General features: G+C 42.0%; 2 protein-coding genes across 2 annotated transcripts; both read right to left on the bottom strand.

Annotated features, from left to right (window-relative positions):
* Positions 1-2,280: 2,280 nt before the first annotated feature.
* On the bottom strand, positions 2,281-31,904 carry PATL1 (PAT1 homolog 1, processing body mRNA decay factor). Its single transcript, XM_055301183.1, has 19 exons — positions 31,646-31,904; positions 29,596-29,707; positions 23,476-23,693; positions 23,094-23,174; positions 22,283-22,477; positions 21,259-21,360; positions 20,712-20,801; positions 20,297-20,517; positions 18,968-19,057; positions 15,959-16,139; positions 15,354-15,477; positions 14,814-14,911; positions 13,990-14,049; positions 12,856-13,004; positions 11,220-11,379; positions 6,662-6,817; positions 4,715-4,806; positions 4,471-4,620; positions 2,281-4,046 (listed from the first exon to the last, which is right to left on the bottom strand). Exons 1-19 carry the CDS (start codon positions 31,658-31,660, stop codon positions 4,025-4,027), a joined length of 2,316 nt encoding a protein of 771 aa, XP_055157158.1. The 5' UTR covers positions 31,661-31,904; the 3' UTR covers positions 2,281-4,024.
* Positions 31,905-41,128: 9,224 nt separating this feature from the next.
* On the bottom strand, positions 41,129-42,067 carry LOC129494171 (olfactory receptor 10V1-like). Its single transcript, XM_055300927.1, has one exon. It carries the CDS (start codon positions 42,065-42,067, stop codon positions 41,129-41,131), a length of 939 nt encoding a protein of 312 aa, XP_055156902.1.
* Positions 42,068-60,948: the final 18,881 nt, after the last annotated feature.

Here is a 60,948-nt window from a genome sequence, read left to right as displayed (position 1 = left end):
TCACGTCTTCCTCGTGACAGACGGGCAACTTCAGGGCAAGCCAGCTGGCTGACACTTCATCTTTCTGGAGATGGAGCCGGGATCCTTCCTGATTCAAGCTAGTTTGGAAACCAGTGCAACTTAACCAGGAAGCTTCTGGAAGATCCAGCTTGGACACGTGGACGCTCTGGCATGGTACACCTTCTTAGAGGGAGATGACGGCGTTTCTCAGGGTGACCGCCTGGCTCTCACACGACGGTTTCAGACCCGGGCCACATTGATCCGCTGCTGCAACGTCAAACGCTTAGGCTCTGAAGTCCAGCACGACCGCATCAGACGCCCTGCTGTAACTTATTTTCTCACTAGGAATAGAAGACTACTAGTATTTTTAGTTCTTAGAGAGGAATCGAAGCACCCTTTTGGCTAGAATAGCAATACATGGTCACTGAAGACAATTTGGAAAATATGGAAAAAGGAATAATCACCCCTGCACACGATCCTCTGCAAACATCTCCTTAAAGGCCACCACTGCTACGTTGTCACCTTCGATGGCATTTTTCCCCATTTTCCCCCCTTCATACATATTAAATCACACACATACACATACAGAACCTATTTTACACTTAACACTGTATTCTTAGTATTTTCCTGTGGCAAAGTTACTCTTCAAAGGTGATTTTTTCTTAAAAATATTTCTCCCGAAAAAAAAAATGTATTTCTCCCGGGGCGCCTGGGTGGCTCAGTGGGTTACATGTCTGCTTTCGGGTCAAGTCATGATCTCAGGGTTCTGGGATGGAGCCCCGCATTGGGCTCCCTGCTCAGCAAGGAGTCTGCTTCTTTTCCCTCTGCCCCTCCTTTCTCCTCCCCCTGCTCTCTCAAATAAAAAAATCTTAAAAAAAAAAAATTCTCCCAAGGATATAAGCAAAGCGTTTTCTCTACAGAAAATGATGAAAAGCAAAACTTGTTTCCTGTGTTCCCACAGCTGGAAACAGACATCAGTAACCATTCAGAACATACCCTCCCCTCCTGAGGTATTTTTTTCCATTGTAGATGCATTTTCTTTAAAAAATAATTGGGTTCAGGCACCTGGGTGGCTCAGTGGTTGAGCATCTAGCTTTGGCTCAGGGTGTGACCCCGGGTCCTGGGATCGAGTCCCGCATCGGGCTCCCTCCTGGGAGCCTGCTTCTCCCTCTGTCTCATGAATGAATAAAATCTTCTAAAAAAAGATTGGATTAAAAGCATATATACTTTACGCTTTTCCCCCATCCGGTATCTTTTCATGATTAAATATTCTGCTTTCTTGTGACACATGGCTGATCATCTACATAACCATTATTGCAAGACTGGGTATTTAGGTTCCTTGTAATTTTTCTATTAAAATAACGTGGCAGTTATCATTCCTTTAGACTTTCCTTAGATTTCTAAAGCCCAATTAGAGGCTGTGAATACTTCCAAAGGACTTCCAGAAATGTAGTTTCTCCTACCAGTTCGAGTGGCAGCCTCTTCTCACTTGCGTTATTTTTAAAGATTTTGTTAATTTCATAGGTACTAAAGTATCTTGTTACTTCTCTATTGTGGGTGAGGGTGAACTTAGTTTTATTCATTTGCATTTCCCTTTTTAAAAATTATTATTCACAAGTCTGTTACTACTTAATATCCTTTCTTAGAGGATTATATTCACTGATTCTTTAAGATTTATTTGGGAGAGAGTAGGGGAGGAGCAGTTGGAGACGGAGAGATCTCTCGGAAAGTTTTTTAGTACTACTTTCCATTCCAACCCACTGAGGAATGGGATGATTCTGTTATTTTTTGGCCAGAAATTGCTTGATCCTGCAAGTCTCAGGAGATGTGGCAAGGAAGAGTCAGGTGCACACACCACGAGGGCAGAGTGAGGGCAGAGGGCCGCATCTCTGACCTGGAGTGCGTCTGAGTGAAGATAACACCCCATCTCCAACGACACAGATTTACTGCAAAGAATGATCCACTCTGGCCTGTGTCCTGGGAGATGAGCAAGCCAGGCCGGCAGCAGTAGGCCAAGATGGGCTGCAGGACAGCTTGTAAAGGCACCCGAGCCTAGAGGTGGATGGGATGCCAAGGGGACTGCATGGTGCATCCACCACAACCTGCCATCCGTTTCTGCAGCAGAAGGTCTTTAACCTGCATCCCTCACAGCAGCACAGAGGTTAAGGTCCTTACTGACCACCCACACTGAGAGCTTCGCCAGTCCACGGAACAGGCTAGAACACGTCTGCCATCATGTTTGGACAAGAAGAAACAAGAAGTAGAAATGCAGGCACATGATTCTTCAAGTATACAATTTGTTTTTATTTACAATACCCTATAAAAATGTAAATTTAGAAACTTTAATTTTTATTAATTAGAACCAAACAAAAAAGATAAAGCACAGAAAGGAAGAAATAAGTCAAGTATTCACTTGATCCGTTGTGAGGGGAAGGGAGGGAAGGCGCGTGGTGGAAACAGTCAGTAGGTGAGGGCTGCGGGGGGAGCTAGGTCGAGTGGTCGGGAGCAGCTGCTGGGGGCTGGGGCCTAGGGTGGGGGTGGGGGCAGAGATGGGAGCAAGGACAGCGGAGTAACAGGACAGTACTGCAGGACAACACACGCATGTGCAAACGGTTGATTCTCTCTGAGCATCATCATGTGTCCCCTCACTAACATTTGAGAAGGTGAGAGTAGCATACAGTATATGAGGACAGCCATGTAAAATGGATGCTGATTTAATGTTCTGGAGGGCTGTAATGACTGGAGAGCAAAGGCCTCTTCCTGCTTGGCTGCTGCACGGGTGGGGAGGATGGAGGTATGGGGGGGGGGGGGGGCAGGAGAAGGAGGGGGATGGGGTCCGGAGTGGCCGGCTGCTCGGCCAGAACAGACTGGGACTAGAGCCAGGCCCCTGATGCCCAGGAGGGGACCTGCAGACGAAGGGGAAGGACAGCAGTTCTGCTGTGCTGTAGAGGGGCCGGCAGAGCATACCAGCCCAACTACCTTCTGTGGTCACCTGTGCAGGCTACTACCCACGACATCAAATAATAAAGGGGAAGAGGGAAGTAAAAGCATGGCTTTATTGAAGTTGTGTCAGGAAGACAGAGCAAGTGCGCCAATGCTACGCTGTGGAAGCAGGCTGTACGTCCGGTTCATCTGGGGCAACCCTGCACTCCTGAAGGGACATGCTCCAGCACACAGTGGTGGTTGCAGAAGAAGGGCCTAACCCAGTGCCATTTCATTGGTGGGGGTGGAGGGGGGGCACAACGATGACAGGGGACACATAGATACAAAGGGAATAGGGCAGGGAGGAGACACAGTACTTCTCAGCCTAGAGCTGGGTGCCAGCCAAGTAAGAGTTCGGATTTTATTCACGTGCTGCATACCCTGTATTTAGATTAAAACAAGCAAAACCACCAAATTAATTACGAGATGGACTAGAAACAGATTAAAAATACATTGGCTGATCTGTTTTTAGAGAAGGGACCTGTCAACTACGTATTCCTCAATCTAAAACTCGTTCTTTAAGGGTCCTCTGGACACCACGTGAACGTATGTGGAGAGAGTGCATATATATATATATATATATATATATATATATATATATTGGTTTCTACTTAATTGGTTCTCCTATAGTTGTATTGATATGGGGCAATGAAAGAAGACTTGAATAGGACGAGGGCAGGAACCCTGTGGCAGGCTACGGTCTACTCTGAACTGGCATCGTGGGGTGGGGTAAGGGGAGAGATTACATTTGTGTCTCTAGGGCAAAGAAAATGCAAAGTTGAGAAGAATTGAGAGGAAAAGCAGGACATGCAGAATTGTAACACAGAAGGTAGGAAGGAACCAGCAGGAGAATCGCCCAGCCAAGTGTCACAGAGCAGTGGGGAAACACCTGGCAGGGGAAGACCACCCCTGTGACCGGAATCCGTCCACGAGACGCTTTGGGGAATAAGCTACCTTCCCTCCCTCATTAAAAACACTCCATCATGACGGCGGCAGTGCAGGTGGCAGCCAGAAGGAGGTCCAGGCTGCAGGTGGAGACCTTTTATCGGATCCCCTGAACGAGCCTACGGGTGAAAAGAGACAGAAAGGACACTTGCATAGATGAGTCAAAACAGAAGGTGATTGTTTGCATTAGTCACACCCTTGTTAGAATTCTCATAACAGAATACTGACACACTCCCTCCCTTGCTCAGTGAACTGTGAGGATGCTTCTGTACCCCACACAGCGTCCTGTCGCTGGGAGATGCTCACATATGCATATGGGTCCTTAACCACTTCCACCAAATTCAGTTTTGTGCCCCCCACCTCCTCCTCCCCAACACCTGCAGTGCCCTGGTGCCCCCAACCTCCTCCCCCTGACTCCTGCACTGCCCTGGTGCCCCTGACCTCCTCCCCAACTCCTGCAGTGTCCTCCCGCCCCCCACCTTCTCCCCCTAACTCCTACAGTGCCCACGTTAGTGAGATGTAGATTTGCGCTGTCTCACTTACTGCAGCTTTGTCTCCAGCAAGTTCAGTTTCTGTCGGTCCACATAGCGAGAAAACAGGGACACCAGGTTTGTGGGCATAGAGATGGGCTTGGCCAGGGCTGCTTGGGGAATCCGCAGAAGTTCCCGGGTTGCCATGAACATCACCTCTGTCCTGAAAGGAAAACCATTAAGAGCAGATGAGAACATGAGAAGAACAAAGGGAGCACCTTAAAGAATGTGAAGGAAGAAATGCAGCCTGGACTGACCACTGGTTGTTCTGTGTTGATTCCGTGGCAGGGTCTGAACTCTGCAGGTCTTCCCCACGGCTCAGGACGACGAGGAGCAGTGACAGGCCAAACTACAGGAGACAGAGGGAATCCCACTCAGCACCGCACCCAATCCTCCAGCACCGCGGACAGGGTCCCAGCATCAGACCCGGAGCAGCACTACATCAAGGTGGCCCTACCACTGTGCTGTGGGATTGGCAGACTGGGGCAGCCGTGAGCTGGGACGCTGTGTCTTCCTCCTGCCTCCACTTCAGCAGAGCAGTGACGGCATCATCAACGAAAGGGCAGGGCCCAGTGCCAAGCGTCCTCCCTGCTTCCCCACCCCAAAGTCAGATGAAAAGGTAATTTTTCTCTGCCACAGATAACGTGGGACTTAGTGTTTCTTTTACTAAAACAAATGGATTTAAAAAGAAAGTCAAAGAACTCTGATACAGAAAACTAAAAGTTCACAGAAAAAGAAAAAAAACATTTAATAGATGAAGATATTTTGAATAAAGACAAAAGATGTGAAGACCAGTGGGAAAACGTACACAGAGAGGTCACTGAAATGATGAGGGTATGAAAAGCTTTCCTCGAGTCTCCTGAGAAAGTTTCCTGAACAAAGGACACAACTGCTGGGCCAATAGAGGCAGAGAAGGACTCAGATACATCACATGTCTGGGACGGTTAAGATTTAACAACCTGCTGCAGAGACTGAAGATGTGCCCGATTCAGTAGGCAGTACCGGTGGGACACGTATGGTCGAGGGGCACAGAGTGGAATACGAACAGGAACAAGGGGCAGGAAATAACATATATGGAACCACAGAGACGGGTCTGAAGGGAACCCCGGTTCCCGAGATCGCCTCCCAGAGAACCCTCAGGTCACCATCAGAGAACAACACTGGGATACATGAACCATCTCCTGTCTGACCACATGGTTTTCTGCTGCCCTTATCGATACTAAATCTCAGAGACCACGCACCATGGGAGGCCCACAGCCTGTTACCTCCCAGCCCCTGCTGTACCTGCCACCCTGGAGTCCTGCCCTGACAGGGTTTCAGATGCCAGGGGGGAAAGGGGCCTTGACACTCCCCATTCCACTGTGCTTGCACACGTGCCCACTGGGACAAAGGCAGCACACTGAACCATCACAGTTCTGAGCTCATCGGAGCAACAGAGCAACAGGAGTGCTCTGAATCGTCACCTCCCTGTACAGCTGTGAAGTGAAACTGTGCTCAGCGTCACAAACCTAGCGTGGGTAGGAAACAGAAAGCTGTCCAGAAAGTTCATGTCTCCTCTTCTGTTACACTCCCCCTAGGAACCTGATGTGTTTTCTTCCTCGTGTTCGAATTAGGATTTTATCTGAGACCACAACAGTGTGAACTAAGAGGTTTCCCAGCCTTCTCTGCAGTTCCATGTTGCAAGTGAGGAAACCCTGGCCACTGAGATTAAGTAGAAGTCGCTGGTCAGAACTCCTGGAAAAAGGTGCCAACAAGGCAGCCAGCTCTCTGCACGCACCTTCCTGACACAGTGGAGCTGGAGTGGTCCTGAGCGTGGGAGCCACTGCTAAGGCTGCAGAGCAAGAAACCTGGGGGGCCTGCACCCCTGATGCCAGGTGGACACTGTGCCCAAGCTACTCTATGTGAGATACAGAAAATCCTATTTTGTTGACACTAGGAGCTTAACATAACTCCTGACTGAAAGAAGCTTCTAAGATTGATTTATTTTAGAGATAGAGAAAGAGCGAGAGATTGTGCGTGGGGCAGAGGACGGGGACTGCAGCAGACCATGTGAGCGCAGAACCTGACACGGGGCTCGAACTCACAACCCTGAGATCACGACCTGAGCTGAAACCCAGAGCTGGCTGCATAACCTATGGAGCCATTCAGGCACCCCTGAAAGCAGCACCAACATGTGTAACTGAAATCTAGAAGGGCAGGAGCACCTTGTTCTGGAGCACAGCAGCGAGGTGAGGGTTGGAGGGTGCTGGTGCAGCTGCGCTCTGAGGTAGGTTCATGAGCTGTTGCAGAAGGCTGGTGACAGTCACTGACGGAAGGTGATAGAGGAGCAAAGAGAAGGGATTCAGTAAGCATGGCAGCACCTACAAAAAATAAGAAAAGTGTTACATCCTGGCAGCTATGGCTTCATGAGCCTGTGTCAGCAGGCGCGGACGGGAGGGTGCTCAGCAGCACTTGGACAGCCTCAGGCAAGATTTACCACAAAAGGGCTGACATGTCTAACAGGTACCACCAGAGTCTCAACAGTGGGTTCTGAGGTGTCTATGGACAACTTTGAAAGCTCAATTTGCACAGGAAACAGGATTCGTATCCACCAAGAGTGTAAAATCACTTCTCAAACAGCATGACTCATGGTAACACATTGGTACTTTAACCCATTCCACAAACGCTTCCATGCCTGCCATGTGCCAGGCACCGGGGCCCCCTGTGAAATGGTAAACAGGACAGACCTGCAGGCATCTAAGGTTGCGTGGGGAGTCACGAGTAAACCGGCAAATTCAATATACCATGAGGAGGACTCTAAGACACATAAGTTCTGAGTGCCGTGGAACTATCCAGAAGTGTTTTCAAATTTAATTGGATCTTGTCTGATCTTTATAAAGCTCAATAAGAAGATAGAGAAATGATAATCTAATTTTTCAGATTAGACAAGCCAGGCCAAGTGAGCAGAAGCTCAATGCTGAGAGTTCCATAACTAGAAGAGACCCAGAATCCAAGGCTGTTGAATTCTGGCCTGCGAGTCATTCAGTTCTTTTAGCCACAAGGCCCAGGTGGCAGGATCAATAGAACCAGGTTCTAACACAGGAGAGGAACCAGGGTGCTTCTAGCACTCACTGCCCATGTATAAAAAGTGACGGCATTCAAGATGGAGAGTGGACTTTCTGTTACCTACCACTCTGAGTACACAATGCTTTAACAACAAAAGCAGTTTTAATCATACATAAAAGTGTAAAGAGTTCGATGAAATCTGTGTGCCCATCACTCAGCTTCAACAATAATTAAACCATCAACATTCATATATGTACTATGGAATATTACTCAGCCATTAGAAATAAATACCCACCATTTGCTTCAACGTACATGGATGGAACTGAAGGATTATTATGCTGAGTGAAGTAAGTCAATCGGAGAAGGACAAACATCATATGGTTTCACTCATATGGGGAATATAAGAAATAGTGAAAGGGGGGACGCCTGGGTGGCTTTGCGGTTGAGCATCTGCGTTTGGCCCAGGGCATGATCCTGGGGTCCCGGGATTGAGTCCCACATCGGGCTCCTTGCATGGAGTCTGCTTCTCCCTCTGCCTACGTCTCTGTCCCTCTTTCTGTGTCTCTCATGAATAAATAAAATCTTTTAAGAAAAAAAAAAAGAAATAGTGAAAGGGAATATAGGGGAAAGGAGGGGAGCCGAGTGGGAAAAATTAGTGAGGGTGACCGAACATGAGAGACTCCTAAGTCTGGGAAAAGAACAAGGGGTAGTGGAAGGCGGGGGGGTAGGTGGGGGGTTGGGATGACTGGGTGACAGGCACTGAGGGGGGCACTGGATGGGATGAGCACTGGGTGTTATATGTTGGCAAATTGAACTTCAATGAAAAAATATACAAAAAAAAAAAAAAAAAAAGAAAAGAAAAAATCAACATTCTACCATTCTTAGGAAATCAATGTCCCTCCCATATAACCTAGCCTTTCACCCATAAATACTTCAGCCAGTATCTCTAATAAAACCTCTCAGTATTATTGCAGCTAACAAAATTAACAGCCGTTCCTTAGTATCACCTAATATCTCCTCCAAATTCAGATTTCTCCAGTTGTCTCAAAAACATTTTTTTAACAGTTGATTGATTCTAATCATGATTCCAACAGGACCCACACATCGCATCTGGCTAGTAAGGCTTCTAAAATCTGCAAACAGGTCCTTTGCCCATGCACTGTCTCCTTTTCTCATGCTGTTGAGTTACTGACGCCGTCCTGCTGTCTGGATTTGGCTAATTGCACATCTGTGGCGTCACTTAACAGGTTCTACCATCCTGGTAGGTGGTACCTGTCTTTCCAACAAAAACTGATGATTACAATTTGATATTTGATAAGATTTAAGTTCATCAGGGGAAGGCAAAAACTTCCCTGATGGAGAGCGGAGGTTTCTCCTGCATCGTGTCACAAAGCACAGTGACTCTCACATAGCCATCAGTTGTTTGGTGCTCCAACTACTGTCCATTCCCCATCCACCTGTAACCTAACCTTTTGGCACCAGTAAGGAATTGCTGTCCAGGCTGACCGATTGCCTTTCCATTATCGATTGTGAACTGGAAATTTTCTAATTTTATCATTTCTTTTGCATTTATTAGCTGAAATGCTTCTAGGAAGGATTTTCTATGATCAACTTTGTGGTCACCATGATGTCTCGTTGTAATGAAAAGACAAGATAGATGTTTGAGTCTTTTCCTTTATCCATTTTCAGGATAATGAACTGATGGCCTAGCAATCTTTGAAGGTGAATATATATTTTTTGGTATCATTATGAACCATTAAATTAAAAATATTTTATGTATGTCAAGCCGCTGCTGTAATTTTTCTTTCTGATGCAAATTACCCCATTTTCAGGCAGTAGGAGCCCCTTGAACTCTGTCTGTACATCTTTCACATAGGACCCTAGGAGTCAGTCACCTTCCTTACTTTCTGGCACATTATTCCAGAATTACCTTGTATAGTTTATGCATTAGACTTGCAACTACTTACTACTTCCAGCAACGGTATTCAGAGATCTGGCCTATTACTCTTGAGCATGCACAGATAAAAACTCTGGCCTCTCTAATTAACCAAGTTTTCATCACTCACAGGTACCTCCACGGAGGCAAGCATCTTCGAATTCCTAGCTCCCAGCACTAGGCGCTATATTTCTAGGACCTAAAATAGTATCTGGTCTATACACATGTTCAATAAGTATCGACAGAATGAATAAAGCTCTCCCAAACTTGTTTCCATAGAGGAGTTCCTCTAGGACTGGGAGTGCGCACCCCATGGCCTACAACCATCTATGGTGATAAGGGACCTGTTGCTTTCAGTTTGGCTTCTATTTTCTAGGATAGACCTCAAATCCTTAAACTTTCCTCCAACCCATTTTCCCTTCTTAAATCTTTCCAATTGTATTTGTCTCATCCCACTTTACCTTTCCTGACAATGAGGCCTCAACTTTGCATTAGTTTCTTCTGCTGGTGCTATAATCTCTAGGACTTTTTCAACTCGTTATGATTTTAGAAGGAATAATTTTCAACTTTTTCATACCATCCCACTTACAAGGTATTTTGACACCATGTTTTCTGTGGATCGTCACCAGATGGTTATTAATCAAGCACAGTCTAGGGACGCCTGGATGGCTCAGCAGTTGAGCATCTGCCTTCCACCCAGGGCATGATCCTGGAGACCTCGGATGGAATCCCACATCAGGTTCCCTATACGGAGCCTGCTTTTACTCTGTCCATGTCTCTGCCTCTCATGAATAAATAAAATCTTAAAAAAAAAAAAAAATCAAGCATAGTCTATTGTAATAAGGCTCGCTCTAAGTTCTAACATTCTGAACCTTACAGTACTAATTGCCCGTGTGCTACCCTTATCAATTTCTTGCTCTGAACTCCTAAGGTTATTCTAAATAGCACTTATCTTTCAAGTGTTATGACAAAGATAAGTAGAGCACGGTTCTTACCAAGAGTTAACTTACAATCTTGAAAATCATGTTTCAAAGTCCAACTTAGTTTAGATCATGATAAATGTCATTTACAAGCACTGGCTTGACTCCTGTGGGACACCATTCAACTAAGTCTACAGCTGAATGTTAAGCTCTTGACAACAGCCCAACGAGGGATACTTTATATCCAGCAAACTAACCAAGATCATAAATTTGTAAATTTTCATATCAGATTCAGCTAGGGATTCTGTTATAGATACAGAAGCCCTGATCTTTCCTCTATAAATTCTGATTCAGCATGTTGGGAGTAGGGCTGAATTATCTGCTTCTCCCAAAATTCTGATATACAACATAACCTCACAACTATGTCAAATTAAGATGGGATTACTGCTTTCCTTGGTTTAGGAACTTGGTCTACTGGAGCAAAAGTGGGATTAAAAATATAGTGCTGGAGTTTTCCTTTAAATAATCAAATCCTGGGATCCCTGGGTGGTGCAGCGGTTTGGCGCCTGCCTTTGGCCCGGGGCGTGATCCTGGAGACCCGGGATTCGAGTCCCGCGTCGGGCTCCCGGTGCATGGAGCCTGCTTCTCCCTCTGCCTGTGTCTCTGCCTCTTTCTCTCTCTGTGACTATCATAAATAAATAAAAATTAAAAAAAAATTAAAAAAAAATAAATAATCAAATCCTACTGCTGAAGGTTAGATAAGACAGCAGAAATGAGGAGGGGGAGAAAATGAAATTTGGATTCTAGAAACCTTATAAACTATGAAGACCCAAAGGAAAGAAGTCCCACATGGGGGATCACCTCATCTTGTGCGTCCTTCTTGATAAGGAAAGGGAGATTCCTGGCTGTTGTCATGAGAATGTCAGCTGCTTGCTCTGTGGAGAGGAAAGGAAGAATACGGGCAACCATTCTCTTCCCTTTTCGGATACACATGATCTGTACAAAGTGGTCATCACTTGGCCTGCGGGGGAAGGAAATGCTCACTTAGGTCAGCAAGAACAATTGAATACATCCTTTTTCTCCTCTTCCATGTTACTGAACGAATATGCTGTGCTCGTTTTCACCCTAAGATGACCTGTGCTGCAAAATAGTGAGAATTACTTCTCCAATTCTCAACCATACATTAACAAGTCGTTTTTCAAGTTTCGCAAATGTAGAAAATTGTCCTTTCACAGATGTATGTTAAAAAGACTTGTTCAAACTACATGCATTCATTTCCTTTACGTGTTATATAACTAAACAAAAAACATGGTTGATACGGCAAAATCTGAAAACATACATAAGCAAAAAGGATATAAAAACAATCATTTCAGAATTAACTTTATATTATTATCATATTTAAGAACCTTTGTGCTGTATATTTTTTCACTAAAAAAGAATAAAATGGGGCTCCTGGGTGGCTTAGTGGTTGAGCATCTGCTTTTGGCTCAGGGCGTGATCCCGGAGTCCTGGGATCAAGTCCCACATCAGGGTCCCTGTATGGAGCCTGCTTCTCCCTCTGCCTGTGTCTCTGCCTCTCTCTTTGTGTCTCTCAAGAATAACTAAAATCTTAAAAAAAAATAAAAATCCAGAGAATTTGTTTTGTTTGTTTCTTGACTTGCTTCACTCGACTTCTTGTGACAATATTCTATCTCCATAAACATACTTCAACTACGTTGATCTGATGGCTGCATAACATCTCCAACTATGGACAAAGCTACATTTATTCAACCAGTTGTATGTCAACCTGACTCCAGAAAAGGTGTGCTGAAAAGAGGGTGCTTATTTTTATGTTCTGGTCTGTGCGTGCCCTGGCTTAGAAGAATCACCAATTCTCTTGAAGGGGCAAAGGAAAGGAAATTATCAGGACAGAGTCCTCTTGCATTCATCAAATAAAACACTTCGGGTTTATAGAACATTTACTGTTAGCAAGATCCTGCATGGGAGAGATGACAGATACAGATAAACAGCTATATTAAGGAGCATGGTCCCCACCGGAAGACTGACTGGCTTCCATAGCATATGAGCATTCTATGGAAATCCCAAGAGAATATAAATGTCTAAACTTTTCATCTCAGTAGAAAAAGACAATGCAAAAATTACAAGGTTGAACCTGCTACAGTAAAGCATAAAGCAAGCACAATCTGTAGGCTCTAACACGGAAACCAAATCTTGTTCTCCACCATATCTCTGCAGTGCCCAGCATAGGCCTTAGCAGGTAGGGAATATACTGGTGATGAATAAATGAATCTGGAAAAAAGATTTTTTTTTTTCCTGGCTGGGAAGGATTATGAAGTGCTTTGTATGACATGGCACTTGAGTTAGGCCAGAAGGATAGACTCTGAGCTTCCCAGGATGGTAAGGAAGGTATCTGAGAGAGAGACATGTAGAAAGCTCAGGTCAGCCGAGTGAGGAGTCTGGCTGGTCTCACATGTCACTCCAAGTGTACAATTCTTACCTGTCTTGTCCAGGCAATTTCCCCCTTAAGTTGTCATACATGCTACAAATTTTGTGCTTTCTTTCATCCGCCAGGGCAGGTCGCTCTTCTTCTAGACTTAGGAGATACCGCCTTTCATAATCCTCCACATCCAGGAGTAAACTATAGGTCTAAGTGAGACACAAAGCAGGCGACAGCATGCTGGGTCAGGATCGGAGTATTTGATAAACAATTTGAGAGTTTAAGACCACCAGGTACAAAGAGTGGAAACAAACTGTAGTAAGACTGAGAGGAAAAAGGTGCTGTTGAATCCAGAAAAACAGAGTGAAAGGACTTAAGGAATTCCTGTTTGTTGTCCCTCCTGACTTCTAACCAGGATGGAACGGACAGTACTTTGAAAACTTTCCAGCAGCAAGAATAGCACTGTAACATAAATGACTTGTATCACTGCTTCAGGTGTGCCTTATATCTATAAACACAGCAATAATTTCAGTCCTGGGTGCACATACTCGTTTCACCTGATGCTCTCCACAACCCGGTCTGAAAAAAGACTATTACTGTCTCCACTGTTGCAGATAAAGAAAATGAGGACAGCACAGAAAGATTAAGTAGCTTGCCTCGAGTCACAGACTCAGAAATGAAGATGATGTGATTTGCAGTGTGGTTGCACATTCTGCGCCCTTCCTCACTGTGCCTATGGCCTTGCAACACTATTATTTATACTTTACAAACTAAGTGCCAAATGAGGACCACATTTTTCTTGGCATCCAGCACAGTGCCCAGCATCCAGGGGATATCCAGTAATACCTGTGAACTGATTTAATTAACTCAATTAATTCACAGGTGGAATGGTATAATTTTTTTCACTTTCTTAGAAAGGTGACCTGACCGCAAACACTTAGCAGTTAACTGAACAAGCTTGGACAAAGACCCAGGACGTGTCACTGTAACTGCAGTGTTCTTTCCACAAGGCCATAGGTGAGGCACAGCACGTCCTTTCTAGTGTGTTCTGGTATACAACAGGCATGTAAGAAGGATATGCTCATTAATTAAAATCACAGCACACCGACTGCTTACTTTTCCACTTCTTGTGTACACATATATTTGACAGTTCCTTATTTGGAACTAACGACAGCAACAAATTCTAAAACTTACTTTCTCAATTATGACAAGGGTTTTTCGTCTCTTGTCCCGAACCTGTTTTTCTTTTGTCTCCTAAAAAAAGACAAGACTATTCAGTGTGAATTCTTTATCTCTGTTAAAAAGACTTTTCTTTTTTTTTAAAGATTTATTTATTCATGATAAGACATAGAGAGAGAGAGAGGGGGGGGGGCAGAGACACAGGAGGAGGGAGAAGCAGGCTCCATGCCGGGAGCCCAACACAGGACTCGATCCTGGGACTCCAGGATCGCGCCCTGGGCCAAAGGCAGGTGCTAAACTGCCAAGCCACCCCGGGATCCCCTAAAAACAATTTTCTAAGTGTGCATAGTTTCATTTGTGACCAGACTGTAAGAGAAACTTACACATTAATAAACAATCTAAACAACCATAATTGGACAAAGGTCATAGAACTGACTGAATTCACCCACAAAGACTACCAAAATGAGTTTACAGATGGATAAAAAGGTAATCGTAGAATGCAGTGAAGATGAAGATAATCACAAGAAAATCTTAAAACACATAGAAAATGGTAATTTTAAAAACTGGAATAAACAGCCAATGCTATTTGTAGCCAGTGACCCAGTGTAAAGACTCCTGCCACCCTGAGTCTGGCCTAGCTGCCTTAAAAAGAAAGGTGTTAGCACTTCAGCCCACCCGCAGGAAACCAGAATGCCAGGATGTGCTGGGGTGCGGTGGAGGAAAGCTCCCAGTTAGACAACAAACAACTCTGTTGTGCCTGATTCCCTCCCACAATGACCCCCAGGGAGTAGGGATGACCTGACCCAGCATTTCTTGAACACAGTTCTGCTGACACTTACATCATCCTCACTCCGCGATGTTACAACGGCATCAATCATTTTTCGGGGGTTATTCACACTGGAGACAGTAAGCTTTCCCAAAGAACCCTCGAACTGCACTGCAAGGACAGAACATTTCCAACAAATAACTTAGCAATGTAGGCAGCTTTCAAAGACCTTTATTCTCTATTCTTTACTCAGAGCCTAACAATTCAGTACAAAAATCTATGTATCTAATGTGATGTTTTACCTAAATCTTTTCCCATTTTTTGGTTGCAAGGATAATTAATAAAAATCTGAAGTATTTCCCATTTATTATAGGGATACTAGAAATTGTAACATGTTTTAAAAAGTTAGGAACCTCAAGCAGTAAAGGATCTACAAGTCTATCTGCTAAACCAAATCATTCTGTACTGCAGTGAAGGCTGACCTCTGCATTTAAGGACAATAAATGAGCTTTGAACATCTCTACAGCCAGTCATCTATACAGTTATTTCTACCTTGCCGTATTTACAGCATGTTGATTTTCTTTTATTATGGGCCAAGGCAAAAGGACCTTACCTGGCTTATAGGCGTGCTCCAGTTTGGCCACCTGAGGAGTAATGAGCTTGGTGCGCTCCTTTTTGGGACCTTCGCCTTGTACTTCTTCAGCAGCTGACAGTTTCTCCAGTTTTTCAAAGTAATTCTACCACAGGAAGAGGAATTCAGTTGCAACACAAGCCCAGAGTACGGCTGCTCTTTATCACTATGTGATTATACTGGTGGCAGCAACAACCTGGACTCTAATTAATATATCGATCCTTAATTTTTGCTAGACAGCTAGAGACATTTACTTCTCAAAAAATCCCAGCCTTCAGAAGAGCCCATCATCAACGGAAATATCTTTAAAGTTAGAGCACCAATAAATCTTCACTGAGAGAACCAGATTATTAATGCTGAAGAGATTTCAAACTCTGGCCCAAAAGGCTCTGTGTGTAAGGAATAAAAGGCATATACAGAAACCTTCTGGTGAATAGGGAGAGGGTCTCCAGCTTAAGAGGACAGAATTTGCTTAGTCAATTCTTACCCTACTGAAAACTAAGTCCAAAGAAAATTCTGTCAGGACTTAAAGCTACCAATATTTCCACAAGTGCCTAACCAGAGTAAGGGATGGAATGGTCATCTACCTGGTAATAGAAATCGTCCAGGTAGGGGTCAGTGCTCTGCAGCTGCATCATCTGGATTTTAGAGACCCAATCCTTCTCTCGCTGCAGCATGAGATTGGCGTAGGGATCCTTTCGGAGATGGTCCTGATGACTGCTCCGGTGACTTCCTCTATCTCCTGCACCATTGAGGCTCCGATGCTGGCTGAAAACAAACACAGGGGCACATTTGCTCTTTAGGCTTTGTAACAATACAGAAACAAGCTGGGCCAGTTAAAAATAAGACTGCACTTTGCTTTTGTCAACAAAGGAGTGAAAAGGGACTGAATCTTAATGGCATCAGAGAAGAAAAAGCTACTCAATGCACGCTGAAGGCAATACACCGGAGAGCTGAGTGCCTCGCCATGTGCTGTGCACTCTCACCGATGGACGTCTGTTTAAGCCCAACAATAACCCTAAGAGGTAGGCAGTTTTATTTTCTCTGCTGAAGACAATACACCAAGGCCCAAGAGATGTGAACATTGGCCAATTTGACTTGCAGTCTATATACTTTTTTAACTTGATGAAAATCATGAAATACTTCAAATACAGAGAAAAGCCCGTAATAAACATTCATTTATCTACCACTCAGACTTAATGAAAAAAAATTTATTTGCCCCTATTTGTCTCAGGGTTTTCAACAATATTAAAGCAACATACTGTTGTACTTAGTTAAGGCCCTCTTGCACCCTATCTGGATCCTGGTTTCCTGCCTCCCTCCCTTCCAAGAGGAACCACTATCCTGACTTTGCATGCACTCCTACTGAAATTTTTTTTTTTAAAGAAGTTTTTGTTTATTTGAGGAAGAGAAAGAGTGTGAGCACACATGAGGCTGCTTGGTGTGTGTGTGTGTGTGTGAAGGGAGGGAGAAGAGAATTCCAGAATCCCAAGCAGACTCCACACTGAGCGCGGCACCTGACGCCAGGCTTGACCGCATAACCGGGAAACCATGACCTGAGCCGAAACCAAGAGTTGGACGCTTAACCAAATGAGCCCTTCAGGAGTCCCTCTCTGCAATGTTTTTAAGACTCATGACTCATGTATGTCTTTAAATATTATACAGTATTATTCCATCTGCCTTTAACTTTTACACAAATAGTACTGGAAATGTAAATCTGCTCTTTGCTTCTTATTCAATGTTATGCTTTTCACCTTTATCTGTGTTGAGAGCATACACAAGTATACACCAACAAGGAGAAGTGGTAGCATGTGGTTCATCCACATTTTCAACCTTATTATTTATTGCCAAATGCTTTACAAGAGGCTAAGGCTAACCAATATTCTTGCCAACAATGAAGTGTCGAGACATTTCATATTTTGCTTGTCTGATGATATAAAATGGTTATTTAATTTTAATCTGTATTTTCCTGATTATAAGCAAGTTTAAAATCTTTGAGTTTCAGGTGTACAATACAATGGTTCAACAGTTCTAAATGTTCTCAGTGCTCATCACCCACCCTCCCCTCTGGTCGCCGACTGTTTGTTCTTTATAATAGTGACGAGTTTTTGTCTTTTCCTCTTTGTTCTTTTGTTTCTTAAATTCCACATATGAGCAAAATCGTATCAGCTTTACTGAGGTATAACTGACAAAGAACTGTGCATATTTAATGTGTACAGTTTTATAAGTCTGGACATGCAAACACTTATTACACCATCACTACACATATGGTAATGGATATATTCAACACCTACCAGAGTTTCTGTATCTCCCATTGTTTTTTTTTTTTGTTTTGTTTTTTGGTGCTAACAACAACACTTCACATGAATGAGATCCATCCTCTTTATGAATTCTCAAACACATAAAACCATATTGTTAACTACAGGTACTAGAAGTTTTATATTTTAACAGTCAAATGTATTAATCTTTTCCTTTATGGTTTATACTTTCAGTGTCTTATTTTAAGAGCCTGTATTTTTTCCCCCTGCAAAAAGTATTTTAGAGGTTCTTTGAAAGTGAGAAGGAATTATACATGTAGAACTATAAAACTGAAGGTTTCTTTCTTTTTTTTTTTTTTTTTAAAGATTTTACTTTATTTATTCATGAGAGACACAGAGAGAGAGAGGCAGAGACACAGGCAGAGGGAGAAGCAGGCTTCCTGCAGGAAGCCTGTTGTGGGACTCGATCCCAGGACTCCAGGACCATGCCCTGGGCTAAAGGCAGGCGCTAAACCGCTGAGCCACCCAGGGATCCCTATAAAACTGAAGGTTAAAGAAACCTCAAAGTTATGTTTAATTTTCTAATTTTCTGTATATGAATGATTATACAATGTCAACTCCATGAAGGCAGGACTTTCACCCATTTTGTTCTTTCAGTCCTCAAAACCTACCACAGTGCTTGAAACACAGCCAGGGCTGCACATATACATGTTTCTCTATTTGTTGAATGAGGATTAAATTATAGGCAAAAATAGAGCAAATGCTGACTTTACATAAGACCGAAATGTAAGGCTAGAGATTATATTCCACGGTTATCTCTGAGCTGAGATGATAAACAAAGACAGTTAACAGTATAGTAAAAACTCGGTAAGGAGTATAAAATGACTTAAAAAATCAGATCTATATTGTATTTCTGATGTATGAGAAACAGATTTATAGAATCTTAGAAATTCGTTGATAAAATCTTGTCATTTATACCTAGTGTATAAGGGCGCCTGTGTGGCTCAGCTGGTTAAACATCTGACTCTAGATTTTGGCTCAGGTCGTGATCTCAGGTTGTGAGATCGAGCCTCATGTTAGGCCCTGTGCTGGGTATGGAGTCTGCTTCAGACTCTGTTTCTCCCTCTGTCCCTCCCCACAACGCTTTCTCTAAAAAAATAATAAAGCTAGTGTATCGAAAACATAAAATGACAGCATATATAATCTTCTTGACCAGTAACATAAACTCAATACTAATTAAGTTTACTTAAAAAGTAAACTAAATCAGTAGCATCTTGCTAAACTGTCAAAATTAAAAGCTGAATTAAGAAACCACCAAGGAGCAGGATGAATACTTACTTTCTGTTCTGTTGCTGTCTCTGATGCAAGAGACGACGGTGTTGTGGATGGAGGTGAGTTGTGTCTGGTCTAAACATGGGGGCCTGAGATCTGAGAAAAACAGGGAAAGGTTTTCAATTCTCTTGTTCTGTGATGTTAAGTTTTAGAGAATGTTGTTGGTACAGGATCACTTCATACACTTGGACTCAGGGAATGTCCAGGTCTATTCTCAGACCTTTCAGAAGAAGACTGCTGTACTTTTTCATGTCCTCTACAAAGACTAATTCTCAACTCCTAAGACAACGATCATAAAATTGGAGTGAATTAGCAGTGAAGCAGTGCAATTATTTTAGTCTTCCTCCTAACTGTAAACAGAAATCTCTTAAAACATTTAATGTGCTTTGTTTCAACTGTTTGGGAATGACACTAAAAATGTATGTGTGATGGTCCATTTATGTCAACTTGGTTATAGGCTATGATGTCCAATTGTTTGGTCAAACACTAGTCTAAATGTTGTAAAGATATTTTGTAGATACGATTAATTAAGAGTTAAGAAAAAAGAGAATCTTTGACAATGTGGGTGGGCCTTACCCACAGTTGAAGGCACTAAGAGTAAAAACTGGTTATTTCCCAGATAAGGAGTTCTGCCTCAAGCCTAGAACACAGAAGTGCTGCCTGAGCTTCTAACCTGCCAGTCTGTCCTACACATTTCACTCAGGACTGCAAATTCAACCCTTATTTCCATTCAGCTGGCCTGCTCTATTGATCTTTTTAGCCATTTCTTAAAATAAATCTTTATTTCAAGATAGATGCGGGTGCACATATACATGTATACTTATATGTATGTGTATATATATGTATCTCATTGGTTCTGTTTCTCTGAGGAATCCTGGTACAATATAAAAGAAAACACAACCTCACTAGGAGCAGGAACTTGAACCCATCGTAAAACCAGGACAGAAGTGACAACTTAGCTCTAACACTGAGGTGAGCTGACTACTCAGCATCGACATCTCTGGTCTCAGCATACAGTAATTCTTAAGCGATAATTCTTAATTGATAAGCACTTTGTGCACCTGTGTGTTTGTAAAAGGGATATAAGGTGAGACCTAAGAAATGTCAGAAAGAATAAAAGAGGTGATTAACTAGTAACATGCAAATTACACATGTAGCACATGACTTTATGGAAATGTTAATTCCCAAGAGTGCCTGGAGACTGTCACACATCTCTGTTTGACAAGTGGAGGATCCAGTAACATCTCAAAACACACCTCTTGCAGACATCTAGGGGCATCCCTAAGAAAGAGCTCTGGGCAACCAACAGGTAAACAGTGGCCTTAGTTTGCACACCTTAGGTTTTGCAGGTGAGGCCCTGGGCCAGGGGAGTGCTGCTGTGGAGGCGGTGGAGCAGCGGGGGGTGCAGCGCTGAAGAAGGCCCGGAAGCCAGGTGCTGGGGGAAGCACCTGCCCCACTCGCCCTTGCAGCAACTTGGGGTTCATGGCAGCTAGCGGACTACCAACAAATCCAGGGACCCGTGCAAACTGGCTGGGAGACATCCGTCCAGGCGGTAGCTAGAAAGAGGGAGAGGATCTCAGATTTAGTTAATCAGCAAGTCCTCTTGCTTTTATCCACAGAGAAGAACTTTGAAAAAATGAAGCAAATAATAAGAGGCAATAGAGACTGATTAACAGCAAAGAGGAATAGCACCTATAAAGGTCAGGAAAGCAAGAGAGCTGTTCATGGGGTGGGTTCATCACAGGCTTACCTGTGCTCCTCCAAGAAGCTGTGCTCTCTGGAGGGGGCTGAGAACGGGAGGAACACTAGGAGGGAAAGGGTGACCCAGTAGGGAAGAGTTCTAAGCAAAAAAAAAAAAGAAAAAAATTATACATTCTGTGAAATAGGTAAATTGATACAATAAAGAAATTCAGTAGGAATGCAGAATAAACTTGGATATTAAAATGCTCAAACTGTAGAGTCAAGCTGTCTATGGAAGGAATACAAAAGAGAGCAATGCTAGAAATCAGGAAGCACTATGATCATGTAACCTGAAGAAGGATGAGGGACTGAAATAGCAGGAAACCAGATGACCATGCCAAGTTTGGATTTTTAAAGATAAAACAAACAAAAAAACCACCTCAGGTATGAAACAACTGAACATGATGTATCATGGCCTCTGACCTGGGGACCATAACATCCAGAAATTCAAGTATGGGAGATTATAAAAACCGCACCTAATTTAGGAGACATCTATATACTAGGAGTGATCAGAAAACATATGCTGCACATTTTCATTGGGATTCAAAGTGACCTACCGGGACACTGCAGAGCTGGTTTGGAGACATCCTCTCGCCATAGGGAGCAGGATAACGCGGTGGCATCGGGGGCCGGACATGGACAGGCTTGGGACACAGGATCTATCAGGACAAACATATACACAACTACACTCAGTGAAGTCAGTTTTTCCTCCACCTACACTCCCTCCCCTCAAGTACTGGTAGACACACACAACTCAACGCAAAGCCCTACTTCTAAACAAATTGCTACAGCTATAGGTTCACATGAGAACCTTTGGTCACTTCCTCTTGTAAACACCAAACAACGTGCCACTTGTAACTGAGGAAGATTTAGCTAATTCTCCAGTTATCCCCACCCTTCCATGCTATCTGAGGGAGGTACCAGCAGATATTCTGACTTGCAAATTCTCTGCAAGAGGATATTATTTTGGTAGCAGCGAGGGAGAAGGAATGATAAGAAAGCTGGAGGATTAACTAAGTCCTATTCTGAAGCCCCTGTGATATGGCCGCCATGCTCAGCTGTTTTGTGATACATTGTGACTCCACCGTTTCATAGAATACTGAGCCTAACTAGGCCATACCAACACCACCCTCCCCCCATACCTTCCAAATTGGCCTTCCTTTTCAGCTGCTGGTTTCAGGTGGAGGAAAGTCTATGGAACAGGACTGCACAGGCTCTAGGGAAAGCAGGGATATCTTAAAGGTAAAAAGGGATGTGGACAATGCTGTGTGTTCCCACTCCCCCCGGCTTTTAGTTACCTCTCTTCCAATGTTGTGGGCAGCCAGCAAAACACTTTGAAAAGGATATATACACTAAATGTGGTTAACTACCCTTTTTCTCCCCCAATGAAAAGGCAGCAGCAACAGGAGCAGCACCAGCAAAGGGCATTAGGGAATGTGTCTCTTATTTGTACTAACTTCTCCTCTTTCTAATCTAATGCCTACCCAAAACTTCCACCCTCCTCCCAGCATTGCCAACTTCCCAAATAATTTTGCCCAGATTCCCAATATCCTGGGCTGAGTGCCTGTTAATGAGAGGTACCTGCTGGTTGAAGCTGGGTACGGCCATCTGCTTAGGTGGGGTGCCTATGGGGACGGCTCTAACAGGAGGACTCCCAATGATAGGCGAAGTTGACCGCCGTGGTAATGCACGCTCAGAAAGGTCTCGATCATCTTCTGGGCCCTGTGGGGGCCTTTGAGGCAGGGCATATTCTAATACAGACACTGTCGGCATTTCCTAATTGAAGAAATGGGTTAAAAAAAAAAATCAAAACAAAACAAATAGAAAATTAGCCCACAGCCAACTTAAAATGTTTTAATACGTACAGATGCCAAAACCATCTTGAGAAATTTTTAAATTTTTTCTTTATTCATGTCCAGTAACATTCCCTTTCCTTGCTGTACAGTCCTCTGAATTTTGATAAATACAGAGATTCATGGATCTACTGCCACGGTCAAGAAACAGAGCAGTTTTGTCACTGCCCAAACCTCTGCTGTAGTGTCCCTCAGCAGTCAACCCCTTCCACTACCTCCAACCACTGTTAAACACCTATCTGTTCTTCATTCCCACGGCTCTACCTAGCAATGACTTCAGGAATTTGGATTATAAGCTAACAAATTTGAATTCTAATGTCTCCTTTTCCACCTTTTCAAAATAAAGCACAGTCAACTGAGCATTGCTGTGGAGGCTGCAAAAGTGTACCATCAACAGGTACAGTTATGAGCACTAGATCAAATAATCAACACAATAATAGCAAATGATAAACACACCAATACACTGTTTCAGTAAGGAAAGGATCCCAACAGGAGATTCCACATACTAGGAATTTGTATAAAGAGAAAATGTTTAATACCTGAGCAAGCAGTGGTCCTCGGATTCGCCTCAGAACTTCAGATCCATCCCAGATGCTGGAATTGAGACTTCCTGGTTGGGGCTAACAAAAAAGGAAAACACATATGCAAAGTCTGGAATACTGAGAGCTTTCTGGGCGATTTAAACTGATTTCGGTGAACAAAGCTCCAAAAGAGTCTCAACTGCTCGAGAAGAGGAAACTACAGTGTTCTAGGATGTACATTATTCCCCACCTTCAACTGCTATGATCAGGAATTATATTAATAGTTTTATATGGAACATGCAAGTTTCTCAGGGTACTAGATGAAACAAAATGGCACAGCTCAATACTTCACCTTAACTACTAGTCTGCTATAGTTCTCAAATCAGAGTAACTTACTCACTTGCAGAACTGGCCTGGTCTGCACTGCTCTCATGATTGCTGGATCTTCTAGCTCATTTTCAATCACCATCTTACTGAGCCTTTCTGCCAGATTCTCCTCATGGTCACCCAACAAGTCCATCTCATCCCTTTCTCCATTGCCTGTTTGTTCATTAACTGCCACTGGCAGTTTCTCTTCCAATTCAGCCAGGCGCTCATGGGCTTCTTGCCAATCATCATCTATAAGGACATCATAAGAAAAAAAACATACTTCATATAGGGACTAAAAGTTTTATGAAATTCTTCAATTAACCAAATGAACTCATGTCAGAATATAGTCAGCTTCCACTTAGAGACATGAAATAAGATTTAAGCTGAGAGGCTTAAATTGAAAGTGGGATTTTTGTGATTAAGCACAAATAACATCACGCCAGAAATAAAATTCAAGCAGTTAGACTGATAGTTTAATACATTATGAATGGCATCCAAACTGTATTCTGAAAACAATTTCTAAACTGGTGATAGGTATGTATACAACAACCCATTGGTTTTGAGATTCTATGATTTATCAGGCAAAAAAGTTAAAACTCTCTGCATTGGCATACAGGTTCTTTTAAATTATAATCATCTTCTTTACAAGATCTCAAATTCATTCATTTCATTCAATGAGTATTTGTTGAGCATATATTATGTGCTAAGTACTGTTTTAGGCACATGGGATAGATCTGTGTATAAAAACATAAAGGTCCCTGGCCTCCTGGAGCATTCCTTCAAGTAGAGAAGAGACAAAAAGTAGACAATAAATGTAATAAGTAAATTCGGTACTATATCAGGAGATGAAATGCTGTAAGAGGACGGAGGAAAAGCAAAGGTTGGAGACTGAGTAGGATGGTCAGAGGGAATGTTTCACTTTGAGGGTGACGTCTGAGCAGAATCAAGAGCCCAATAGATGGCTGTGTGGATTATGTGGGGGAAGAGTGTTCCACACAGAGGACATCCATAGAAAAGGCTTAAGGATGAGTGACGATTGTGAGAGATAGCAAGCACTGTGTTTGGATTGGAATAATCGAGGAGAAGAGTAGAAAAAAATGAGGCCAAATGATGGGAGAGAGCTCCTTCCAGGTCATTCTGATTGAAATGGGGGCCACTGGAGGTTTGATGTGGCTTGACTTTTTGAAAGAAACACTCTGGCTGCTGTATTGAGAACAGATTCAAGAATTGGGGGGGAGGGGCAGGGAAAGGAGCAGAAACATGGAAGCATGGAGGTCTGCCAGATGGCTACTGCAGCACGCCAGGGGAAAGGAGATGGCGATCCAGACCTGGTCCGGTCCTTTTCCATGTTAACAACGTCCCCGCTATTCCTGCACACTACTACACAGTCTGGTGCTGGCACAAGGTTATGTGTTCACACAATATGCCGATGCAGTGTTATTTTTGAGTCCTGCTACAGCACAGGTAAAAGTCAGAACCCCCATCAGCTTCTTTATTTCCATTGCTCCTTATTTCCCTACCTTATTTCCATCGCTCGGTCATCCCAGTGCTCCTCAATCATCCTTCATTCTGCTTCCACTCACTAGTTCGCTCCTTTTGGCATTTAAATTCAGGTGTCTTTCCCTCCTCAGGGAAACTTTCCCTAAAAAATCTTTTCATTTTAATGCTACCTTCACCTCATCTGAACACCAAGACTTTCAAACTCACAATACCCCCATGTATTTGTATATATTTTATTCTTAACTTTAGTTTTGTTCTTTATCCCCTGTAAGCTTCAACAGAAAGGGATAACAGGTAATTCTCCTTATAACATAGAAACACAGAATTCTGCGAGTGTCCTCAATGGCAATCCTTCTCACATCATTCTTCTACATACCTCATTAAAAAAAGATGAAAGAAGAGCTGGAGGCACCATAATAAGAAAAGAAAAAGGTACCCGGTATACACTTAGGGTATAATACATGGTAGCCACTTAAAAAAAAAAAAAAAAAGAAAAAGGATGTAGATTTACTATTTTCTAAGGGACTCAAGTACAACTTGTTAAAATTATCTTTTTTTCCTGCTTACAAAGAAAATACAGGATTATTCAAAATTTAAAACTCACACAAAGATGTAACTTAGAAAGTTCTCCAGAATTCTACAGGTATTTTAAGTTCTCCAAAACGCAAACTATAAAGTTTAACTGGTTTCTTTTTATTTAAGCAATATATCTTGGACAACTTTTCATGTATGCACACATGCACGTAACTACTGATAACATCATCTCATTCTTTTTAATACCTGTATAAGATTTTTTTTTTTAAAGATTTTATTTATTCATTCATGAGAGAGACAGAGACATAGAGGGAGAGGCAGGCTCCTCACAGGGAGCCTGATGCGGGACTCCATCCCCAGACCCAAGATCATGTCCTGAGCCAAAGGCAGATGCTCAACCGCTGAGCCACCCAGATGTCTCCCTGTGTAAGATTCTATTGATACAGAAATTTGGATTATTTCCAATGTAATGATTAATACCATAATGAGCATTATAAATATCTTAACATCTTACACAAGTATTTATTAAGTAAGCTAAGTCCCTTCTGGGATCAGATTATAAACATTTAAAATTTGTTATTTTTATTTCATAGCAATAAGTCATATAACACTACTGATCCAAAAAGCAAGGGTAGACAGAATTCCAGATGTATAATTTTTCATTTATCACCTCCCATACTCATGTTTACTAAGTTTACCAGATCCTACCAAAGATGAATAGTTTATTTGTCCTTAATTTAAAAACACCAGTGAAATAGCTATATTCTGTGAGAATGGTTCTGTTGTGAATTGACTGTTACTGTTGCAAACATGTAAGCAAAGGGATCTATGTCAAAGAATACCCTCATCATTTTAGGTTTTCCTTGCTCTGTGAAAACTCATGTGAAGCAGTATGTCAGAAGATCACACGCCCTTACTATTCAAGGATACTTCACTCGTATCTCTTTCAAATGATCTAAAAATAAAATTACTTAGCTGTGTCAAGGCTTGAGCTTGATCCACAATGGTCGAAATGATAAAGGGTAGGCAAAGGATTACCAGAGAAATGAAGAAAAAGAAGTATTTGCTTTCCTTCAACTAATAATCTATATCCTGATGTGGGTTACTAAGTACCCCCCACCTCCAGCACCTGTCCAGGAATAGTTCTCTATAAACACAAAATGAAAAGGAAGTACAAGTGATTTCATTTTAAGGCAACCTAAGTCCCTAAAGATTATAGTAGCTATCAATAAAGGGGAGGTGGAAAGAATGGGGAGCCCTTCCAAGCAGAAGCAGGAGATCCCCAAAGATTCCTCAAGGACAGTCATAACTGGCAGTTTACCCTGATTGTATTTATAGTTACTTCACCTCTCTCATACTTTCCTTCCTCTTGTTAAAATGAGGGTAATAATAGTATCTATCTCACAGGGTTGTGAGGATTAATAATAAATATAAAACACTTAGAATAGTACCTAATAGATAAGAAGCACTCTGTAAGTGTTAACTTTTATTTTTAGAGAATGAGTTGAGATTACTGTGGCCATTTACTGCTCTTAGATGATGTACATTTTTCCACGCAGAAGGACTAGCGTCTTAAAGAAACATGACATCAGAGCATCAGTAGCAGTCACTTAAAATAACTACTAACAAGTATCATTCAAGACACTCACTGTTGAGTTAAAAGCTATTAAATCCTAACACATGTCAAAGGTCTGATATTTTACCTCTTGGTTTAAAATTCTTTACCCCAGCTCAAACAGCATCTTGTAAAGAAATCCCAGGTTGACAGCAATTTTTAAATTTTAAATCTGTATAATATTTATATCAAGATATTATGGAGAATTAAGTTTTTGTTTTTTAAAGATTTTATATATTTGAGAGAGAGAGCGCATGCGAGTGTGTGAGAGCAGAGGAAGAGGGGCAAGCAGATTCCCCAGTGAGCTGGGAGCCAGGCTTGATCCCAGGACCCTGAGATCACGACCTGTGCCCAAGTCAGATATTCAACTGAAGAATTAAGTTTTTAACTTTAGGGGCACCTGAGTGGCGCAGTTAGGTGGCTCTTGATTTTGGCTCAGGTCATGATCTTAGGGTCCTGAGACTGAGCCCTGCATTGGGCTCTCTGTGCTGACATGGAGCCTGCCTGAGATTCTCTTTCTCTCCCCCTCTCTCTCTGCACCACCCTCCCCCTGCTCTCTCTCTAAAGATTTTAACTTTATAATTCATGTAGATTATACTCTCAAAGATAAGGACTCATATTTGGAAAACTTTTCTCCATCATAAACTTTGTTGACCAAGAAAAGTCTTTCTTAATCACTTATGATCTAGGGCACAAAGTGAGCTGACCATATGCTATTCCATTGCCTTTACTTTTTACTACCTGTTCTTTTATTGGATAACCCTACAGGCTTTTTTGATGTGTGTGTACTTTTCTTTTTTCCATCATATAAAATACAGTCCTGTTCTAATGTCCTTTTAAGGCAATATTCTCCCCAACTTGTGAGGAACATAGAAGCAGAAAAAAATTGTCCACAGCATGCTGAAAGTCAATTGAGAAGAGCTGAAACTATTTCTCTTCCGTCCAGGTTCAGAACTGAGGACATATTAGTATGCCGTCTCATCTTCATATAATATCTATGAATCAATTCCATCAACTTTATTTAATCCTGAGGAATTTGCTAAAAAATGGTGACATTCAGGACAATACTTTAAGAGAAAAGGAGTTGTAGAATCAAGTGCACAATGTCTGTAACTTCTATTGTATCCTGTAGGTTAGACTAAACTAACTTCCAAATACAATTTGCAATTCTCATGAGTTCCTTGCGTTTGCAATTCTATTCTGCAACTCTTTCCCTGTGATCTCCATGGAGAGAGAACAGCATCTTAGATCATGTCATCCTCTTGGAGGCTCTCATCTAAACTATGGCTATGATCCAAAAGGGCTTTGGTTTCCTTCTGTAATCGGCCTTGCTTCTACCTTAAACACTTCTCTTGCTGCTCCGGATAGTGGTAGTTTTAAACTCTACTGTATTTTGTAAACCTTGACTAACAGTACTATACTTTCTCATTTATACCAGTTAACTCAGTGTAAGTTTTAACAAATTTAAGTTGTTCAGGTCTTTGCAAAACGAGTAACCATTATCACGCCTTTAAGACCTCATTTTTCTTTTTAATATTCAACATTTTAAGATTAGTCACTATCATGAAATTTCCTCTTGCAACTTAGCTTTGAATATTCGTTGCAAAGACAGAAATGCTGATTCCAAAGAAATCACACATACTTTACACATCCCAACAGAAACACTGTCATTGCTACTTTTCAATACCAACAGTCAAAAGCAAAAAATTTGCATTGACTCTTACCTATTTTTTTTTTTTTGAAAGCACATTTTATTGGTATACTTGCTCCAGGATCTTTAATTCTTAAATCTTATCATGTAAGCCTGTTCCCTAAGTTTCCCATTTTAGTAATTATAACTCTGAGCCATGTTTAGTCTGGCTCTTTAATTTTTTACCTTTTTCCAACTCCTAAAATTTTTTACCTTTTTCCAACTCCTAAAATATTTATCTATATCCAGGAATAGGAAAATTTCATCTGTGCCCAGCCCTTTTCTAACTTATGAAGACTTCCTATCACCACAATTCTTAGAATGAAATACTTTTTAGTTTATTAAAGATACTATGTAAGCCAATAGCGGGGTCACACAATACATCACTGATTAACTGAATTTTAAAACATATATACCCAAGTCCAAGTTTTCTTTTAGTCTACTAGTTTTCCAAGTTATATATTCCACAAATAAAAACTTCCTTCTTCCAGGATTATTTCAAATCTTCATAAAATGTCTACTTGTCTAACTATTTGCATGCCTTACAGCGTCAACCTAGAACCACAGATAAAACAGCTGGAAGGCACTGGACTCAGGGAACACCCGGTTTTATACATAAATGAGGCAAAACAGGGGCCCAGGGGAGTGAAGCAGATGCTTCCAGTGAAGACTAAACTATTTGAGGCTTCTAAGAATAGAATATTTTGCCAAGTTTTTGAATGTAGTTACTCTTACTAAGACAAATCACTTATACAAGAGAATATTTGAAGAGCAAGAGATCAAGATGACATTACAGGAGAAAGATGTCTTACCAACAGCACCTGACCCAAATGTATCATCATTGAATTGATCAATCTCTTCATCTTCTTCTCCTAAGCCCTGAAATGCATCTTCATCTTCATCCAGGGGACAATCCTCTAAGGACTAAAAAAAAAAGAGAGAGCTTATTAGGTATTTTATTAGGTATTCATGAAGTTCACACCTTCATCTTAAAAAATGCTCATTTTGTCCCTCCAATCATCAAAATAGCTTATGACCTCTTGTAAAGACAGCATTTTTTTTTCTGCCCCAATTTCCCTGACATTGGAAGATGGCAGTATCTTCTTTCAGTTTCTTTTCCCAAACATGCCATTTCTCTATCAAGAATCTAGTGTTTCTTCAAGCAACCAAGAAATTAGGCTCCTTTTTTGACATCACTGGTTAGAAGTAATGACAACTGAAAACGAACACTTTATCATTGAGTTTTATGTATATTTTTCAACAGAAGCATCATGTTACTCATATTCATGTCAACATATCAGCTACTTTATGTCCTTTTACAGCCTTCTCTTCATTTTCCACCCTTTTGTTTTCTGTAGGCCCAAACTCTGAGGATGAAACAGAAAGCTAAATTTTCAACCTCAATTAAGTGAACTCTGGGAAAGCCATGATATGGTGAATTCAAGTTCTGGCTTCATTCTCACAAGAGAATGGCGCAAACTTGGCCAAATCGTATTCTGGTTAACTCGGTAAACACCTCTCGAGTACCTACTGTGTCTCCAGCTCTGTGTTAGGCTCTGAGTGGTAACAAAGGGACAATACCTTAGAGAGTTGTGTGAGGATTAAATGAGGCAAAGATTTGGCAAAAATTGTGGACTGCTGAACGATGGTAGTATCAGAACAATTTAGGTTCCTTCTGTTTTAAGCATTTCCCCTCTCCACTTTAGTTTTCCACTGATTTCTTATTTCTCCAAGTTCTCTTTTGTGTTGGCAACTCTGCCTACTGCACCTCATCATCTCTCTCCACGTTTACATCAAGTCGGTTCGGTCTTGAACCATTCCTATCAAGTACACGTGTCCCCAATTTTCAAAGACTCAGGCCACATATCAATAGGCAGGCTACCTTCTGAAGTAGGCTGTTCCCAAAGGCAAGGTTAGCCCAAGAGGCCATCCTAACCCGGGTTAAGCCCTCCCAAAGTTCCCCAAAGCAGGGGACCCAAAGTTCCCCAAAGCAGGGGACCCAAAGTTCCCCAAAGCAGGCATGCGACTGCCTCCGCAGCAGAGGCAGCTTCCAGCGGCACTGCACTCCCTTCCAAATCACAAAAGACCTGCTTAACCAAATCACTGCTTTTTTAAATTGTGAAGCTTCTCAGCGATCACCTGGAGCAGCCTTCCGTCTACAAATCCAGAAACGTTCTGTCCAGAGACTAGGAGCAGCTCAAGGTCAAAGGGTGAGTTAGTGGCAGGGTCACAGGGCTCCCGACTGTTGCTGCTGCATTCCCGGGATGGTCAGCGAGCCCAGGTCTCCCTCCACTCGCCCCAGAACAACTTCTGCGGGACACGCCCCCTCCCAGTTCGGAGCCCGGTTTGGTAAACAGTCTCGGGCCCCAGGAAAGGGCGAGTCCGGGGCCCCCCTCCCCCCGCCCCGCCCTTGCCCGAGCCTCCGGGTGTATGTGTAACCGGAGGGGAGGGGGTTCCGGGTCCAGGGCGGGAAACGTGTATCTAGGCTTTCCCGGGAGACCCTTCCCGAAGGAGCGCCAGCCGGTGGGTGCAGCGCTCTGCCCTCCGCGGCTCCCGCCGGGGGTGGGGGTGGGGGTGGGGGCGGGGGCTGCTCAGGTCACCGCACTTAACGGGCCCTCCCCACCCCAAAACGGAGGCCAACTCTCCCCAGCCGCAACTGATAGGCGCAGTCCCGCCCCCTGGAGCCGCTCCGCGCCCTCGGACTAAAGCCGCGCGCGACCCCAGGCCCTACGCGCTCCACTCGGTCCCGCGTCCCGCCGCCAGCCGCCCCCCGCCCTCCCCTCCCCTCCCCCCCGGGGCGCGGGGGTGAGAGAGCAGAGGGGGCGCGGGAGGGAGGGGTCACTTCCGGTCGCAAGAGCTCACCTCGTAGCGGAACATTCTTGGGGAGGGGGGTAGGGAGCGGGGAGGGGAGTGGGGGAGGGAGGGAAGAAGCGCTGCCGCCCCGGGCTCCTCCGCGCGCGGGTCCTCCGCCGGCTCGCGACCCCGGGCCGCCGCCGTACGCCGGAGCGTGCGTGGGAACGTGCACAGGCGCGCCTCGGGGAGGGCGGCCCCCGCTCGGCGCCCGGCGCGGCGGCTGCGCGGGGACAGATTTGGCGTCCCGCTTCCTAGTCTCAGCGGCGGGAAGGAGGTCCCGTGGAGAGAGACTGCGCACGCGCCGCCCGTCGGGGGCTTCCTCGCGAGCCGGACTCGCAGCCCCGCCCCCCCCCCCCCCCCCGCCGGCTTGTCAGCGCCCGCCCGGCGCTCAGGCCCGAGTCACGAGTTTTCCGTCACCGACGGGGCGGAGAAAATCTCCTGATTGCCACAGGCTCTGGCTCCGGAGAGCCCCGGGCTGAGCGGGCTGGCGGACGCGGAGGTGGCTGGGCCGAGTCTCCAGCGGGCGGCCTCGGCGGTCCCTGCCGGGCCTTCGTCGGGGGCTGGATTCGTCGCCGCTCGAGCCGCGCGTCACCTGCTGAGTCCACGGCAGGTCGGAGCCGTGATTTATGTGTGTCGAGGGGACGACGGCGCCGCGCTCCTCCAAAGCGGGGGCTGGTTCAGGGAGGTCCGACCGGGGCGATATTTTTAGGCGCCAGGTGCTCCGGGCAAGTGGCGGGGGGGAGCCGGCAGAGGTCGGCGGGGCCACGGAGCGCCGCCCCCCGCCTGCGCCCCGGGGGACCCCGCCCCCCCCACGCCCAGCGGCCCGAGCCCGGGAAGGCGCCGCTCCGGGGCTCCGCCATCGCGCCCTGGCTCCAGGGGGCCTGGAGGGTCGCCCCCCGCCTGCGCCCCGGGGGCCCCCGCCCCCCCCCCCCGTGGCCGGAGCCCGGGAAGGCGCCGCTCGGGGGCTCAGCCTCCGCGCCCTGGCCCCAGGGGTCTCGGTGGGTCGCCCCCCCCCCACCCGTGCGGGCGCCGCGCGGGCCTCGTCGGGCCCGGTGAGCTCACGGAACTAACTCTCTCTTTTCCCCGTAAGGACTAAACTGCAACCACGAAGAACTCATTCCTGTGCGTTTCGCAACTCCTCTCTCCGCGCGTCTGAAAACGCAGCCTGGCCTAGGGATGGCGCGCGGCGAATTCCTCACGTGTGAATCAGAGCCTGGGTCCGCACACTTCGGATCTGGAAATAGGAGTCCTGGGTGGGAGTCTGTGCTTTGTCACCGGCTCTCAGCTTTTGGGCAAGTTACCCAATCGTCTCAGAGCCTTAATTTCTCTGTAAAAGGGGTTGAATGATCTCCCTGCCTCCCAGAGCAGTGGCTCAATGGCGTGATGATGTCAAATGTTACTAGTCGCTGTTGAAGCCTGCCTGGCCCTCTGCCAGGTGCTATGTATGGATTATCTAAGTAAATCCTTCCTTAGGCCAACCCCCCCAGAGGTAGGTAGTATTATTTTCTCTATTTTGTAAGTGAGGAACTTGAGGATTAGAAATGTTAAGTAATTTGCCCCAAACCACCCATTGGAAGTGGTGAGGCTGGCACCTTGGGCCTCTCCGATTCCAGAAACCCAATATGTGAAGCACTGTGACAGCTTAACAAAAGTAAGTGCTTATGTGGGCCAGGCCTGAACTTTAGGGGAGAAGAGTAGCAGGTGGAGGGAAAAGATGATGGTAGGGTTTGGGGTAAGCGCTGAACATTACGGAACAGTACTAGGGACCATCAGATCTTAACAGTGTCCAAAGAATTGGTGGTATTTAGACCAGGGGTTGGAAACTATGACTGTTGGCTGAATCAGGCCAGTTGCCTTCCTTTTTAGCTAAAGTTTTGTGGAAACAGTCACTCTCATTTATTGGTTGCTTTAGGGCAGCGGAAGGCAGAGAGATGAGTACTCTCAGCAGAGACCACTTGGCCCCCAAAGCCTAAAATATTTACTAACAGACTCTATGGGAAATGTTTGCTGACCCTTAATGATACAGATTGTGTTTTCTCATTTGTGTTAGAAATCAGATGTTAGAAACACACACCTCTAATCATGGACTACCTAAGAGATATAATGGCAAGCAGAAGATACTTAGAGCTGGGTAATAAAATGTATTAAGACTTTTGAGATACAGCTAAAGCTGTTTATAAAGGAAAATAGAAAAGTCTGAATATAAATGAAGTGGTTTAACTCAAGAAAGAATAAGCAGTAATTAAAGAAACAGAAGACAAGGTGTCAGAGGATCAACAAAATTACCCATTTTTCCTCCTGTAATACCTGTTTGTGAGGTTAATGGGAGTCCTTTTAAAAGAATAATGCATTTTTTTTTAGTTGTGTAATAGATCCTTTATTAAGATGGGGAGGGCACAAATTCTTTTCACAAGTGATTCTTTTTTTTTTTTTTTTAAGATTTTATTTATTCATGAGGGAGAGAGAGAGAGAAAGAAAGGCAGAGACACAGGCAGAGGGAGAAGCAGGCTCCATGCAGGGAGCCCGACATAGGACTTGATCCCAGGTCTCCAGGATCACACCCTGGGCTGAAGGCAGTGCTAAACCACTGAGCCACCCGGGCTGCCCTCACAAGTGATTCTTTAAAAATAAGATCTGAAACCTCTGGAGAGTGTCCCTTGAGTGGGTGAAAGAAAAGTCTCTCTGGCGTGCCATTTAGGTAGAAGTTTGACACACGACAGAGGACATCAGTTAGATAAAGCCACTGCGTTTTCTTTAGCACCGTCTTTCTCCAAAAGCTACAAATAATTCCTTGTGGTATTAATAGGCTCTATACATTCTTTTTAAAAAAATTGAGGTAAAACAAAATTGACTTTCTTGTGAGACTGTTTTAGATGGTATCAATTTTCTTTAAGTAATGTGCAACTCTTAACCAGTGGTTCTCCGCCTCCTCAAGAGAGGCTGTTAAATCTCTGCTGGGCCTCATCCCTAGAGTTTCTGATTATATAGGTCTGAAGTAGGGCCCCAAGAGCAAGTTGCATTTATAACAAGCTGCAGGTGACACTGATGCCACTGGTTCTACCTTGTGAACCATTGCTTTAGGTCATTAAACATGAATGCTTGTAGGGTGTCATCGAGGAGAAAGACTCACCAACTGTCCAGAGGGCCATTGCTCATGTAGTCAGCAAACTTGTGGTACTGTGTTCCTTCTAGAGGTTCTAGGAGAGAATGTTTCCTTACAATTTTTTTTTTTTTAAACCTTCTAGAGGTTGCTTGCATTCCTTGGCTTGGAGCCCCATCTTCCCATTTGCAGAGCCAGCAGGCAAGCGTCTTTTGAACTCTACCTCTCACCCTCTCCTGTTGTCACATTCTTCTCTCAAATCTTCCTGCTTCTCTCTTATAAAAACTCTGTGATAAACATCTGGATAATCCAGGATAATCTCCCCATCTCAAGATCCTGAATTACATCTGCAAAATCCCCTTTACCATAGAAAGTAACATTCATGGGTTCTGGGGATTAGGATAGGGACATCTTGGGGGGAGGGGACATTTTACAGCCTACTATCATGTGGTATGTGTGAACCATTAAGAGAATTTTTTTTTCCATTAAGAGAATTTAAAATGATTTTTGGGGATCCCTGGGTGGCGCAGCGGTTTGGCGCCTGCCTTTGGCCCAGGGCGTGGTCCTGGAGATCCGGGATCGAATCCCACGTCGGGCTCCCGGTGCACGGAGCCTGCTTCTCCCTCTGCCTGTGTCTCTGCCTCTCTCTCTCTCTCTCTGTAGCTATCATAAATAAATAAATAAATAAATAAATAAATAAATAAATAAATAAATAAATAAATAAATAAATAAAAAATAAAATAAAATGATTTTTGGTGGAATACCTGGGTCACCCAGTTGGTTAAGCATCTGACTCTTGATTTTCACTCAGGTCATGATCTCAGGGTCTTGAGATCAAGCGCTGCTTTGGGCTCTGTGCTCAGTGGGGAGTCTGCTTGAGATTCTCTCCCACTGCCTCTGCCTTTGCCCCCCCCCCCCTGCTCCTGAGCTCTCTCTCAAATAAAATAAATATTAAAAAAAAAATAAAATAAGGGCAGCCCCGGTGGCTCAGCGGTTTAGCACCGCCTTCAGCCCAGGGTGTGATCCTGGAGACCCAGAATTGAGTCCCATGTCAGGCTTCTCCCTCTGCCTGTGTCTCTGCCTCTCTCTCCTTCTGTGTCTCTCATGAATGAATGAATGAATAAATAAATAAATAAATAAATAATCAATCAATAAAATAAGATGATTTTTGGTAGTATAATGAGAAAATGTTTTAAAATTCAAGTATTTTGTATACTACTTAAAGGTGAAAAAAAAAAAAGGTTCACTAGGTGAAATCATGAAGGATCATTAAAAGGAGAATCACAAATGAGTGAGAGAACATGTAGGCCCACCCTCCTGCCATCGATCCCAGCTTAGTGCTGACCAGTCTTTGACACCAACGTGTTGGGAGACATCCATCTTGTGTTCGTAGCAATTGGCTGCCCTGTAGACGTGGGGAGACATGGTAGTTTTCTGGAATAGGTCATGGCATTGGAAGATAAAAGCAGAAAGCCAGCTTCCTCGCATGATTTTCCATTACTGAACTGGCAAGAGGTGGGGGAAGCTTATAGTTGCTTCCATTATTTCCTTTGGATTCCCTGAGCATTGCAGGGCTGGGATGGGGACCCAGGGAACTGATTCCCCTTGCCATTTATCTACATGGCTCAGGAAAGGGATGATTCCCTCCTTCCTGAGCCCTTCTCAGTGAGAATAAGTGATGGAAGGCAGAAACTATGTACTTTCCATTCGGCATTTTATTCTTATCATGTACTTAATAGTAATTGTCTGGACATTTCTGAGTTCTCTCTCAATCATAAACCAATATGTAGAAAAGAATCGGCAAAGTAAAAATGGATTCTATCTCCTGATTCACAGGAGAGGTCTTCACACGCTATCCCTTGAAGGCCCTGGTCTCCAAGTACCTTTAAGTTCCTGTAGAATCACTGGGGCAAGGTCAGTGGCAGCATCACATTCAGAATAGATCCTTGCCCATTTTACTGGTGACAGCTGGTGCTGAGGAAATGGGGGCAGGGTGGAAGAGGACTCAAGAAGGGTAGGGAGGAAGGGAGGAAATTCTGTGAAAGCTTCTACTTAACTCCTCACACCTTCCTGTTCCCTGAGCCTCAGCCTCACTGGTCTGTTTCTGGCATTGGCCTTCTCTATTTTCCCATATCTAAGTGGGAGAAGGTAGGTAAACTTCTTGTTTTTGGCCTTTTCCTGGGACAGTTGGGGAAAGAGAGATTCAGGCTGGCCTCTGAGACCATTACATGGGAGGGACCTTGGCTATATCTCTTCCTTTGGGCAAACCTTACCAAAGAAAGAGATTTGATCAACAAAGTATGAAAATTAGTCAAAATTCCATGAAGACCATTAACTGTGTTGAGACATTCTGTAAATTACACAGAAGCCTGATGTAAAATAAAGTACAGTGATGTTTAAGAATTCGGGTCCACTTGCTGCCCTCACCTATTAGCTGACACTGAAGAGATGGCTTGCATTCTGGTATTTTAATTTTCTTCCTCTTATTAGTGAAATAGGATACTTGTAAAACACATGACTTTTGGACTTTGATGGTTAACTTGGGATGTTGTAATTATTTGATACGCATGACCGTCCAAATGTAGTGGTTAAGATAATAATTATGATTTATTTTGCTAGTGATACTGCAGTTTGGCCAGGACACAATGGGAACAGCGCATCTCTGCTTCAGGTTGCATCACATGGTACTGCTTGAAGCTGGGAATGACCCAGTGGTTGGTTGCTAGAACCATCTGCAGTTTCTCTGAACCTGGGAGTTGGTGCTGTCAGCTGAGACCTGAGTGGGGTTTTCGCACTTACATGTGGACTTCCTGTGTGGTTTCTTTCTTCACAGCATGGTGGCTAGATTCCAAGAACAAGTGTCCCGTAAGGGCCAATTGGAATCATATCCCCTATCATCACCTAGTCTTGAAGATGACATAGCATCACTTCTCCTGCAGTTATAAGGCCACCTAGATTCAAGGGCAGGAAAGATGGACCCCACCTCTGGATGGAAAGAGTGTCAACGTCACAGTGGGAGGAGAGCATGTGAGAAGGGATATGTCATGGTGGTCATTTTGGAACGTTGGGGCCAAGGGGTAGGAGACAAAGCTTTTTGGATAAGAGAGGCCAAGAAACCTCTTGAAACAAAAGTCAAATCTTAACAAGGTAAGTATTTTTCTCCCCTTAAAAAGTCACCACCAGCACCACCTGGGTTTATATGATGGTGTGTGAGAGTGGTACAGAATTAAAGGACATTTGGGAAATCCTTGCAGTTTGGAGCTTATACAATCTTTGGTAAGGACATGGTGGAATGTAGGCCATATGCATGCAAAAGCCTCCTAAAATGCAGCTTGTCAATCATTACTGGGTTCATTCCAATAATGGGAGCTATGTTATCTATTGTTGCACAAAAAATTATCCCAAAACATAGCAGCTGAAAACTAAAGTTACTTCTTATCTTACAAAGCTTCAGAGAGTCAAGAATCTAGAAGGAGCAGCTTAGCAGAGTGATTCTGGCTCATAGTGTTTCAGGAGGTACAGTAAAAAAGTCAGCCAGGGCTCCAGTCATCTGAAGACAGGTCTGTGCCCAACATGGGTTGACTCTCATGGCTGTCAAGAGGCCTCAGTTTCTCTCTGTGTGGACCTCTCCATGGAGCTTCCTGGTAGTTCTCAGAACATGGCAACTTCTCCCAGAGTGAGTTAGGTGAGGAGGGAGAGGCTGCAGCCCCAGTATCTTATGGCCCAGCCTGAGAAGTCATGTATCAGTCCTGTCACATTCTGTTTGCTAGAAATAAGTTAACTAAGTATAGCCCACACTCAAAGGGAGGGGGGTTACGCTCTACCTTGGAAAGGGAGGAACATCGAAGGATTTTTTCGAAACTACCACAACCTGTTTGAAGGCAAACTCCAAACCTATTAACTGTGGCAAATTTCTGTAAAGATAAATTCATTCTAATACTGTGATGTAAATGATCATAAAATACCAGTGGTACAAATAAGGTGGTATTGGTGTAGCAATGTATGGACTGATAGATACAGGGAATGCAGTAAGCACCGAAGAAATAGAGCTTAAGAGAAATGTGTATTTACTACATGATGAAGATGATAATTCAATGGATAAGTGGATAAACATGGTTTGAAAATTATACTGAAGCAGGAGATCCCTGGGTGGCTCGGCAGTTTGGCGCCTGCCTTTGGCCGAGGGCGTGGTCCTGGAGTCCTGGGATCAAGTCCCACGTTGGGCTCCTGGCATGGAGCCTGCTTCTCCCTCTGCCTGTGTCTCTGCCCCCCCCCATGTCTATCATAAATAAATAAATAAATCTTAAAAAAAAGAAAATTATACTGAAGCAGTTGGTTATTTGAGGTAAAAGTTAAAGCCTTACAGCACAGCATACAAAACAACAAATTCCAGAATGGTAAGTTCCATTTAAAAATTTAAACATAAAGCACCAAGAACAAAATATGAATGAATATTTGATTTCAGAATGTATTTCTTGTAAAAATGGGAAAATCACAAAGCAAATTTTTTTTAAAGATTTTATTTATTTATTCATGATAGACATAGAGAGAGGTAGAGGGAGAAGCAGGCTCCATGCCGGGAGCCCGATGTGGGACTCGATCCCGGGATTCCAGGATCGCGCCCTGGGCCAAAGGCAGGCGCTAAACTGCTGAGCCATCCAGGGATCCCCACAAAGCAAGATTTGAATTGTGAATTCTACAGTAACATACATGTATAGTGTGTATAAATAGTATATATAATATGTAATACATGTATGAAATAAACTTTCAAAATGCTTCCCACACACAAAGGGCAAGCATTGACATAAATTATAAAGACTTAAAAATAGGTCTTAAAATTCTTTAAGCATCTTAGATAAACCCTCAAAAAATTTTAAATTGCTATAAAATACATAAAAAGTTTAATGAACTTTTCTAGTTCAAACTAGACTAATAGTTGCCATTGTAAAAACCATCAAAATGACAATAAGAAAAGCAAAGAGAAGGAAGAAAGTGAAGGAGGGAAGAACGGAAGAAAGGAAGGAAGCAGCTCAGTGTTGAGCATGAAAGTATAAGGCAAATACTTCTGTAAATAGTCTGTGGGAGTATAAATTTGTAGTCTCTAGGAATGCAATTTGGCAATGTGTGTGTAAATAGGGGTTTAAAATTATTTTAACCCTAGGGAAGGAATTAGAGTTAACACACAATAAATTGTATTTAAAGATGTTTATCACAGTGATAACTTGCAATAGTGAAAAATTGGTAGCCCTTTAAGCGCCAATAAGGATAAATGGAAATAATACGACAGCCCATGTTTTAGAAGGCCACTTCAGCAAGGCAGATGTTTACATTACGAGTTAGAGAATGAAGCAGGGTGCCACATCTTGAAATACGCATAATGTATAAAGTACCCGAATATTATCTGCGGTTTACTTTAATTGGGTTAGAAATGATTTTTAACTTTTTTTTCTGTCTGCTTTTATAGGTTTCCCAATTTATCTAAAATTGATGTATAGTATATTTAAAAATGGAAAAAGTGTTATTTTAAAAGTAGAACCATAACAAGACAGGTTGGCAAGAACAGAGAAAAGAAGTTCTTTTATCAGTTCTGCCAGATAATCTTTAGTCCCTTGACCCCTTCTTGAATTTTTCTATTCCACATGGGGTGAAGATATTGCTTATAATTTTGAAGCATCACCAAATATAGTTTTTTTAAAAAATTTATTTATGATAGTCACAGAGAGAGAGAGAGGCAGAGACACAGGCAGAGGGAGAAGCAGGCTCCATGCACCGGGAGCCCGACGTGGGATTCGATCCCAGGTCTCCAGGATCACGCCCTGGGCCAAAGGCAGGCGCTAAACCGCTGCGCCACCCAGGGATCCCCAAATATGGTTTTAAAATGACAATACATTCCAGATACATATTATATTCCAGATGTTATTTTTATAACTTCTCAACACTGGTGGGTTTCACAATAAACATTTCCCAAGACTCCATCAATAGAAAGGAGAAAAAGTAAGGCTTAATGAGTAGAAGCTTGAAGAACTATTAGTGCTCTTGGAGAGAATCCTCTTAAAATTACTCTGAGTACTTATGGAATGCTGGTATATGCAAATTTCAGTATATAACAAATAAGAATGTCCTTTGATATCACTTGAAGGAACTCATCAATTCAATAAATATGTATTGACTATCTCTTGAGCTGTTTAAGGCACTAGGGATGGATTAGTGAACAAAAAATATGTGCCCATCTTATTTTAAATAATATCTTATTTTCAGGAGCTTGCACTACCATTGGGAGCTAGAAGTAGGAACTGGGGCCTGAGGAAGTAGTAAATCAGTTCCCCTGAGTTGATCATTTTCTGAAGAATGATTTCCTGCCATTTACATGAGCCTAGAAACTCACACATTTCCTAGTGCAGCAGATGTCTTTTCATTACCTTATTTAATGCATCTTTCAGCTCCTTGTTCCTCATACTGTAGATCAAGGGGTTCAAGACAGGGGTGACAAAAGTGTAGACGACAGACACCACACGGCCCATTTCTGGGTTGTAGCTAGAGCTGGGGCGTAAATAGATAAGGCTACAGCAGCCATACTGGAGGAGAACTACAGTCAGGTGAGAAGAACAGGTGGAGAAGGCCTTGTGCCGCCCCTCTGCAGAGCGGATCTTCAGAATGGCACCCACAATGAAGACGTATGAGATAGAGATCAGAGAAAAGGGAATGGTGAGGATGATGACACTGACAATGAAGATCATGGCTTCTTGCATTCGAGTATCCCCACAGGCCAGCTGCAAGATCGGGAGTACATCACAGTAGAAGTGAGTGATTTTGTTGTGGCCACAAAATGGCAGATGGAAAATCAGAGCTGTTAGTTGTAAGGCTAGAATGAAACCAAGGACCAGGGCTCCCAGAGCCAGCTGGGCACACAGCTGCCATCTCATGATGAGGGTGTAACGCAGAGGCTTCCGAATAGCTACAAACCGATCATAAGCCATGATCCCCAAGAGGATACAGTCAGCACTGCCCAGAAAGACAAAAAAGAACATCTGTGTGCCACAGCCAGTGAAAGAGATGGGTATTCTCCCCATGGTCAGGAGGTTGACCAAAGCGAGAGGGGCAACAGTGGAAGAGTAAAAGATCTCCAGAACTGCCAGATTTGCCAGAAAGAAATACATGGGAGTGTGGAGTGAATGCTCTGCCCAGACAGTGAGAAAGATTGTGGCATTACCAGTGAGACTGCCAATATACATTAGCAGGAAAGCCACAAAAATAAGTATTTGTATCTCCAGGATGGGTGAAAATGGGTGAAAGTGGAACTGGATGTCTATGGTTTGGTTTTCATCCCCCATAAAAGTGGCACCTCAGGTTTTCTAGGACAAAAGAAAAATTATGTTAGGAAAGAAAGTGCTTTGAGCTTTAGGATGAAGGTGATGAAACCGAGTTAGCACCTATAGCTTTAATAATCTTGAAGAGAGTTTATGCTGGGCAGGTCACTCTCTATTGTTGCTTGTGTTCATCAGCTCACATTTTCAAGAGAGTTGGCTCAGTTTAACTATAAAGGATATCACTTTGAGTAAGAGCCACAAATTTACCCCATGTGGCAATTGAGCTCAGGACTTTGACTTCACTTTTGTTTTGCAAGAACCAGCAGAACTAATAACCACCGAGCCTCAAAACCTACACACTGCCTAGCAATAATATACTGGCCATCAAATACGAAGTCATAATCATCTTGAGTCCAAGTCCTATTTTATAAATTAGGATCATATTCTCTCATATGAAGGATGCTCCATTGTCCTCTGAAGGTTTATCTCCCTAGACAAAAAAAGAGGTCAACTTACGCCGATGCAGCAGTATTGAGCACGATGGTTCCGTTACTGGTTTGTGATTGCAGAAAAAATTCTGACCCTTCTAGTATATTGGCCCTTAACTGTAAGGCTAGAATGAAACCAAGAACCAGGGCTCCCAGAGCCAGGTGGGCACACAGCTGCCATCTCATGATGAGGGTGTAATGCAGAGGCTTCTGAATAGCTACAAACCTATCATGAGCCATGATCCCCAAGAGGATACAGTCAGCACCCCATAAACTTACTCTATAAACTTTGTGTTTTTAACCAAGGGGCAAGAGTACAGCAGCTTTAGAAACATCAGTATAGACCTCTAGCTTTGGAAAATTTAGAAAAATTCTTCCCCCCCGTCCCATGACAATTGGGCAATGCCCACATTTGTGCAAATGGCAGAGAAAGTACCAAGTGTGATATCTCGTACACCTTTCTAAAACCTCTTTTTTTCCTTTATTCTATTTGTGAGATAATCTGTTTTATGTATGTCTGATTTATCAAAGATACATGATCCTTTGCAGGGTAAGGACTGTATCTTTTTCCTCCCCATCTAACGCCTAGTATGGTGACCAATGAATGTTTGTTGAATGAATAAATTAATGATTACGGTTTTCACCATCTGGGTAGATTTTCATTTAGGTAGAGCACATAGTCTTGCAAAGTGTGACTTAAGGGTTCATGGAAGGAAAACATCCCTTTTACAAGCTGGGTGCAGCTTAGTTCCTTTGTGTTTAGAAAGCATGGTCACTGAAAATTTGCCCATCTTAATTAGTACTTATTAGTTTGGCTTCAAATAATTCAGTGCTCAAATCCCAAACTGTTTTCCTGTATGAGGAAAATAATCTTCTCTATCTCCCTGAATCTCTCTTTGAAGATTAGGCTGATGTGCATTTCTGGTCAGGGCGTTGCACTGCTCTGGGCCTCTCCACTGGAAGGGACCAAGCATTCATGCAGTTTCCTCTAGACTATTGGGAGTAGCTTGGGCTGGAATAGACTTTCAAAAGGAAACTAGAGCATTTAAAACAGTAGGGTTTTAATTCAGCTGCTTTGTAGTTAACTGTCACACCCATACACACACTCTACCCAGTAGTCATCCCATAGGAAGTCATCCAAACTCCCATGGTTTTGTTAATTACTGCTTGGAGCTGGGTCAGGCTCATTCTTCCAGGAAGGAAGATTAGATATTTACCTAAGGGGTAGGAGATGAAGGGTAAAGACCTTCATTCATAAAATTAAATTTTTCCTGGTAAAATGAAAAATTCACCCAGCTGAAATGAAAATGTAAGCTAAGATGGATGGCAGTGAGAGTGTAAATTAAGAGGGTCAGTTATAATGCTGTTGTATCTATCAATAAATAGCACCTTACCTGATTTTATTTGCCAGAATCAACTTCTCTTTCAGGCCCTGGAAAGGGGAAACATTTTATTAAAATTTTTTTTATTTAAATAAGATCCCTGCCAAGCATGGGACTTGAACTTGCAACCCTGATATCAAGACCTGAGCTGAGATCAAGAGTCAGACTCTTAACCAACTGAGCCATCCACCCAGACACCCTGAAAGGGGGAACATTTTAGACCACTGTGCATATGGGAGGGAAGTGACATAACATGGACATAAACCTTGAAAACTGACTAGATGTCTTACAGCAACTTAGGAACAATTTGTTATAGAATATTTTATGCTTTCTCAATGTATTTATGTTCCACTATCTCAGTTTAATTGTCTTAAAATATTCAGCAGGTAGGAAGGTAGCTATTAATACTTCCATCTTGAGGCTGAAGCACAGAAAGGGTAATTAACTGACCTATTATTATCAGGCAATGATTTAGAGGTGGAAGAGAGGCTAGCGTTCAGATCTCCACGTACTTATCAGTGATTATAGAAATCTTAGCTTGATTCTTGTTGCAGGACCATGAACTAGCTGTGATCTTGTCACTGACACTCCCAGTGAACTCAGAACCAGTCAGCAAATGGCTTTTCTCAGGGTAAGGTTCTTACATATATAGAAGAATGATCTTAATGATGCTAGAGGAAAAAATAAAGAGAATTCTGTTCTAAACTTGTAGCTAATTCCATGAATCTACATGGTTTGTATCTTTGGGGCTCCTCTAAAAATGCTAATTAAAACTTGATGAGCCTTGGCTTACCCTCTAAAGAGATCAGATTAGCTCAGAATTAAAGCGGTGCTTACAGGCACCAAAAGGATCAATCTCTGGTTCCTAAAAACATGGTCATACTAATTGGTCCTCAGAATTGGCAGTAAAGCCTAGCAGAGTTAAGGATTTGAGTACTGGAGTTGAGGAGACCTGGGACCATCACCTGTCTCTGCTATTGACCGTCTATGTGACTTGAAAAGTTTCTTTCTGTGCACTTCACTATCTTCGTCTTCAAAGTGCTTATAATATCAACATCTATCCCACAACGTTGTTGTAAAGATTAAATGAGGGAATGACCATAAAGTGGTTTGTACAGTATCTGGTGGTGGTGTCATTCCAGGCTAGCTATTACCATAATTGATTTTTGAAAAGCTGTACTAATGGTCCTGTGTGAGTCTTACCATAGATAACATGCATTCTTATTCTGATATTATAGTATATAAAATCTTTGATGATCATGTTATCCTGCTTTTAGTTCTCTATGTACAAGTACATGTCTCCCTGCATCTGATTTACCTCCACAGGACAAAGTATGAGTATGTTGGTATGATATCATTATTACTCCAATTTGAACCAGGACAATCTAGTTCCGTGAGGGAATCCAGTGACTATAAAGATATTTCCAATTCCATCTGAATTTTCCAGTGTATTTTGATCTCTCTGGATTTGAATTACTGTAATTGATGACTTAGGCTATTTATATTTTCTCTTATTTCACATTCTCCAAGAAGGAGGGGCTCATGGCTCTCATATCTCATTCAAACTATTATAACACTCAGCACCTATCGTTGTATCAGAATACAGGAGACAAGTTAAACCAAATGTATGTATGTATGAATGAATGAATGAATGAATGATTTCTTGTATATACGAGGGAAAGAGAGAACATATAGTATTGTCTGGGATATTTTGAGGTTCTTGTAAGGAGTAGTTCAATGTAGGGCCTTATTATAATCCTCATAAGAAATGAAAAATAGTGGGTGCCTGGGTGGCTCAGTGGTTGAATGTCTGCCTTTGGCTCAGGTTGTGATCCCGGGGTCCTGAGATCAAGTCCCACATCAGGTTCCCTGCAGGGAGCCTGCGTCTCCCTCTGCCTGTGTCTCTGCCTCTTTGTGCATGTCTCATGAATAAATAAAATCTTTTTTCAAAAAAATGAAAAATAGTAGGAAACTTATCCAGAATATTTTGAAACTTGGAGCCAGAGCCAAAAGAATTTCCACCTGATTCTTTAGGACCATACAAATTTGTGTTAAATAACGAGATGTTAAGGAGTTAGCCTTTTTACCCACAGAATGGTCATTGCCATTCTTGTGACTAGATGGATAGGCTTCTCAGTTCCTTTCGTTTTGAAGTTGTCAGATGTTTTTCTGCAATGAACTCAAACTGGAAATTGTTCAATGCACAGTAAAACAGTTTCGATCCCCTCCATCTGTCTTCACTTGGACTCAATCATGGACCCATGATAAATCACAGGTATTTTAGTCGCTGATTACATGGAAAGAAGGCAAAACAGATCAGAATTTTCTTTCTTTCTTTTTTTTTTTATAGATCAAAATTTTCTTGGTGCTGCCAGTCTTACAGACTTTTACAGATGTTACAAAAGCCAAAGACGGAGACCAGATATTTTTTATTCCAAGGGATAATTAGAATCATCTTATTATCAAGAACTCTGGTGGTGTATCTCCTTTACTATCATTTGTACCTTCAGCGTTGGCTCTGAAGCACAGAGGTAGGGAATCTGATACCCTATAAGGCAGCTAAGAGAGATGCTGGAATTGGCTGCGGACTCACCTTCTTCTGGAAGGAGGAACTAATCTTCTAATCCAAGTGTTATTTCTAAAGATTTCCCTCAATCTTTAAGCCTTTACAACTTCTGCAGGGATCTTTGGGACCAACCTCCTGGGTGTCCCTAAATCCCTGCCCACAAACCAGTGCCAGGTCGTGGCACATACCTCACCTTCAGAGTTTTCTGCAAGCACAGTGCCTCTTCGCAATCTTGCATCTTGCTGTGTTCAAGTGAGGCATTTATGCCTTGGAGCCTGGTCTCTAGGAGGGTTCCACAATCCGCCAGTAAAGTTCCATCTCCAACAGTGGTTTACAGCCCTTAGAAATTCAAAGCAAGGAAAACAGACAACCCTTATCATCCAGTTTAGTAGCTTTCAAAGAGTCCACTTACATTTCATTGGTATTTGCCTTGATGAAGTCATCCCTTTGCTCGATTGTTTTAAAAATAGTTCCTGGGTGTTATTTTCCATGAGAGTGTCCAAAAAAACAACTGGAATAGTCTTGGTTCTGGAGTAAGATGACTGGTGTCATTTTTATAAAGAAAAGAATGTAATAAAAATATATCTAATCACCTAAAGGGTTGAGAAATTGAATTGAATATCTGATTATTATTACTTTGTATTAAGGTGTAATTAACAAACTATGTACTATGGTCTCATATGTACAAGATAGTGATTAGACAATTCTATACATTATTCAAGTGCTCACCATGATAAGTATAGCCACCATCTGTCACCATGCAACATTATTTTTTAAATTTAATATTTTATATTTTACTTATTTGAGAGAGAGATAGTGAGAGAGCATGAGCAAGGAGGAGAGGGAGAAGCAGGCTCCTTGAGAGTGGGGAGCCTGACATGGGGCTTGATCCCAGGACCCTGGGATCATGACCTGAGCCAAAGGCAGATGCTTGGCCAACTGAGCCACCCAGGCACCCCCACCCTTTGTCTTTTGGTGCTATATTTCTCTTGATCATAAAACTTTTTTTTTTTTTTACCATAAAACCTTTAGAAAAGGATCATTTTCATGGTCGTTTGGCTTATAAAGCTTCTTTAAATTGGGAAAGTTTCCAAGTTAAAAAGTTAATCTCAGCACATTATTTGTTTTTCAGTCACAATTAGAACAAACATGAATTCTGTATAGAGTAATACAGATCAAATTATTAAATCTAATAGAAAAATTGAATTTTTAACTGTAATAAGTACGTACTGGATATAATAATTTTTTAATTGTCATTTTTTTAAAAAAATTGAAGTGTAGTTGGCATATATTAGCTTCAGGTATACAATTTGATTCTATAGTTGTATATCTTACAAAATGCTCATCATGATAAGAATAGTCACCATCTGTCACCAAAGTTATTACAATATTATTGACTGTATTCTCTATGTTGTACTTTTTATACCCGTGACTTATTTATTTTAAATTGGAATTTTATGCCTCTTGGTCCCCTTAATCTATTTTGTCCATCCCCCACCTCTGCTCTCTGGTAACCACCAGTTTGTTCTCTGTATTTATGTCTGTTTCTCTTTTGTTGTTGTTGTCTATTCATTTGTTTTATTTTTTAGATTCTATGTGTAAGTGAAATCATATGGAATTTGTCTTAATAATTTCTTACAAAATATTTACACATCTTGCTTTCATGGAAATGAACTTTTTTAGTATTTCAATGCATATCAGTTCTGATATCTCTGTTTTATAGAAGCCATCACTAGATTTGACAGTCATCTTTCTTATGCCATTGTAGACCTTAAGTTTTCAATAAGTATTAAATTTGGAAAGCTAGGGATCCCTGGGTGGCGCAGCGGTTTGGCGCCTGCCTTTGGCCCAGGGCGCGATCCTGGAGATCCAGGATCGAATCCCACATCGGGCTCCCAGTGCATGGAGCCTGCTTCTCCCTCTGCCTATGTCTCTGTGCCTCTCTCTCTCTGTGACTATCATAAATAAATAAAAAAAAAAAGTTAAAAAAAAAATTTGGAAAGCTATATTCTCCACCAGCAACTTATATTTGCAAATTGAAAAATGAGAGTTAGGCGGATCCCTGGGTGGCTCAGGGGTTTAGCGCCTGCCTGGTTTAGCGCCTGCCTTCGGTCCAGGGCGTGATCCTGGAGTCCAGGGATTGAGTCCGACCTTGGGTTCCCTACATGGAGCCTGCTTCTCCCTCTGCCCGTGTCTCTGCCTCTCTCTCTCTCTTTCTCTCTCCCTGTGTCTCTCATGAATAAATAAAGTCTTTAAAAAAAAATGAGCGTTGGGGGTACCTGGGTTGCTCAGTTGATTAGATGCTTACCCTCAGATCAAGTCTTTTTTTTTAATTTTTATTTATTTATGATAGTCACACACAGAGAAGGAGAGAGAGGCAGAGGGAGAAGCAGGCTCCATGCACCAGGAGCCCGACATGGGATTTGATCCCAGGTCTACAGGATCGCGCCCTGGGCCAAAGGCAGGCGCTAAACCGCTGCGCCACCCAGGGATCCCTCAGATCAGGTCTTGATCCCAAGATCCTGGGATCTAGTCCCTTCTGGCTCCCTGCTTAGCAGGGAGCCTGCTTATTTGTCTGCCCCTCCCTCCTGCCCTGCTCTCTCTTGCTGCTCTCGAATAAATAAATAAAGTCTTAAAAAAAATGAGAACTAAAATGAGTCTTAAAAAAATCCTGAGACCTAGTATTTGAAAATGTGCCTAGTAAATTATTACTGTAAATATATTATACTATTTAAAATAGGAAGCTCATACTAGAGCTTAGAAAACTATTTAAGATTTTTAATTCCGTATACACTGAGTTCATATCAAAATAGCACATTCCTTATTGTGCTCACTCAATTTCAATGATAAAGTTTTACATGTGAGTACAATAGCTCAGTTTCTTCATAATTCTTTAAATTACACATGTCAGAACATGAGAGACTCCTAACTCTGGGAAACGAACAAGGGGTGGTGGAAAGGGAGGTGGGCAGGGGGTGGGGGTGACTGGGTGACGGGCACTGGGGGGGGCACTTGATGGGATGAGCACTGGGTGTTATACTATATGTTGGCAAATTGAACTCCAATAAAATTTTTTTTTTTTAAAAAGGAAGCACGTTTGAAAAAAAAATTACACATGTCAATTCAGATAGTGAAAAGGCCACAAAATTCTCTTAGGAGTATAAGCCTTTCTTTGAAAGATAATATTGCTGTTTTCAATGGAGAAAAACAATAACTAGATTTAAAATTGATGAGCTGATTGTGGGATTCACAATTCACAGTTGAAATGAATGTTGCTTCTGTTTTTTTTTTTTTTTTTGTTTTGTTTTAATTTCTGGGTTGAGGAAGCTGCCATCATGGTCAGAGACTGAAAAATTTACTTGGAATCAATATATGTATATATTGATATATATATAGTGTTTGCTTTCTTATTTTTGAAACAATTTATTGGTCTTTTTCATACCTTCCAAGGGCATTATATACAATGAGTTTTGGTGCTTGCATTATATTGCTTAAAATATTAATTTACTTAAGATACTATGCCAAATTATTACTTGGAAAAGTGAATTTAAAAGTAGATATTTTCTAAAGTATGTCTTTGGCTTGCATTCTACAAACTATATCCCTATTTATATCATCAGCAATTTTCTGAAGAGTATTGTGTACTGTATATTTAGAGGCATCATAGTAAACTCAATTTTTCTATTATATATTTGACAATAGCCCCCAATTTATTTAGTAAATATGTCTTGAATTTGTTCTAGGATTTTATTGGAATTGAAAAATAATTGTATATCTCTTGGATGATATAAAATTTGACTGGCATCAAAAGTGAATTTTGCTACTTTGTTCACAATGGTCTAGAGTGTTTAAGAGGATCTTATGTTTCAATCTGTTACTTATTCTGTACAAATCTGTACCACTGTCATATGTCTCATCCACTCAAATTATTTGTATCTGGATTAAGTAAGCTCTTTTTGGTAGACAAAACCAAAAACTAATGTCCACTTAATGCATACAGCACAATGTCTATTATATGGTAGGTCCTCAAAAAATAGTATCTCTATTTGTCCAAATATGGGGCGCCTGGGTAGCTCAGATGATTAAGTGTCTACCTTCTGCTGGGGTCATGATCTGAGGGTTCTGGGATTGAGCTTCCCATCAGGCTCCCTGCTCAGTGGGGAGTCTGCTTCTCCTGCTTTCTCTGCCTCTCTCCTCTGCTTGTGCTGTCTTTCTCAAATGAATAATGAATAAGTAAAACCTTTAAAAATAAATTGTCCAAATATGAAATCTCTCCATATTGTGATTTACTGTATATTAAAAATTGTTTGTTATTTTTCTGCTCTGTGGCCTGCTGTTACACTATTGTTTTTTTTATTTTTTAAAAAGATTTTATTTATTCATGATAGACATAGAGAGAGAGAGAGAGAGAGAGAGAGAGAGAGAGAGAGGCAGAGACACAGAGGGAGAAGCAGGCTCCATGCCGGGAGCCCAACATGGGACTCGATCCTGGGACTCCAGGATCGTGTCCTGGACCAAAGGCAGGCGCCAAACCGCTGAGCCACCCAGGGATCCCTACACTATTGTTTAAAAACAAAAATTCTATTTGCCATTGAAGAGCCTCTCTGTGTAATTTTTTTTTCCTCTTAAATTCCACGAGATTTTCCAGTAGAATCTTAATTTTACTCTGTATTCTAATCTGAATAGATTCTATACTTTCCCACTTCCATGCTTTTGCTCATCTCATGTCATTGTATAGACATATCATAGGGTCTCTTGCTGTCAAACTCCAGCCTACCCTAAAATCCTTACTTACAAAGATATTTTCTCCATAAAGTCTCTCCTAATTGTGTATTTAGAGATAGGCTCTTTAAACTGTCATAGTTCTTTATATAAACCTTGGTTATGACATTGTTGTATAGGTAATTGTGTACTTAAAAAAATTATTAGACTACAAATCTGATTGAGGCCAAATAGAATGGTGAATTTATTTTTAAAAAAGTCTGCACACATGTAGTTACTCCATAGATATTTATTAACTTAAATCAATCTTCTTGGCCATAAAGGATGAGACATCAACGACAACTTGGCAATATGAGAAAAACTACTTTCGACTGGAAAGCTGTGCACATTCATGGGACTTAACAGTAAATTTTTGTTCAAAAAATATTTATTTTAAGTGTTGTCTTGGTGCCAGAAGATGTCTTAGCATTTAAGTTTGCAGTTGACCCGAGAGGAGGAGATCGTGAACAGGAACCTACAGGCACTGTCCTCCAAAGATGCAGAACTTTGAAACAATGCACACTAGTCTTGGTGAGACAAGAGATTTTAAAAGAAACATCATGAGAAAATGGCATCAGTTAACGAGAGCTTGAGAGATAGTAGAAAAGTCTTAGGAGACCAGGTGGAGATCCTGTTAGAAGAGCCAAAGACAAACATGTCATATTGCAGTTAGGATTAGGACAACTTAAAAAATCAGATAGAAAATATGTTTTGGGCAAATTGAATAAATCAGAGTTAAGAACTGGACTTCCTGGGGACACCTGAGTGTGTCAGTGGTTGAGCATCTACCTTTGGCTCAGGTCATGATCCTGGGGTCCTGGGATCAAGTCCCGCATTAGGCTTGCCCCAGGGAACCTACTTCTCCCTCTACCTGTGTCTCTGGCCTCTCTCTCTCTCTCTCTGTCTTTCATGAATAAATTAAAAAATAAATAAAAAGACTTGGACTTTATGGAACCCAGAGCCATTGAAGCTTTCAGTAGATTTCTGTACAAATCTGTACCACTGGGAATCCCTGGGTGGCTCAGTGGTTCGGCACCTGCCTTCGGCTCAGGGAGTCATCCTGGAGTCCCGGGATCAAGTCCTGCATCGGGCTCCCTGCATCAAGCCTGCCTCTCCCCCTGCCTGTGTGTCTGCCTCTCTCTCTGTCTGTGCCTCTTATGAATAAATAAATAAAATCTTTAAAAAAAAATCTGTACCACTGTCATATGTCTCATCCACTCAAATTATTTGTATCTGAATTAAGCTCTTTTTGGTGGACAAAAAAAAAAAGAAGCCGATGTCCACTTAATGCATACAGCATTATCAACTATCAACTCAACAGTTGATAGGTTAATAGAGAATTGCCCAAAGCAGTAAAGAATGCAAACTATGTTCTCCAGGAGACCAAGAACCATGGACCAGAGTTGTTGTAGAACCTAAGTGGAGGAAGGCTGAGACCATGATGGGTGATCATGCAGTTCATCTCTAAGGCAAAATAAAAGAAGCATTTTGGTAGAGGGGTGACTAAGATTATCTCATAATGTCAGAGTCCCACCAATCCTGATAAATCTCATGATAGAAAAGAAACTTGTGCAATATCTGCTTTTCAACTTCATATGGAGATTAAAAAAAACAACTGAACTTGGATATTCCACAAGTCATATCTACCAAGTCAATCCGTGGTTTGAGTTTATTTACCAGAAAATAAGACACATGAACTCTATAAAACATCTACTCTTTTAATTTTAGCTTTGGGAACAGGAAACTGGAAGACATAAGGACTTTCAGAGGGACAAAAAAAAATAAGTTTTATTTTGTGAAATCCCAGAATGTGAAACAAAAACCAATAAGAAGAAATTATAGAAAGATAGCCTTTAGTATATAGAAAAGGAATATTGTTATTGGTTCTGGGTAAAATGAAGTAAGTGCAATCTACCCTGTGTCTGCCAATGAATGCAGCTATAAAACTTGGACAGAGAAAAAGGAGCAGCCATTTGAGGACTCTGAAAAGCAAATAGTGACAGGTAGTTCAGGAAAGAAGGCCAGACTTAGCAGAACAGCTGAACTGGTGGTTGGTTTGCCCCCTTCTGTTGCCTCTCTTACGTCCTCTGGCCTGAACTCAAGGCAGCCTGAAACCTGGAAGTGGGCATTGGCATGGATAGACCGGGCTCCCAGAGGAACCATCTAGTTCAGACTTGAGAACTGAGAACAGGATCCTCTACTGGTGATGATGACAACAGTTGGGCCCACAGGCACCTGAAACTCAAGGGGAAGGTACCTTTTTCTCCAAAGAGCTTGTTGTCTCTAGAAGGTGAACCCCTGTGGATTTTTTTTTTCTCTCCTGTCTTCCCGTTATTTGGACTCAGACCTGGGTGCAGAAAATCCCTTCAGAGTAGGTAAATAAAGCCTCAGCCTTCTGACCAAGCAGGGAGAACCCAGGGAAGTGGAAAGTACCGGGGAGATTTTACAGACGGAGGAGCTAGGGAAAGTGATCTGATACAGTTTTTTATGAATTCCTAGGTCACAAATGGGTGGAAAGGATTCCAAACAGCATACTAGAGACTTCAAGAACTTAGACACAACTAAGAGAGAAACCACTTTCCGTGTGCCAGACTGGCCACTGGGTAGAACCCATGTGGAACATATCTGAATATCACATTAAAGGCTTTGAAAATGGAACTAACATTGAAATCACAACAAAAGGGAAGGGGGTGGTGGTGGTAAAAAGAATTTCCAACCTCTTGAATCTAATAACCAGAGAAAATTACTGAGACTAGTGTTGAAAGCAACCCTGCGAGCTCTAGTCCCTGGAAGAGAATGAGGATGGGGAACAGGTGGTAAAGATTCAGGGATTGCCATCAAATGTTGATTCCTTCCCAAATGGACTACTTTCTAGAGCAGTGGATCAGAATCGCATGGAAGGCTCATGAAAACTCAGATCACTGGGTCCTACCTTCTCCTACTTCTGATTGAATAGATCTGGGTTGGGGCCTGAGAATTTACATTTGCAACAGGTTCACAGGTGATATGGATGCTTCTGTCGTGGGACCTGCACTTTGAGGGTCACTGTTGTCAAATAGCATGGTAGAGGAACCAACGTGGTTTCAGGCGCATATCATTAATTGGAATAATTGAGAAGCTAGCCAGGAGCCTCTGTGACTTAACATTTTTATCTAGCAGTTGTGGGTTAGATATTGAACACATACACACACGTGCATGCACACACCTTGGCTCCAACCCCAACTCTTAACTTCCAGAAACAGCTACTTCTACTTCCCTCTTCCTTTTCTTGATTTCCTCCCCCTCCACCCCCTCATCCTCCCTCCTCATTCCTTTTTCTTCTTCTCAAGCAACTCCTTTGCTAGCTATTGAAAAAGAAATATGTGATTTTCCTGACTTCCAGGGGCAACAAGAATTCTTTCTCCGTATTTGCTTTCCCCACCCTCTTCCTCTTCCCCTTTCTTCTCCTCCATCTCTGCTTTACCTCCCTTCTTGCTTGTTTTGGATACAGTAATAAAACATAGTTGGAATTTTCAACAGAACAATGAGAATTCTCATCAGACTGATGACTCAGAAGAAGCCCCAGAGTTTTTCCTCCAGTAATTATTCACAAGTTGTTGCAACATGGGACACTGGATTCCATTGCTCATAGATACCGTAATGCCTTTTGACTCATTTTGTAGTTGGCCACCTATTCCCGAGTTTTCCAGGTGAAAAAATGAATCTATGGATGGGATTCAGTGGCTCATTTACAATTTTTGTAAACTGAATATACATGGTATGTACATAAAGAGATCAATCTCTAGAAAATCAGACTAAAAAGTCCTTTTATTTGCAATGAAGCCCACCACCTCAACACTGGATGCTCCTCTGTACTTTTTTGGTCTTTGAGATTTGGGCAGAAAGAGAGAGAACTTGAGAAAGATAACAGAAACTAGTTTTACCAAGCCCTACAAAGAATAGGAAAGAATCCTTTTGAATGTCAAGAAAGAAAACAAAAACTATATTCACAGTCTTTCTGAAATTGAGAAACAAAGAATGAATTTGTTTTCTTTACCCAATTTTCCTTTTTAGAAAAATATCCACCAGTAAAACTGTTCAGCCTACCTACATAAACAGCATCATAACACTGTACCTGAATTTAATGACCAAAGTAGTAGAGAAGCTTTATGTACAAAAAAAAGGTTCATTATGTCATATTGCAAAACTGGAAATATCTAAAATGTTTGGTTTTGGGGAATAGTTTGATTCTTTGTATTAATTGGCTATTGCTGCAAAAAAATGTCATATAACAAATCCCAAACCTAGTGACTTGTAAGTACTTATTTATTTTCTTATATTTTTACTTGTTTATACAGGTGATTTTATGTCAGCTGGGGTGGCTCTACTTCAGGTTTCAGGTTGGCTAAACTTGGATCCAGGCTTTAGATTATGTTCAGGTCTGCTGCACATGTCTTGTTTTGGAATCGTGGGTCAGCTGCTTCCTGGGACATGCTTTTCTCATTGTGATACAGGAAGGCTAGGGGATTAGTCAAACTAAGCAAGCATGTCTGAAACTTGTGTGCCATCATGTCCATTAGGATTCCATTGGTCAGTGAGTCACGTGACCAATGTCAATGGAATCAGCCAATTTACTCTGCCACTGGTTTACATGGCAGAGGGAGATAGGAAAGAATTGAAAACAACAACCTAAATCTACACTTTTCCAATCACATGATGAGATGTTTGCTTTGTTAAAAACTTTGTTATTGTGGATAGTGTCAAAATGTCAAAAAAGTTAGAAGAGCATAATGAAAGAGCATAATGAACCCCCATGTATCCATTTATCATCCATTTATCCATTTTACCAGTTATCAACTCTTGCTACCTTTCTTTCGTTTATATTTCCATTCACTTCCTTGATTGGATTATTTGATCTCCTAAATCTCATGCACTTTAGGATATATCTCTGAGATATTAAAATTTTTTTAATGATTTTATTTATTTATTAGAAAGACAGCATGAGTGGAGGAGGGGGAAGAGAAAGAGGGGGAGAAGCAGACTCCTCGCTGAGCAGGGAGCCCAACTCAGGGCTCCATCCCAGGACCCTGAGATCATGACCTGAGCTGAAGGCAGATGCTTAACTAACTGAGCCACCCAGGGACCCCTGAGATAATTTTTTAGAAAAAGCATAGCCACAATCCCTTTAACATAATTTCTGAGGAACGTGCTAGAAATAAAATCCTGTAAGAGAGCACAGTAATAATTTCTCTGACATTGGCTGTAGCAACATTTTTCTAGATATGTCTCCTAAGACAAGGAAAACAAAAGCAAAAATATACTATTGGGACTACATCAAAATAAAAAAAAAAAACTTCTACACAGAAAAGAAAACAACAAAACAGAAAGACATCCTACTGAATGGGAGAAGATATTTGCAAACAATTTATCCCATAAGGAATTGGTATCCAAAATGTTTGAAGAACTTGTATACAACTCAACAACAAAAGCAGCAATCCAATTAAAAATTGACTGAAGACATTTCTCCAAAGAAGACATACAGATGGCCGACAGACACACAAAAAGATGCTCAACATCAATTATCATCAGGGAAATGCAAAACCACAATGAGACATCTCATGCCTGTCAGAATAGCTAAAATCAAAAACATAAGAAATGAGTGTTGGTAAGGATGTGGAGAAAAAGGAACCCTTGTGCAGGGTTGGTGGGAATGCAAACTGGAGCAGCTACTGTGGAAGACAGTATGGAGGCTCCTCAAAAAGTTAAAAATAGAATTAGCATATGGAGGCTCCTCAAAAAATTAAAAATAGAATTCTTCTACCAGATATTTACTCAAAGAATGTGAAAACACTAATTCAAAAAGATATATGCACCCTTATGTTTATTGCAGCATTATTTACAAAAGCCAAATTATGGAAGCAGCCCAAGTGTCCTTCAATAGATGAATGGAGGGCAGCCCGGGTGCTCAGCGGTGTAGCACTGCCTTCAGCCCGAGGTATGATCCTGGAAACCCGAGATCGAGTCCCATGTTGGGCTCCCTGCATGGAGCCTGCTTCTCCCTCTGCCTGTGTCTTTGCCTCTTTGCCTCTTTGCCTCTTTGCCTCTCTCTCTCTCTCTCTCTCTCTCTCTCTGTTTCTCATGAATAAATGAATAAAATCTTAATAAAAAAGATAAATGGATAAAGAAGAAGTGGTGTGTATACCATGGAATATTACTCAGCCATAAAAAAGAATGAAATCTTCCTGTTGCAACGTGGATGGATCTAGAGGGTCTAATGCTGAGTAGAAATGAATCAGTCAGAGAAAGGAAAATACCATATGATTTCACTCATGTGGAATTTAAGAAACAAAGTAAGTGAACAAGGAAAAAAAAAGACCAAAAAGTCTCTTAAATAAAAAAAAGAACATGATAGTTATCAAAAACTGTATCTATAAAAGGTTTGTAATGACATAGGAAGTGAATATAATTTCTAGTGAAAAAAGATCATGTATACTTAATTACAAGTATGTTAAAAATATGCTGTTCAAGAGAGCAAATGGAAATTTAACAAAATGTTAAAAGCAGTTGTTTTTTAGTGCTGGATTTTTAAAGAACATTTTATTTTTATTCATTTAAACACTTTCTTTAATAATCATGGATTGCTTTTATAATGAAAATAATGTCAATTATTACAATTTTTATTTTTTATTTTTTATTTTTTATTTTTTTTTATAAATTTTTATTTATTTATGATAGTCACACACAGAGAGAGAGAGAGAGAGGCAGAGACACAGGCAGAGGGAGAAGCAGGCTCCATGCACTGGGAGCCCGACGTGGGATTCGATCCCGGGTCTCCAGGATCGCGCCCTGGGTCAAAGGCAGGCGCCAAACCGCTGCGCCACCTAGGGATCCCAAAATTTTTATTTTTTAATAGAGATTTTATTTATTTATTCATGAGAGACAGAGAGAGGGAGGGAGAGATATAGGCAAGGGGAGAAGCAGGCTCCCCATGGTGAGCCTGATGCAGTAGTTGATCCCAGGACCCTGGGATCACAACCTGAGCCAAAGGCTAAAGGCAGACACTCAACCACTGAGCCACCCAGATGCCTTGACAATAATGTCAAATTTAAATTTTAAATGAGCTTAAGTTGCTGGGCAAGTCAGGTTACTTACTTGGATATTCAACCTTCCCTGATAGTCCTATTATTAGTTTACAGCAAAGGAAGCACAAAAAATTAGAAAGAGTCACATACTTGCCATTAGAAGAGCTGGGGTAAATCACTCACACTCTGGTATACTATACAATATAATATAATATAATATAATATAATATAATATAATATAATATATATAATATGACAAAATGACAAACTCGGAACATTTTGATCTTGAGAATCAAATGCATGTGAGGACATTCTGTAAATGGAAATTTGCTATGCAATTGAAAAATATTACTATTATTTCTGAGACCAAATTCTTAGCTAGAACCTGAAGGTTGAAAGCCATAATATGTTCCAGACAGCCAACTATGGGAAACTGTCGTATTCTTCTGCTTCTTACGAGTCAGTTAGTTGGAAAGAGCACTGGGCTGATAACCCACTTGGCCTGAGGTCTCGATCTGGTGTCACCACTTACTGACCTGGTTACTTTCTGAGAGTTCTTCTGACTTTTTTGTTGTTGTTGCAAAAATTAGGAAGCCATGTTAGGTAATCTCTAAGGGCCCTCCATATAACACATATAATTGGTGGCAAAATGATTAATGCAAAATTTTGGAACTGAAAAGTAATTTTTCACAGAAGGCGTAATGCCAGCATTTGCTTACAGTCATTAGGTTGATTTGTTTACTGTCTCTCTAGGTTGATATTTGGTGAGAAGAAATGGACCAATTATAATGTGGAAACCAAGTTTTCATAAAGCAGATGACAGAGTAAATTATGGACTTTTATGTTTAGAGCTATGCAATACATCCAAACAGATAATTTTGGGAACTTTTAAGCTGCCTTCAGTGTGAGCTGGACTTAACCAGAACATTTAAGTTGAAGTTTGCTTCTGTCTCCCACTCACTAGGTGACCTTGAGCAAATGTCTTCACTATCTCGATGCTCCATTTCTCAATCTAACAAATGGGCATTATAATGTCAGTTTAATAGGGATTCTATTGATGAATGAATAAAATAAATGATAAAATTATCATTTTTATCCTTTATTCTTGGAATAGCTTTATATATGAAAAAGTTCTGTAGATAGCAAAGTCTCTGACATTTGAAGGGGAAGTCATCTGGAAATATAACATTGTCTGTGTTCACTCATCTTAATGAAGGAAGCTGGTAAAGGGAATAATCAAAGCCCATGGGTATTTAAAAAAGAAGGGAACAAAAGAAATAATTAGTTTCAAAACCTGGACAAGAACTAGCAATGGAAGTTGGAGTTTTGAATGTTGACATTGGAGCTAGAGATTTGTCAGGAGACCAGGGCTTCAGCTCAATAATTATCTTCTCCCCAGATTCATTACCCTGGGCCTTATTAAATGAAGTTAGGACCTTTAGGGATATATATGTGGGCATGATATAATAATTCTCAAATGACACTGTGTGACCTGAAGGCATAATCATCAGCCTCAAGAATAAAGTTGAATTTGTTTAAAATTACCTGTAGCAAAGAGAACTCAGATAATAACTGGAAACAAAGACTCAACGCACATCCAAATGAAGGATACCTGTTCCCAAATATTGGGGCCAATACTTGAGAGAGATTTTCTTGTTCCATGTATTGGCACAATACATTTTTAAGACTGCACAATTTTATATTCTTTTTCCTCCTTCTCATGTCTTAGAGAGCCATGATTGATTATTGTATCTTGATTATTTTATTTCTCAGATTCTTGATACCTTGAAAAAAACAAATATACTGTCTTTTCTAATGTTTATTTCCTAAAATAAACATTTTCCTAAAATAAACAGTGCTATTAGCTCCTCATGGCAGTCCAAATGTCAACCTCGCTCTCTCTCTGGTGCTCCTCTCCAATTCTTATCCTAGGAAACTCTAGCTCATCTCTTCATGTGCTCCAGTGCCACAACTGCGAAGGCTTCGTTGGTTATTCCAGGCTGCAATCCACTTCCCCCCCTACCCCATGCCTCTCACAGGACTTTTTTCATATTTCACTCTTGGCCTTTATTGCACCAAATCATGATGGTTTGTTACCATGTTTGTTACCCCCTCTAGACTGTGAGTTACTTGGAAGAGCATGTCTTTTCCATCTTTAGGTCTCAGGATCTCATATAATATCTGATGCTAAGTATGGAGTAAAGTTAGATATTGGAGGCACTCGGTGCCTGAATTCTTTTTTTTTTTTTTAAGGTATTATTATTTGGCAGAGAGAGAGCATGAACAGGGGGAATGGCAGGCAGAGGAAGAGGGAGAAGCAGGCTCCCTGCTTAGCAAGGAGGCCTATGCAGGGCTCTAAGCAGGGCTCCATCCCAGGACCCTGGGATCATCACCTGGATGGAAGGCAGTGGCTTAATTGACTGACCCACCCAGGCACCCCTGAATTCTTTATTTTTTGACCCACATGTCTTCTCTGAATTGGATATATGTTTAAAAGACCAATCCAATGGGTGTCTGGGTGGCTCAGTTGGTTAAGCGTCTGCCTTTGGCTCAGGTCATGATCTCTGGGTCCTGGGATGGACATTGGACTCCTGGCTCAATGAGAAGTCTGCTCCTCCTTCTCTCTCTACCTCTCCCCTCTGTTCAT

Source organism: Nyctereutes procyonoides, unplaced genomic scaffold (assembly GCF_905146905.1).
Source record: "Nyctereutes procyonoides isolate TBG_1078 unplaced genomic scaffold, NYPRO_anot_genome, whole genome shotgun sequence".
Classification (NCBI taxonomy): Eukaryota; Metazoa; Chordata; class Mammalia; order Carnivora; family Canidae; genus Nyctereutes; species Nyctereutes procyonoides.
Note: the sequence above shows the minus strand (reverse complement) of the source record. Positions and strands in the feature narration are given on the sequence as shown.

Bases quoted from the DNA above. Each gene is read 5' to 3' on its own strand.
- LOC129494171 (XM_055300927.1), bottom strand. From the start codon at position 42,067: ATGGGGGATGAAAACCAAACCATAGACATCCAGTTCCACTTTCACCCA.
- PATL1 (XM_055301183.1), bottom strand. The intron at 23,175-23,475 runs GTGAGTAAGTTA...CTTTTTTGTTAG, and splicing joins AGACCAGGCCAGTTCTGCAA to CCCCAACCAGGAAGTCTCAA. The intron at 14,912-15,353 runs GTAAGGTCCTTT...CTGTCCTTGCAG, and splicing joins GGAGCACGCCTATAAGCCAG to TGCAGTTCGAGGGTTCTTTG.